Source organism: Aegilops tauschii, chromosome 7 (assembly GCF_002575655.3).
Source record: "Aegilops tauschii subsp. strangulata cultivar AL8/78 chromosome 7, Aet v6.0, whole genome shotgun sequence".
Taxonomy (NCBI): domain Eukaryota; kingdom Viridiplantae; phylum Streptophyta; class Magnoliopsida; order Poales; family Poaceae; genus Aegilops; species Aegilops tauschii.
Genome location: NC_053041.3, coordinates 466,970,518 through 467,042,606, shown reverse-complemented (window position 1 = coordinate 467,042,606; position 72,089 = coordinate 466,970,518). Strand labels below are relative to the sequence as shown.

The 72,089-nt window shown below is 44.7% G+C and overlaps 2 protein-coding genes across 2 annotated transcripts; one reads left to right on the top strand and one right to left on the bottom strand.

The window, feature by feature from the left end:
- Positions 1-24,045: 24,045 nt before the first annotated feature.
- On the bottom strand, positions 24,046-25,499 carry LOC109748938 (uncharacterized). The gene is made up of 3 exons (XM_020307943.1): positions 25,422-25,499; positions 25,183-25,329; positions 24,046-24,705 (listed from the first exon to the last, which is right to left on the bottom strand). The coding sequence occupies exons 1-3, from the start codon at positions 25,497-25,499 to the stop codon at positions 24,046-24,048; spliced, it is 885 nt and encodes a 294-aa protein (XP_020163532.1).
- Positions 25,500-26,474: 975 nt separating this feature from the next.
- On the top strand, positions 26,475-28,359 carry LOC109748940 (pectate lyase-like). The gene is made up of 2 exons (XM_020307946.3): positions 26,475-27,514; positions 27,602-28,359. Exons 1-2 carry the CDS (start codon positions 26,541-26,543, stop codon positions 27,960-27,962), a joined length of 1,335 nt encoding a protein of 444 aa, XP_020163535.1. The 5' UTR covers positions 26,475-26,540; the 3' UTR covers positions 27,963-28,359.
- Positions 28,360-72,089: the final 43,730 nt, after the last annotated feature.

The window sequence follows — 72,089 nt, the reverse complement described above, 5'->3', positions numbered from 1 at the left end:
TAATGCAATAAAACTGGGTAGTAAAGAGGTATGATCAAAGTGTTACTTGCCTTGCTGATGATCCGTGAAACCTAGAGACTCGTAGTAGCACGCTTTGCACTCCGGGTACTCTATCGCAAACAAACAAACATACAATAAGCAATCAAACAACAATGCACGGGTAAAACTCAAATAATAGATGTAACCAGAAATTTCAACTTAAGAACTCCGGTTTGCAAAAAGAATCAAATCAAACGAAACAACGAAACTCAAACCGCGAAAGAAACAAGCTTCGTTTGCTAATCTGGACTAAAGTCAATTTTTATAGTGGCAAAAACATGTTTAAGTTGGTTAAACAGAAAGAGGGTTTCGAGACGAAACTCTAGGCGCTTGAATCGCCTGATTCTGATAAACGAGCGAAAAGTTAAACTAAAATGAAAATCGAATCAGAAATCGCGATCGAAAATAATCGCAAAAAATCCTAGAAAAAGAAAAACTGACGAACACACTAACGTCAAACGTTCGTTATCTGCGGCTAACGGGCGAAAACCGTTCGTTAAAACGAACGTACGGACGAACGTCCGCTAAATAACTAAACAAAAAAAAACGAACCGAAACTAAAAAAACGGATCTAGGGTTAAAAAAAACCGATCGGTTTTCTCGCGAAAAACGAGGCGGCGGCTACCTCCGGCGACAATGAGGCGACGACGCGGCGGCGGGTCGATGGCGAGGCGGCAGCGGCGGCTACCTCCGGCGACGATGAGGCGACGGCGCGACGGCGGGTCGGCGGCGAGGCGCGGCGGCGGTGCGGCGGCGAGGCGCGGTTAGGGTTAGGGTTTGGGGCGGCGTTGGGCTTCGGCGGTGGCTGGGCTTTGGGGCGGCTCGGGGCTGCGGCTTATAAAGCCCCCCCGGGCGGAGTCCCGCTCGGGTACGGCCCGGAGTCGGTTTCCTTTTTTTTAATATCCTGATGTGCAGAAAAAGAAATAAAAAAAATACTAAACTGACTCCAAAAATCCTGAAATAATTTTTCCCCGTCCTCTAAAAATCTACCGGACAAGGTGAACATTTATTTGGGACTCTAATGCAATTTTGAAAACGCATATTTTTCCTAATTCAAATAAAATAGCGACAAAACTCTGAATAAAAATCTTATTTGATTTTAACATTAAACCTCCAATATTTCTTTATTTTGAGGAAGTCATTTTATCCTCTCTCTTTTATTTTTATAAAAGAAATATTCGAAGAGGAAGTAATTAAAATCAAACGATCATCTTTTCAAAATTTGAGAAAAACTCAAATATGAAAATAACGGAATTCCCAACTCTCTCCGTGGGTCCTTGAGTTGCGTAGAATTTCTAGGATCAAGCCAAAATGCAATAAAATATGATATGCAATGATGATCTAATGTATAACATTCCAAATTGAAAATTTGGGATGTTACAGCATCTCAACCTTTGAAGACAATACATATTTCCTAAAACTCAAATACACATGGAATACTATGGGAGATTATACATATAGTCTACTTTCCCCTTTTTCTTCGGTGGAGGGGGTTCTCTAACTCTTCATTACAAAACCTTGGGGACTAAACATGTGTTCATCACTTGAATAGACAAAACATACATTAGTATCTAAATCACTTTTCATCAACACTAGACCCCATTTAGGGGCAAACATGTCCATACAACTTGCTCATTAGACTAACTGATATTGTTAACTAACCACAACACTGGACCCCTTGTACTCTAATAGACGTCAAGCTTGGAACTCTCAATTTAGCACATCAACAAATCTTGATTTCATGATCATAGCTAACATTTTGTTGACCAAGGGAAAAAAATTATAAGGCAAGAAATGCAAGCCAAATAATACATTATAATAGGATGGAGGCCAAAAGCTTGAACACTCGAGCCAACATGCCAAATATACCTTTTATGCATCGTAACGCACTTTCATTAACTTAAGAAAAAAAAAGTTACAATCGTTCTCCAAGCAAGAAGTGGGAAGCTAGGAATAAAAATAATCCACAATTATCTTCTTCTTTTTTTTGAGGGTTCACAATTATCTTCTTCTAGTATGACTAGCTCGACCGGCACAAAGATGTACCAGTTGGTTAGCTTCTCGACCTACATGAGCCAGAGCGAAGCTATAAAAACCTCCAGACATACTTTCAATATCCATCAGAATAGAAGCAATTTCAGATCTTCCTTCATCCCTATTCTTACTGGTTTTTGTGAGACAAACACTCGAAGTGGAAACTTAGGATGAGGTAGAACAACGTTCAAGATAAAAGTTTGGTTGTAATACTAGATATTAGTGATAGCAGAAACTCAGTTACATCTCGATTATCAACTATGTGAGCACAAAGCAGAAGTGAGGCACAAAATTAGTATTACATGATTAGTTAAAATATCAGTTTGACTTATGTACATTTTTTTTAGAAAAGGAGGATGACCCCCGGCCTCTGCATCTGGGCGATGCATGCGGCCACTTTATTAATTATTTTCACAAAACCTTACAAAGTCATACAACAGCAAAACTAAAGCCACCGTCTAAGCAACAACTGTCGCTACACCTATCCAATTGATGAAGGGGCGCTGATAGCCTGGGCCTAATATCAAACAGACATCGCAGCCAAACCTAAACATCTAAGACCTGAGGTCCCAACCAGGACGCCTGCCTGGTATGGGGCACTACCAGTCCGGCGCACTCCTCAACCAGGACGCCTGCCGGGTATAAGGCCGCCGCAGCCACCTGCCACGAATCCATCTTCAGAGCTGTACTGTTGCATCTACCGTGCCAGGTCTCTCTTCCATCGACGCCACCACGACGCCAGGCAGCGTCGTCCTCCCGAGTCCATCCTCGCACATCGAACGTCAAATTTGTACTGCGCCACACCGTCGAGATCCGTCGCCATGAATGTGTAGGATGAAGCACCGCTCCACCAAAGAAGCCGTCTGATGGTCCCGCGAGAACGAGTGCACCTCCAAGAATGCCACCCCCAAGGGGGTAACGACACATGATTGCCGCCAACATCCGATCAGCTGATCTAGGGTTTCCCCCGGAGGTATTGAATGGAGCTGGGAGCTTCACCTCGATGATACCTTCATGAAGGAAACGATGATAAGGACATCGTCATCACCAGCTCCGGCCATCGACCGAAGACCAGGTTTTCACCCGGATCCGTCCCAAGTAGTCCACCCGATAACCTGTGCATCGTCTCGACCACCTTCAAAGCCCAGATCTAGCCACCTAGATCCGGCGACTAACCGCAACAGCAGTGCCACCGTAGGAGCCCTGGCACACCGGCCACTGCCTGAGTGTGCCACCACTGGAGCCTAGGAGGAGGTCTCCCACCCCGCCTCGCCAAGCCGCGAGAGCCGCCGGGATGGATCCCGCGTGCTCGTCACCTTCTCTGATCCGAACCAATCCATAGATCAGATCACCGTCATAGATCCGCCTTGGACGGGGACTGCACCATGCCATGCCGCCGCGGAAAGCCCTAGCTTCACCGGCCGCCACCCTCCAGGGTCGTCGCCCCGGGATCCAGACAGAACATTGCCGCTGCCACCGGCCATGTTCCGCCGCCGCCGACCGGCCAAGCCGCCGGCCACTGCGACCTCCGTCGCCATGACCATGCGAGCACAGCCAGCCGGCCGACCAACTCCGACGAAGAAGAATGCCACCACCAACAAGCCTAGGGCCGGCGCCCCAGACATCCTCGTGTTGCAGATCAAGTCCAGGAGCAGTGCACCGCTAACAACGATTGAGATCAGGAGCACAACAAATTAGCCCGCCAAGGCCAGATCCGCCGTTGCTGGTGCCGTCCTCCACTGCCGCCGCCGCACGCACCACTTCCATGTCACCGTCGATCTGCGCCACCGCCGCTGATCTGGCCGGAAAGGAGCGCCGCCTCCCAACTAGATCACGATCTGAGGAGAAAACCGCCGCCGCCACGCCACAAGGGCTTTGCCCTGTGATGCCCCGGGCAACGGTGGTGGAGGGGAGCGGAGGGGTGGGGTGAGGTTGTAGGAGGAGGGCGGGGGCTCCCCGGTGCGGGGCGGCGCCGCCGCATGGGGGAGGGACGGAGGGACGGGACGAGGGAGGGGACCTTGACTTATGTACATTGCTTTGCAAAAAAGGTTCTAAATTATTTATTATCTAGAATTTGAAAGCTGATCTATCTTTTGTGAATCAAATCATATGGTTAATGTAAATTCTAGTTCAATATATATTTTTTGGACCCATCATGCATTCATGCTAGAACTTATTAAAAATAATCAAGATTTGTTTCACTATTCCATGCTATATGTTTCTGTAGCGATTGCGGCGGCTAGGGCACTCATCCCCTACAAGCTTCATTCGTCGGCGAGCCTGTAGATCTATGTTTCCTCTGTAAGCCTCTTAGGTGACCGGTGGTGGGGAGAGGGATCTGATGCCTCGTCTTCGGCTAGTAGTTTAGGCCAGGTTTGTTTTTCTCGCAGAGACTGCGTTCAGGTGGAGGACGACTCTCGAGTTTGTCCATCGAATCTCGGGGTTGACGGAACTCGGGCGTAGATTCATGTCATCTCTTTGAGGCAGCGAGGTTAGGGTTTATCCCCGCGCGTGTGCGATGACGCGATTTGTTGTCACACGCTTAGGATCTATTCAAGGGTTCAATGTTGAAACTGCAGCTCTAAGACGATGGTCCTTACGGAGTTAATTGCAAGGAACTACCACACTTCGGCACGTTGTGACGAATCAGTACCACTAGTCACTTTTTTTGCCATGCAGTACCAACTCTAAGCCTAAGTGTTGCAAAACGGTCTGACAGCTATATAAGCGCGTATCGACCATACCAGGGAGAGAAATGTAACTCTCTTGCGGCATGGGACATGGTATGTAAACCCAAAAACAAGGGAGGGCTTGGAGTGTTAAACCTCAAGATCCAGAATGAAGCCCTCCTCATGAAGTTTCTTCACAAATTCTATAACAAGCTGGACATTCCTTGGGTGCAACTCACTTGGGACACGTACTATCACCAAAAAATCCCGCACGCGATGGACCCAGTCGGATCATTCTGGCGGCGTGATGTGCTCAAGCTCACCCCTTCTTTCCATGGGACCTCTCGCATCAACATTGTCTGTGGCACCACGACCCTCCTATGGAAAGATCTCTGGGCCGATCAACTGCTTCAGGAGTCACACCCCCGGGCTTTCTCGCATGCAACCAATGAAGATGTCTCCGTCCGCGATTTCTTGGGGATCACGTCGCTTGGTGCGGCCTTCCACCTACCGCTCTCTCCCCAAGCGCTCGACGAGATAAGGCACATGCAGACGATTGCGTCATCATTTTAACCTATGGCTTCCTCGTCGGACGTCTGGCACTACGTTTGGGGTAAATCCATCTTCAAATCCATAGATTATTACCGCTTCTTCTTCAAGGATGTTCAATCTCACAAAGTGTTTGGCTGGCTATGGAAATCTAAGTGCACGATGAAGTAGAAGGTTTTTGCATGGCTCTTGCTCAATGATAGGCTAAACACCCGAAATATGCTCAAAGGACGTCATTACAACATAGGTGATGACCACAACTGCCTCTTGTGTGGACTCAGCATTGAAGAAATGGTTGAACACATGATCTTCACATGCACATTCAGTAGGCAATGCTGGCGTGCTCTACATATTAATTGGGAACCATTCTCTGATCGGATACAAGCTATCGAGGACCAAAAAACCAACCACCCCACGCTATGCTGTTTGAAAAATTTACCGTGGTGGCGTGGAGCATATGGAAGGAGAGGAACAACAAACATTTCAGATCAAGAGATCCCTCGTTTCGGTCCTGGCTCGATAGATTCAAAAAGGATTTTGAACTCCTTCAACATAGGGTCAAAGAGGCACATAGGCCTCTTGTACTGAAGTTTGTAAATTCCTTACACTAGACCCTCTTACCTTGTCTCTGCTCCCTTGGCTTTGACCCAAAGTGGTCAAGCCTCCCCCCTCCCTCCACCATGTAACCTTTTTACCACCCCTGTACAGTGTTTGTTTATTAATACAATTACACAATAGGAGCCTTTCCTACTGTTCCTGGTCAAAAAAAGCGCGTATAGACCACGTATCTGACCTACTGGGCCCACGTGTCAGGTGCCACGGTGGCTACCCGCGCGCACCCGCTCGCACCCGCGCGGCCACTCGTCCTAGCTGGCTCGGTCGCACCAAGTAGCTGGGTCGGGTGGAACCCGTACGCGACGAACCCTAGTTTCCTCTCCCCCCTCCCTCGTCTCCCTCTCCCCTCTCAGGCGATGGCGGCGGCGACTCCCGGCGGCGCCGATGGCGCGGGCGGGTACGGAGACCTTCCTGGCCTCGGCCCCGATGACCACTTAGGTCTGGACGACGTCGACGGCTCCAGTTCATACTACTCCAGCGCAGATGACAAGGATTTGGAGGACGAGGCCGCGCTGTCCATGGAGGACAGGGTGAAGCTGGCAGAGATATGCGTGGCCCACCCTAGCAGTAGCCATCAGTGGACCAGTGGAGCTGCTGGCGGCGTGCTGTAAGTCGTTCTCTTCTCTGCTTCTTTCTGTATATTCTAAAACAGGGGGCTAGGGTTAGTGTTGCTCATGACAGTCTAAATTTGTGTTGTCAATTGTAGTTTGGATGATGCTGTTTGGGATGTTTAGATTCATTTTGATGCACAACACAATCTGGATAGGAAGATATGCAGCTCAGATGTGACATTTCTGAACTTATATGCACTGATGCACACACAAGGTTATTCCTTCTCTGATGAACTGTACCACATGAAGAATTTAGGCAGAGGAGAGGAAAGAGAGCATGGGTTAGATTTAATTGACACAAACATCAAACTACAGCAACTTAAGAAGGAATATGAGCATAGTTTAGTTCTGAATTTGCTAGTGAGGGCAACATCACCTTTTGTATGTCAGATAGAAGAAGATTTAGTGAGATCAAACTACAGCAATGTCTGTCAGAGGAGAGAAGAAAATTTAGCAACTATATTGTATAAACCACCTTTTGTGTATGATCTCAGTGAGCCTGCAGTTCTTGCTGTTGATCAACAAGGTGTTGTTTTTCATAGTCAGTGCACACAAGAGAGCAGAAATTTCAGTAAGGGGAAGCTCAAAGCTGTAATGAAGAGGCACTGCTAGAGGAGGGACATAATAACAGTGGTGAATCTGAGGCTGCTGCATATGACAGTGACAACAATCCTTTCTGCATGGAGAAGTACAAGATACTTGAAGACACAGAGATAATTGAGGGGAATAAACTAGCAGAGCAAGAAGTTGAAGATGAAGATTCAGAAGAGGAACAATTACATTATGAGGGTGACACTGAGGTTGAGGACTTGTTTGAGATGGAGGAGGAGGAGCAGGAGAAGGAGGATGAGGTCAATGTTGTTGCAACTGAAGAAGCACCAATGCAAAAACCTGCAAAAAAGAGGAAGAATCTGGTAGTTAGGAGAGGCCCTACTACTAGGACACATTCAAGTGTGTTGGAGGAGGTGCAACCTGATTTCATTCCTTCATCAGATGAAGAAGATGATGGGTTGCTGTTTGAGGATGAAGATGATGGACATGAGCCACTGTCATTTGTTCTACCTAAAGGGAGGAAGAGTAGGGCCAAGAACAGGAAACCAAGGATCTGGTACAATGACAAACTTGAGCAACCACATCAGCAGTTATGTCTGTACATGTGCTTCAAGAATCAGCAGCAATTCAGAGATGCTTTGTTGAGCTTGCACATCACACAGGCCAGAGACTTCAGTTATGACAGAAATTCAGACCAAAGGATCATTGCCTGTTGTAAGCAAGAGCACTACCACTTTTGCATAGTTGCTGCAGTTATCAAAGGGGAGAAGACTTTTGCTATTAAGAAAATAAGGCTGGAGCACACTTGCCCTAGCAGCACTGAGACATCTAGGATTAGTGCCAAGTGGCTTGCAAAAACCTATGAGTCATTGTTCAGGTCTGATCCAACCACCAGCATACACACTCTGATTGAAAACTGCAATGAGAAGTATGGTGTTGATGTGCCAAGGCACATGGCCTATAGGGCCAAAAACCTTGCTGTGGAAGTTGTGCTAGGAGAGCACAAGAAGCACTATCCCAGGCTTAGGGATTATGCTCAGAGCATCATGGATACAAACCCTAGTAGTAGAGTTGTAGTTGCAACAGTTACTCCAAGACCAACTACAAAAATACCACATCTAGGACCAAGGTTTCATGCTATGTTCTTCTGCATAAATGGAGCAAGGGAGGGATTTCTCAATGGATGCAGACCATTCATTGGTTAGTAATGCTTTATAGTTCTTACTCAATGGATGTAGTGGTTGAAAGGATCGATATAGTTGACTAGAGGGGGGGGGTGAATAGGCAACTAACTATTTTTAGCTTTTCTTTACCAAATTAAACTTTGCATCAAAATAGGTTGTTTAGATATGCAACTAAGTGAACAACCTATATGATGCAATGACAACAAGCACGCAAGCAAGTAAGAGATATAACCCGAGTAAACTTGCGAAAGTAAAGGAACGAGATAACCAAGAGTGGAGCTGGTGAAGACGAGGATGTGTTACCGAAGTTCCTTCCTTTTGAAGGGAAGTACGTCTCCGTTGGAGCGGTGTGGAGGCACAATGCTCCCCAAGAAGCCACTAGGGCCACTGTATTCTCCTCACGCCCTCACACAATGCGAGATGCCGTGATTCCACTATTGGTGCCCTTGAAGGCGGCGACCGGACCTTTACAAACAAGGTTGGGGCAATCTCCACAACTTAATTGGAGGCTCCCAACGACACCACAAAGCTTCACCACAATGTACTATGGCTCCGCGGTGACCTCAACCGTCTAGGGTGCTCAAACACCCAAGAGTAACAAGATCCGCTAGGGATAAGTGGGGGGAATCAAATTTCTCTTGGTGGAAGTGTAGATCGTGGCCTTCTCAACCAATCCCGAGCAAATCAACAAGTTTGATTGGCTAGGGAGAGAGATCGGGCAAAAATGGAGCTTGGAGCAACAATGGAGCTTTTGGGGAAAGAGGTAGGTCAACTTTGGGGAAGAAGACCCCTTTATATAGTGGGGGGAACAAACCAACCGTTACCCCACTTCTGCCCCGCAAAGAGCGGTACTACCGCTGTGCCAGCGGTACTACCGCTTGCCACTATAAGCGGTACTACCGCTCCTCATCGCGGTACTACCGCTTGGCCCACAGCGGTACTACCGCGGTGGGAGGGCGGTACTACCGCATACGAGCGGTACTACGGCCCCCCATAGCCGCGGCCAGTACCGTAAAACCCGACATGAAAAAAAGCCCTCGAATCGAGGCGGTACTAGCACGAGACCACCGCGGTACTACGGCTGGGGGCTACTAGCGGTACTACTGCTCTGGAGCGGTACTACCGCTCCCAGAGCGGTACTACCGCTTGTGGCACCCAAGCGGTACTACCGCTCCGTCCCGCGGTACTACTGCTGGGACCAGAGAGAGCACACAGTTGGGGGCTACCAGCGGTACTACTGCTCTGGGCGGTACTACCGCTCCAGAGCGGTACTACCGCTTGTAGCACCCAAGCGGTACTACCGCTTCGGCCCGCGGTACGACCGCTGGGACCAGAGAGGGCACACTGAGAAGAGAAATGAGCCCATCATCGAAACGGAAAGGCTCGGAGGGAGGGGCAAAGGAAGTGTACGTGATGATTCCGCCCTAGCCTTTCCAAAACGGACCCCCTCTTGATAGTACGGTGATCCCTATGAAACTAGTCCACCAAACTAATCTGAAAGGACTACACTGTCTTCGCTTCTAGCTCCGAGGGGAGGGAATCGTCTCGTGCCAAAAGGATGAATATCTGAAAAACACTCAATGCACACGATTAGTCCGCAAAAGCATTGTCATCAATCACCAAAACATCTTAGGGATAAATATGCCCTTACAATCTCTCCCTTTTTGGTGGATTGATGACAATACGGGATTTGCACAACTGGGAAAAGACAAAGGACATAAGCAAACCCCAAATCTCTAAAATATAGACGGGCTCCCCCTAGATGTGTGCCATCAAGATAATTGCTTTGGACTGCACGACACGCATACTAGGATCAACACCCCCCCTGTATTTTAGAGACCAACAACCTAAGCGAGATACAAGATAGCAGGATATATAACATAATGAAGCATATAACTCATGAGATATCAAATGACTAGAGACAAAGATAAAGATATGATAAGGATAGGGTAGCATATGTCTCACACCATATGACTTGAACTAAAGTCTCACAGAACACAAAACCAAGCAAAGCACAAGGTAGCACACAACGAAAGCACAAAGGCAAAGACACACTCGCAACACAACGACGCAAATCCCTAAACTCTCTCCCCCTTTGGCATCGAGACACCAAAAGGGGCAAAGATCTAACCTACGGCTCCAGGTGAGAGCATGCTGAGGATCTCGAACATCAGGACTCTGCGTGATCATCTGCACTGCCGTCCTCGCCCGGAAACTGCTCGGCATCTGAATCGGTCCACGGACAGTGCTGCTGGATCCACTCCTCCTCCTCAGTAATCTGACCCTCAGAGCCGCTGGTGACGGTCGCACCCATCTGACGCATAAGCTCCTTATGACGTCCCCTTGCCTTCTTCTCAGCCACATGAGTCAAGTACTGACCGTGAGACTCCATGCATAACAGCTTCTTCATCTTGCGTTTGAGCTTCTTTGCCCAAGAGGGCTCTGCCGCAGAAGGCTCTGTCCCAGGAGGCACATAATCCTCATCATCATCACCGCATCAGCCTCGTCCTCGGTCTCCATGGCAGCAGCAGAAGATGGAACTCCAGATCTACCCCAATTATCCTTCTTCCTCAGACGCTTGATCTCATGAGAGACCAACTCTCTAGTTTCCAGCTGCTCCTCAGGATAGGTATGTCTCTAGGCCCTCTCAATAAGCAACATAATGAACGGACCATAAATTGGGCACTTGCGCTCAGAAACAGCCGCCAGAAGTTCAGACCACATGACATGAGAGATGTCCAGGGACTCGCCGGTGTTTGCTTCCTTCTCACGCTGGCAGAAGAGAAGCATGTCCACAAGATAAGAGTGTACCATGTCCAGATTCCCAATACGAGGGAAGAGAGTCTCGCGGAAGATACGGTGAAGGATGTCCAGATAGGCAGACAACTCATAGGTTTCCTTCCTGGTCTCAGGGTTGACCTTCTGAGTACAGTAGGGCCAGAGGGCTTGCTTGTGAGTGGAGGTAACATTTTGGTGAGGACGAAAACCGACTGGAGTCTCGAGCCCTTGATCTTCCACCTCAAGCAGCCCCATGAAGGCCTGCCACTTGACAGCTAGCACCTTCCCATTAGTCATCCAAGTCAGAGTCCTGTCTGCATCAGTTCCTAGGTGAACCATGGCAAAGAACTGTACCAACAAATCTGCATCAAAGTCCTTGTTGAACTGCATGATCCTGAGAATGTTCAACTGAGAGCACATCTAAAGGGCATCACCAAAGTACTCAAGGTCCTTCTCCATAACCTCCGTGTTGATGGAATGAACATTGACAAAGAGGTTCTTCTTAGCCTTGATCACATCAAAGTATGTGGCATACTGAAACCGGTTCCAGAACGGGCGATTGACAAGGTTGGGTTCTTGGTCTTCCTCATAGGGGTTGCGCCGACGCCTGTCCCAGAATTCCTTGCTAGACATCTCAGTCACTTTCTTGCCACTTCGCTTCGGTCGGCTGGCAATCTTCTTCTTGCGAGGAGGATTAGCACTTGAGGAAGCACCCCCTGCCGGCGGTGGAGCACAGGAAGAACCACCTGCAGTCTCAGATGAGCGGTACCGCTTTGACGTTGAACGCCCGGGGTTGACACGGCGGACTTGCTGCTCAGGATGTTCATCACCTGGAACCAAACACACAGACACAAGAAACAACCAGAAGGAACGATCAAAACCAAATAAACACAACACAAATGGATCAACATGTGGTAGGAAACGATGGAACTGTGCATCCGGCGGTAGTACCGTGCCTGTACTGCGGCAGTACCGCACAAGCGGTAGTACCGTGCCCTCCCAGCGGTAGTACCGCTCTGGCCGTAGTACCGCGCAATATGGGCGGTAGTACCGCCCGAGACGGGGCACGGAGGATCCCTACTGCCGTGGTCAGATCCGGCACTACCGGGGATGCCAAATTCAAAAATAAACCTACCAAACATCAATCCAAAGAGTCTAGTTGCCTTCTCCAACCTACTCAAGCCTAGATTTGGCCAAAAATCTAGAGATGCAACTACTACTGCCCCTAAAACGCGAGATCTGAAAACTAGACAAGAAGAGAAAAGGAACGGGGGCAATACCGGCATCCAAGGCAAGAGGACGAGGTGGGGATCGACTCCACCGAAGGGAATGGAGAGGGACGGTCCGGAGACGGAGGGCCGCCGGAGCCCTCCCGCGGCGAGATGGCGCTGGAGAGAGAGGAAGAGGAACCAGGGGACGAAGCAAATGGGTATGGGGTGGAGGAAACCACCCCTGCCCACGACTTAACCCCCTGGCCCCGCCCCTCAGCGGTAGTACCGTGGTGATGGGCGGTAGTACCGCTTAGCCACATAAGCGGTAGTACCGCTCCGTGGAGCGGTAGTACCGCTCCAGCGGTAGTACCGCGCCTTCACAACGGTAGTACCGCCCAGCGCAACTCAAACCAGACTCAACACATATGGTGCAAAACGAAAGACGGGAAACAACGGCAAGAAGACCAACAAGAGCACTAGCAAGAGAACAAGAATCACACGCCTCTATACGAGAGGGCGGTGGCCGAGGCCACCTATGTTTGAGTCACTTGGTATGGCACCGCGAAGAATTATCCTTGGGCCCATGACCAAAGCTCGTCTTTGAAGCAAAAGTACCATAAAAAATGGCTAATGTGAAAGAGTGAGATCAGTTTATGCATTGTGGGGGGAGGGAAAGTTCATTGAGAGAACAACACTCCCCCTACGTCCATGCCTACACCTAGACAAGAATGCACAATGAATGTGAGGGGGTGAGGGGTGTGCAAAGGTTCAAACCACATTGCTCGAATCAATGATATTTAGCTCATGCCTTAACTCGCGAAATCTTGCTTCATCCAATGGCTTCGTGAAAATATCTGCAAGGTTATCATGAGTGTTGACATAGTTGAGCTCGATCTCCCCTCGCCTAATATGATCCCGGATGAAGTGATACCGAATCTCAATATGCTTTGTCTTGAAGTGTTGCACCGGGTTGAGATAAATCTTGGTAGCACTTTCATTGTCACACCAAAGAGACACTTTGTCACAAATGACACCGTAATCCTTTAAAGTTTGCCTCATCCATAATAGTTGTGCACAACAACTTCCGGCCGCCACATACTCTGCTTCGGTGGACGAGAGAGACACACAACTTTGCTTTTTAGAAGACTAACTTACCAAAGAGCAACCAAGAAATTGGCACCCTCCAGAAGTGGACTTCCTATCCACTTTGTCTCCCGACCAATCGGAGTCCGAATAACCTACAAGCTTGAAGTTTGCTCCTCTTGGGTACCATAGGCCAAAGTTTGGGGTATGAGCCAAATATCGAAAGATTCGCTTGACCGCCACAAAGTGGCTTTCCTTAGGTGCGGCTTGAAACCGTGCACATATTCCCACACTCAACATGATATCCGGTCTAGATGCACAAAGGTAAAGCAAGGATCCAATCATGGAGCGATATACCTTTTGATCCACCGCTTTACCATTGGGATCAATGTCAAGCTGGCACTTGGTGGGCATTGGAGTGGAAGCCGGCTTGACATCACTTAGCTTGAATCTCTTTAGCATGTCTTGAGTGTATGTGGCTTGGTTGATGAAGGTTCCTTCTCTTCTTTGTTTGATTTCGAATCCGAGAAAGAACTTCAACTCTCCCATCATAGACATCTTGAACTTTGAGGTCATGAGAGCGGCAAATTCTTCATTGAAGGCTTTGTTAGGGGAACCAAAAATAATATCATCAACATATAGTTGGCACACAAACAACTCCCCTTTGACCTTCTTAGTAAAAAGAGTGGGGTCGATTTTCCCGATTTCGAATCCACGATCTTGTAACAACTCCGTAAGATGCTCATACCATGCACGTGGGGCTTGTTTAAGGCCATAGAGCGCCTTGTGGAGTTGATACACAAGATCGGGAAAATAGGGATCTTCGAACCCGGGGGGTTGTTTGACATATACCAACTCATTTATGGGACCATTAAGAAAAGCACTCTTCACATCCATTTGTTGCAATGTGAAATTATGATGAGAAGCATAAGCAATCAACAAACGAATAGATTCAAGGCGAGCGACGGGGGCAAAGGTTTCACCGTAGTCGATACCCTCGACTTGGGAGTAGCCTTGTGCCACCAGACGAGCCTTGTTGCGAACAATGATTCCATGAGCGTCTTGCTTGTTCTTGAATATCCACTTGGTTCCAATGACATTATGATTTCCGGTTGGCCTTGGCACTAACTTCCACACTTGGTTACGTTCGAAGTTGTTGAGTTCTTCATGCATGGCGTTGAGACAATCCGGGTCCTCGAGCGCTTCATAAACCTTTTGGGGTTCGACACAAGAAACAAACGCATGATGTTCACAATAGTTTGCTAATTGTCTACGAGTGCTTACCCCCTTTCTTAGGCTTCCAACCACATTCTCCATGAGATGACCTTTGGTGGTGAGCTTGGAAGCGATCTTAGCGGCACGACGCTCCAATTCCTCCTCGGAAGTGAAGTGAGGAGGGGTTACTTGATCATCTTGAGTGTCGTCTTGAGCTTGTTCTTGATCTTGAACTTGCTCGAGGGGAGGAACTTGACCTTGGGCATCATTTGGTGGATCACCACCATCTTGAGTTTGATCTTGCCCTTAATCTTGTTCATGAGGTTGAGGGCCTTCACTTTGTTCTTCGGAAGCGTGTGGGTCTTGGGTTGGTGATGGCTCCACTTGAGTGGGCATTGTCCTTCTCCTTCGGCCACAAGGGGTTCCTCAATGGGCAGGATATATCCAACACCCATTCTTCTTATGGCTTGGGGAGGAATTTCATCACCTACATCACAAGTACCACTTTGCTCCACTTGGGAGCCGTTATTCTCATCAAACTCCACGTTACATGTCTCCTCAATAAGTCCCGTGGACTTATTGAGGACACGGTAAGCATGGGAGTTTGTAGCATAACCAACAAATATGCCCTCATGAGCTCTAGTCTCAAATTTAGACAAACGAACACCTTTCTTGAGAATGAAACACTTACACCCGAACACCCGAAAATACTTGAGGTTGGGCTTGTTACCAGTGAGTATCTCATATGGAGTCTTGTTCAAGCCTTTGCGGAGATAGAGCCGATTTGAAGGATGACACGCGGTGTTGATGGCTTCGGCCCAAAAGTTGTATGGAGACTTGAACTCCGCCATCATGGTCCTTGCCGCATCCATCAACGTCCGGTTCTTCCTCTCCACAACACCATTTTGTTGAGGGGTGTAAGGTGCGGAATATTGATGCTTGATCCCCTCATCACTAAGAAACTCATCCAGGGTGTAGTTCTTGAACTCGGTGCCGTTGTCACTTCTTATAGTCAAGATCTTTTCATTGTGTTGACGTTGGGCTTCATTTGCAAAGTCAATGACTGTTTGTTGGGTCTCACTCTTCCTCTTGAAAAAATACACCCAAGTGTATCTAGAATAGTCATCCACAATTACCAAGCAATATTTTCTACCCCCAAGACTATCAAAGGATGGAGGCCCAAAGAGATCCAAATGAAGAAGCTCCAAGGGCCTCTTCGAGTAAATGAGAGTCATGGGAGGGTGAGCCTTCTCATGAAGCTTTCCTTCGATACAAGCACTGCAAGCACGATCTTTAGCAAAATTAACGTTCGTTAGTCCACGGACATGGTCCCCCTTGAGAAGACTTTGCAAAGATCTCATATTGACATGGGCTAAACGGCGATGCCAAAGCCATCCCACGTCAACTTTAGCCATTAGGCATGTCGCGGTCTTAGTGGGTCGCTCCGAAAAGTTAATCACATAGAGACCGTTCTCGACATGCCCAACAAAGGCTACTTTAAGAGTCTTGCTCCACAAGAGGGCCACGATATCAATATCAAAGAAACTGGCAAAGCCCATGATAGCAAGTTGACGAACGGAAAGTAAATTGTATGCAAGGGACTCAACTAGCATGACCTTCTCGATCGTGAGATCATGAGAAATGACAACTTTGCCGAGTCCCAATACCTTAGAAGACGAGGCATCACCCCACTCGACATTGGTGGGCATAGATGGAATCTTGTGCACGTCCACCACCAAGTCCTTGCTTCCGGTCATATGATTTGTAGCTCCACTATCGAGCAACCATGATCCCCCACCGGAAGCAAACACCTACAAGAGATCAATGCTTGGTTTTAGGTACCCATTTTGTAATGGGTCCTTTGATGTTAGTAACAAGGGTCTTAGGAACCCAAATGGACCATTCAATATACTCATGAGGAGAACCAACAAATTTGGCATAAACATGTCCATCACTTGCACGACATAACACATAAGAAGGATTAAAGTCGCCGACTTTGTTGGATGGGGTGGAATTGCCCTTCTTGACACCGTCACCCTTCGCATTGTTCTTCTTCTCCTTGGAAGTACCCTCTCCCTCTTTCACAAAAGTTTGCTTGAGAGGGGGAGGTCATTTGGTCTTGTCATTCTTCTTCTTGTTTTGGGCTTGGGAGTGAACCCAATCCCCTCCTTGGCTACAACTTCCTTTTGGTTTCTCAAAAGGTCGTTGAGGCTCTTCTCACCTTGTATGCATGACACAAGGCCTTTCTCAAGTTGCTCCTTCAACTTAGCATTCTCCTCAACAAGATGCACATGCTCACAACAAGGGTTAGTAGCATTTGCATTATCAATTAACACCATATGAGGAAAGGTGGCTTTCTCCTTCGTTAGCATTACTTGGAGTTGATCATGAGACTCCTTGAGGCTAGCATGAGCACCCTTCAAGACCTTGTGAGACTTGTCGAGAATGTCAAACTCGTCTTTAAGTCTAGCAAGATCAACCCCAAGTTTTGCCTTCTCAGAGTTTAGCACACGAGACACAACAAGAGCATGATCAAGATCTTTCTTTAACTTAGCATGATCATCGTTGTATGACTCCTCAAGAGCCAAACGAAGACCACGCTCTTTGTCAAGAGCATTGGAAAGATCCAAAATCTCATCGGCATAGTCACGACTATGCCCCTTCATCTTAGAGATGGTATCTTCGTGAGCCTCGATCATGTCATTGGCTTCACCAAGTTGTTCCAAGAGAGCAACGAAGTGCTTCTTGGATTTACCCTTGAGTTTACCCATAAAGATCTCAAACTCATTTTCCTCCACATTTGTCCCCTCATGTTCATCAATGCTATCCGTCGAAGAAGGATGATTAATGATGGTAGTTTTGATGTTGGAGGTTACCTTATTTGTGGCTTTAGCCATGAGGCACTTGGCGGTGATGTTCTCATTGGGTGAGTCGAAGAGAGACACCCGTGGAGTCTCCGCAATGGCAACGGAGGCCATGGCAACCGACTCACCATCTTCATCATCGTCATCATCCTCATTGTACTCTTCTTGTACCACCAACACCTTGGGAGGAGTCTTCTTGGTGAAGTTGCTCTTGTTGGGGAACGACTTGGCCTTGTCTTTTCTAATGAGCTTGCCACCATTGTCTTCCCTCTTCTCGTAAGGGCACTCCGCAACAAAGTGGCTCACATTGCCACAATTGAAGCAAGTCCTCATCCGTTGCTTGCCGTTTGCGCCACTTGAATTGCTCTTGTTGAAGTTTGTCCTTGTGTTCTTCTTGCTCCAAAATTGCCTTGAAGCAAGAGCCATGTGTTCATGATAGGCATACTTCGTATCTTCGAGGTTGCCCTCCTCTTCTTCCTCTTCATCCTCTTCCTCCATACTAACCTTGGCCTTTAAAGCAAGGTTGGGCTTCTTTACTCTTTGAGAACGAAGAACCGCATTGTCGGCGGTCTTGTCCAAGATGCTCATAGCAACAAATTCATCCAACACTTCACTTGATGATAAGGTGTGGAAGTCCGGCCTTTGACGAATTACGGAGGACATGGCTTTGTGGTAGGGCATCATTGCCTTGAGGAATTTGCGCTTGATCCAATTGTCATCCGTGTCCTTACTTCCATGATCTCGGAGAGAGACCGTGAGTTTGGTTACTCTCCGAAAAAGCTCACGAGGTTCTTCATCTTCTTTCATTGCAAACTCGTCGGCTTCATCTTGCACCACTTCATAGTTGGAGCGTTGAATGCTTGCGCTTCCCCGATAGAGGGAAACAACTTGGAGCCAAGCATCTTTGGCCACGGTGTAAGGCCGGAGATGAGGAAGATCTTCGGGTGGGATTGCTTCTTGGATGATGAAGAGAGCATTCTCATTGAATTGATGATCCACAACTTCTCTAGGAGTGAAGTTACTTCGGTCATGCGGATAAAAACCCTCTTCAATGATTCTCCAAAGGTTAGTGTTCACATGATTTAAATGACGCTTAAAACGATAGACCCAAGAATCAAAATCTACATTCTTCTCAATCTTAGGGGCTGGGCCGGCATGATTCAAATGAGTGGAAGGGAGCGGTCCACCATAGACAGGTGGAGGTTCCACATGGGCAAAGATGCTGGTCCCATTTTTATCACCCACTTTCAACGGTACGGTGGTAAGTTTAAGCCCTTCTAAGAATTTATTCAACATGCTTTCGACCTTGGTCGTCATGGAGGTTTTCAATGTGTCCAACGCCACATTGAATTCCTCACGAGAGACCGCGGTTCCCCCATCTCCCGTAGACGAGACTGGATTCTCACCGGAGTGCTCCTCCGCACCGTCTACGATGTCAACCATACTCTTTGGACAGTAAAGTCCTTAATAAAGAAACCTGGCTCTGATACCAATTGAAAGGATCGATATAGTTGACTAGAGGGGGGGGGGGAGAATAGGCAACTAACTATTTTTAGCTTTTCTTTACCAAATTAAACTTTGCATCAAAATAGGTTGTCTAGATATGCAACTAAGTGAACAACCTATATGATGCAATGACAACAAGCACGCAAGCAAGTAAGAGATATAACCCGAGTAAACTTGCGAAAGTAAAGGAACGAGATAACCAAGAGTGGAGCTGGTGAAGACGAGGATGTGTTACCGAAGTTCCTTCCTTTTGAAGGGAAGTACGTCTCCGTTGGAGCGGTGTGGAGGCACAATGCTCCCCAAGAAGCCACTAGGGCCACCGTATTCTCCTCACGCCCTCACACAATGCGAGATGCCGTGATTCCACTATTGGTGCCCTTGAAGGCGGCGACCGGACCTTTACAAACAAGGTTGGGGCAATCTCCATAACTTAATTGGAGGCTCCCAACGACACCACAAAGCTTCACCACAATGGACTATGGCTCCGCGGTGACCTCAACCGTCTAGGGTGCTCAAACACCCAAGAGTAACAAGATCCGCTAGGGATAAGTGGGGGGGAATCAAATTTCTCTTGGTGGAAGTGTAGATCGTGGCCTTCTCAACCAATCCCGAGCAAATCAACAAGTTTGATTGGCTAGGGAGAGAGATCGGGCGAAAATGGAGCTTGGAGCAACAATGGAGCTTTTGGGGAAAGAGGTAGGTCAACTTTGGGGAAGAAGACCCCTTTATATAGTGGGGGGAACAAACCAACCGTTACCCCACTTCTGCCCCGCAGAGAGCGGTACTATCGCTGTGCCAGCGGTACTACCGCTTGCCACTATAAGCGGTACTACCGCTCCTCATCGCGGTACTACCGCTTGGCCCACAGCGGTACTACCGCGGTGGGAGGGCGGTACTACCGCATACGAGCGGTACTACGGCCCCCCACAGCCGCGGCCAGTACCGTAAAACCCGACACGAAAAAGAGCCCTAGAATCGAGGCGGTACTAGCACGAGACCACTGCGGTACTACGGCTGGGGGCTACTAGCGGTACTACTGCTCTGGAGCGGTACTACCGCTCCCAGAGCGGTACTACCGCTTGTGGCACCCAAGCGGTACTACCGCTCCGTCCCGCGGTACTACCGCTGGGACCAGAGAGAGCACACAGTTGGGGGCTACCAGCGGTACTACTGCTCTGGGCGGTACTACCGCTCCAGAGCGGTACTACCGCTTGTAGCACCCAAGCGGTACTACCGCTCCGGCCCGCGGTACTACCGCTGGGACCAGAGAGGGCACACTGAGAAGAGAAACGAGTCCATCATCGAAACGGAAAGGCTCGGAGGGAGGGGCAAAGGAAGTGTACGTGATGATTCCGCCCTAGCCTTTCCAAAACGGACCCCCTCTTGATAGTACGGTGATCCCTATGAAACTAGTCCACCAAACTAATCCGAAAGGACTACACCGTCTTCGCTTCTAGCTCTGAGGGGAGGGAATCGTCTCGTGCCAAAAGGATGAATCTCTGAAAAACACTCAATGCACACGATTAGTCCGCAAAAGCATTGTCATCAATCACCAAAACATCTTAGGGATAAATATGCCCTTACAGTGGTGCTTTATAGTTATTTATACTTAAATATATTGTTTAGTAATGCTTTGTAGAAGTTTAAATTGTTCATTGGTTGCAACAACAGGTGTTGATGGATGCTTTATTAAGCTCGCCACTGGTGCTCAAATCCTAGCTGCCACTGGAAGAGATGGGAATAATAATATTTTCCCACTTGCATTTGCTGTTGTTGGACAAGAGGACACAGTTAACTGGTGTTGGTTTCTACACCAACTGAAGATATGTCTAGGAGGAGAAGTTGGCAAATTTGGGCCTTATACTACCATGTCTGATAGACAGAAGGTATGCATGCATCTTTCTGTTATGTTCTTGCTTTTATGTTCTTCTGCATTAGCATGTTATGTTCTAGATGTAGTAGTACAACAGCTAAGTCTAGCATGCTATGTGAACAGGGGCTACTAAATGCAGTAAACCAAGTTTTTCCAAACTGTCATCAAAGATTTTGCCTTAGACACCTCTATGCAAATTTCCAGAATGTTGGGTTTAGGGGGGAAGATCTTAAGAAATGCATGGATAATGCCAGCTATGCTTATAACCAGCACAAGTTTAACATTTCCATGAATGACTTGAAAAATGAGAGTGAGGAAGCTTGGAAGTGGCTAAGTGGAATACCTAAGCACACATGGGCTAGGCATGCTTTTGACACTAACTGCAAGACAGACTTGGTTGTAAACAACCTGTCTGAGGTGTTCAACAAGTACATCCTAGATTTTAGAAAAAAACCTATTAGGACCATGATTGATGGTATTAAGGACAAGCAGATGGTGAGGTGGCATACAAACAGAGAGAGAGGAAAGGCATCTCTGTGGGAGATCACACCACATTATGCTGAGAAGCTTGAGGAAGAAAAGGAAAGGGCCGGATTCTGCAAACCTAATCAAGCTGGTGTAAATCTTTGGCAAGTGACCAGTGGGCAGCAAACACATGCTGTAAACTTGGAAGTTTATACATGTGGCTGCAGAAAGTGGGACCTGTCTGGCATACCATGCAACCATGCAATATCAGCAATTAACAAGGCAAAAAGATTTCCAGAGGACTATGTCTGCAATTTCTTCAAAAAACCTTTTTATCTTGCTGCATATGAACCAATGATATATCTAGTTCCTGGTGAACATGATTGGACAAGGACAAGTGGACCAGACATAGAGCCACCCAAATTTCATGTGAAGAAGGGGAGAAGGAAAGAGAAGAGAATAAAGGGCAGATTTGAGGTTCCAAAACCAAAGGACAGTTCAAGAATGGCCACTATAACATGCAGCAACTGTGGGCTCCAAGGCCATAGGTATACCAACTGCATGCAACAGTTGAGACCAGAGTTGGCTATGAGGAAAAAACAAGCATGTGGTAAACCCTTGTGAATTGTACTTGCTAATTGGTCTTCTTTCCTTCTATGTTTTTTGTGCTAAACCTTTGTGACTAACTATCATGTTTCCTTGTATGTTTGCAAGGCACCTGCAAGATCAAGGAATGAAGATACTCCATCAGGATCACAGCAGCCACCAACAAGGTCTGCTTCTGCAAGATCTGCTAGTGCAAGATCTGCTACTGCTAGATCTGCTACTGCAAGATCTACTTCAAGATCTGCTAGAGGGCCAGCTAGTGCAAGTGCAAGATTTGCAAGGCCTTTCACTGCCCCAAGATTTGCTGCAGGAGCTTCATCTTCTGGTCCTTCTACTTCTGGTGCTCCTTCAAGTGTCCCAGGGAATTATACTCGCTTGATGTCATTCTTTACTGCCAGTGGTAACACTTGAGTGAGAGAATGTTGCTACTTTGGTCTGATGGAGTACTAGAAGATGTGAACTAAGTTAGTTGTGCTACAAAACTGATGTATGTTCTAATGGAGTACTAAGTTGATTCTGATGTGAACTAAGTTATTTGTGCTACAAACCATGTATTTTCTGGTCATTTGTGGACATATGATGCTCCTGTCAACATATTATGCCTGCAATATCTGCAATATTTGGTCATTTGGCACTTGTGAACAACTCAATGCTTTTTGTGTTGTTCATTTGGCATTTGTGAAACAACTCAATGCTCATTTGGCACTTGTGAACAACTCAATGCTCCTATCAATATTATGTCAAGAAACCATGCTCATGTGTCAAGATATTTGTTCATTTGGCTTTTGTGAAACAACTCAATGCACATGTGTCAAGAAACCATGCACAAACTGGATGATAATGCCACAATGGCCACATACTTCATTACTAGGATGAACATACCAAATCTTTTTTACAAAGACACCTGACACATTACTAGGATCAACAACAGTAGGATCAAACCTGACACTAACTTGCAACACCTGACACTAACTTGCAAAGATCAACCTGACCACAACTAACACTAACTTGCATCTCTCCTTAACAAGGATCAACCTGACACTAACTTACAAGGATCAACCTGACCACAACTTGCATCTTCAGTGCCAAAACAAGCTTGAGTCTAAACCACTGACCAGTACTAAACAAGCTTACTGCAGGAGCATCTTAGCTGTCACTAAACCTACCACAAAGACAAGAAAAAGAAAGACAACATTATGATATTTCTCCTTCAGTGCATCTATCTCTGCATTTTTCTCCTTGAGCTGATCTTCCAAAGCCACCACCTCTCTTCCTCTTTGAGCTTTAGGCAGAGCTACAACTGCACTGTCATCTTCAAACACACCAACACTTGATTCACCTCTCAGCCTACACACTTCATCTCGCAAATCTCCAATCAAATCACTCAAAAACTTCGGCAGAGGATCATCATGCCATTCAAGGAAGCCACAACCACCATGCTGTACCAACAGAAATCAGGGTTTGAGAGGGGAGAAGATCTAATGAACAGAAAAGTAGAACAAAAATGAAATTTACCATGGCATCCACGTAGGCGTAGTACCTCCTGCATGGGTTCTGACGGCTCCATGAGATCCATCTCGGCGCCTTCCTACGCGGCCTGCACCAGCAGAGCTTCTCCGGCTCATACGCCATCGGGCTCTCACGGTAGGGCACCGACGACCTCGATTCGTCCCCTCTCCTTCCAGAGGCTCGACGGAAGCTGGGAGCCTGAGAACGACCTGAAGACCACGAGATTGACATTGACTTGGACGCAGCCGCCGCCGCCGCCTGCGAGATCGCCTCCGCCGCCAGCCCGCTCAGGAATCGCCTCCGCCGTTGCCTAACCCTAGTTTTCCCCCAAATGCACAAATTGTTTCCTGTTCACCCCTGCACATTGCTTTAATAACCAGGGCCACCACTCAGAGCAATCCCTGTTGACAGTGGCCACGTCAACATTTTTTTGCTCTAATGTTTGATTTGGCCACGGATTCGTTAGTTTACAAGTATTCTTATAGCCATAATTACTAGATTCTTACAACATTGGCTAAAGACCATAGCATAGTGGAGTTCAACATTGTTCACAACTACTACATCCATACATTACACTTAACTAAACCACCCTTCACAAAAGATTAGCAAAGCCTTCTATCAAAGCAACTTATATCATGATAGGTATGCTCTGCTTCATCTACCCAGATCATCTTCATCTACCTCACTCCTTCAAGATGTCATGGATCAACTTCAACTTCTCTTTGCTCTTCTCCAGTGACTTGAACTGCACAGCAAGCTGGAGCTTTAACTCATCCCTGCATTTTATCAGATTCTCATGTCCCCTCTTGAACTGCACATTCTCTTCTGTTAGTTTTTTCACAGACTGGGTGAGCTCATCAACCTGAATCTTTAAATTGTTGTTGCCTTCGGCTAGCTTTTCCTTCTCTTTCAAATGATTCATCTTCAAGTTCCTAATGACACTGCCTTGAGCTTCTACCAGGTTCATCAACACTTTGTACTTCTCTTGCATCTTGAAGTTCTCTGCCTCTTTCTTCTCCATCTCATTCTTCATGGCAGCCACAACTGATGCAGTGGCAACCTCAGCTCTCTTCTCCTTAGCCTGCACATAGCTTAAATCCAACACCCTGTCCTCCTGGGCATTGAGAAGTTGATGGACATCTTCAACTAGTTTGTCATAGTTGGCATCCAGATTCCTTTTCTCTTCTTTAAGGTGGTGGATAGTAAGTGAACTTTCCAGGTTATCCTTCCTCCTAGCAGTCCTGCTGTCTTCAAACATTTCCCAAAGCTTCAACAATGCATTTTGCATTGTGGGAGGCCACTCTGGGTCAACCCAAGCAAGGAAACCACAATTGACAGCTTCCTGCAATATAGCAAACACTTATATTGTTACTCTCTGAAGAATTACCATTATGAAAGGGCACTTTCAAAAAATCAACTAACAACATAAGAACTACAATCTATACATGTGGCCAACTAAACAATGCTACTCAATTAAAAATTAGCATCTACACTGCCTCAATCAACTAACAACACATGCCTACACAACATGTTGCAGTGAGCTTCAGTACTAATAAATAACTAAACTATGAGCTTCTCCACTGCCAACTAAGCTGCTGCCCATATATATATTACAGTGAACATAAGCATCAAAACCATAATCATCAGAACTACTAAGAAATAACTAAACCATAAATATATTACAGTGAACATAGCCAACTAAGCTATTGCAGTGAGCATCAGTACTATAAGCATCAAAACTACTAAATGGTAAACAATGTGCTTCATCATCAGTAGTAGTAACTATATTACAGTGAACATGAGAGAGCATCAATCTTACAGGCTGAGCACAAACTAGAAACCTCCTGCCCGTCTCAAATGATTCAAAAGCTATACGGCGCTCAGTTGGCAGCCGATGCTCCACGCAGAGCCCCTCTGGTGCCTTCTCCAAGCCATTGTAGTCTTGGTCTTCAATCCTAGCAGGAATCTACAGGGAGCAAATCCTCAAATCAGAAAACCAGATCATCAAATCCCCAAATCCCCAAATCACCTAACCCTAACCCTAGCTCTACCACTGACCTGATAATGCATCCCGTCGTCGTCGGAGGAGATCTGCAGGCCGGACAAGTCGTCGCTGCTCTCATCCTCGAAGACCATGGCGCGGCGGCGGTGGCGGACGCGGGGGTCTGCGCGGCGAGCGGCGGCGGCGACTGGAGAGACGAGGGCGATGGGGCGAGGAGAGGGACAGAGTGCGGCAGGCTCCGGTTGGGTTCGACCGGACCCGGCTACATGGAGCGACCAAGACGGGTGCGAGAGTTACCGAGCGGGTGCGCGCGGGTAAGCCACCGTGGCACCTGACACGTGGGCCCGATAGGTCAGATACGTGGTCAATACGCGCTTATACGGCTGTCAGACCATTTTGCAACACTTAGGCTTAGTGTTGGTACTGCATGGCAAAAAAAGTGACTAGCGGTACTGATTCGTCACAACATGCCGAAGCGTGGTAGTTCCTTGCAATTAACTCATCCTTACGAGCACGTGCACAAAGGTTTTCCAGCTGTCATCAACAAGGTCAAGCTGGCTCCGATAGGGGAGCGGTGACAAAGCCACGTTAGCAACTCGCTCTGACAACAATAGTGGTTGTTTGATGGTGCATGGTTCTTGATGTGATTATTATTATGTTTGAGGTGGTTTGTGCTTCTTATTAATAACCTTTATATAATAGAAAATAGATCTCGGTTCTTTCCGCCAAAATAAAAATAAAATAAGGTAGGGATAATCAAGATGATGCCCTCACATTATGGTGTTCGAAATGTTGCATATGCTATGCATAGCAACCCAAGAATAGTAAGATAAGAGACTCTAAACACCGGAGCGAGAGGCATGCATGGGCCGAGCACGCTCCCTGAATCACCTTCACTCATGGGCATGGCGACAAGGTACGGAGGCATGCGCGAGTTGCGCTCTCCTCTATCGTCGCTTCACCACTCCCTAATTATACACCACTCTCTTCTAGACACGCCCGGCCGAGCTATATATTCCTCCCCGTTCCTCGTCACCTGGAACGAGCAATGTCCCTGATGGAGCTCACCGTCCTACCTTCATACAACTAAAAATCAAGGCCATCACGAGGTAGGAGGAGGGGAGCTCGATCGATCCTAACGGTGAATAACAATCTACTACAGTAATAAAGGAACCATGGAGGGGTTCCAGTGGAGCAGGCCCGTCTCCTTGCTCCTGTACGCCGTCTTCTTCCTGGCGGCGGCGGCCGTGTCGGAGGCCAACATCGGCGAGTTCGACGAGTACTGGCAGCGGCGCCAGCTGGAGGCCAGAGCCCGCGCGGAGGCCGCCTACCATCCCAACCCCATCGAGGTCGCCAACAGCTTGAACCGCGCCGTCCACAGAGCCGTTCGGGAGGAGAGTGGGTCGAGGAGGAAGTTGCTGGGACTGCACAAGAAGTTCGCCGGGCCGTGCCAGGCGACGAACCCGATCGACCGGTGCTGGCGGTGCCGCGACGACTGGGCGACGGACCGGATGCGTCTGGCGCGGTGCGCGCAGGGGTTCGGGAGGCACGCCACGGGCGGGCTGGGTGGGAAGATCTACATCGTCACGGACGGCAGCGACGACGACGTGCTGGAGCCGCGGCCGGGCACGCTCCGGTGGGCCGTGATCCAGAATGAGCCCCTGTGGATCATCTTCGCCAGGCCCATGCTGATCAAGCTCAAGGAGGAGCTGCTGGTCGGCAGCAACAAGACCATCGACGGCCGCGGCGGGCAGCTGCGCATCGCCGACGGCGCGCAGGTGACCGTGCAGTACGCGCACAACGTGATCATCCACAACATCCACGTGAACGACCTCATCGTGGGCAAGGGCGGCAGGATCCGGGACTCGCCGCAGCACGCCGGGTTCCGCACCCAGTCCGACGGCGACGGCGTGAGCGTCTTCGGCTCCACCGACGTGTGGCTCGACCACCTCTCCCTCGCCACCTGCCAGGACGGCCTCATCGACGTCATCGACCAGTCCACCGGCGTCACCATCTCCAACTGCCACCTCACCAACCACAACGACGTCATGCTCTTCGGCTCCAGCGACAGCAACCCCAAGGACGAGATCATGCAGATCACCGTCGCCTTCAACCACTTCGGAAGAGGCCTCGTGCAGAGAATGCCAAGGTCATCATCATCATCTCAAGCTAAAATTAAGCTGGTTAATTTGTGCTCACAACATTTATAAATCATTTTTTCTTGCTTGATTATCAGGTGCCGATGGGGATTCTTCCACGTGGTGAACAACGACTACACCCACTGGCTCATGTACGCCATCGGCGGCAGCAAGAACCCGACCATCATCAGCCAGGGGAACCGCTACATCGCGCCGCCGAACCTGGCGGCGAAGCTGATCACGAAGCGGCTGTACGCGGAGGAGGCGGAGTGGAAGAACTGGGTGTGGCACTCGGAGGGGGACCTGATGCTCAACGACGCCGTCTTCGCCGACAGCGGCGGCCCCAACCAGAGGAAGTTCGAGAAGGATGACCTCATCCCGCCCAAGCCGGGATCGTACGTCACCAGGCTCACGCGCTTCGCCGGCTGCTTGCCGTGCAAGCCCGGCAAGCCCTGCTAAACCTTGGTGGCCCCGCCGGCCGGCCGGAGCCGATCCCTTCCGAATCTTCAATTCTATAGCTTTGTTCAATTCTTTTACTCAAAGATTCGTGTATGTATTACTAGGACATTTGAGTAGTCTACGGGGTTCAGATCAGAGGGCCCTGTAGGTTGTTCTTGTACGTGCATTCGCCGTGTCAGCGGCCAGGCGACGCGGAGGGGATGAAGGGCAGAGAGAGAACATGTTTCTGTCTAGGTCATCCTGCTTACTTAGGGGAGGTGGAGGGCCCGACAGAAGGCATGCAAATATTGAAGAGGGCCGAGACTAATTTGTTAACTGTTATTTTAAGGTTTATCGTCTGTTTATTTCTACAATTTTATTTCAACTTTCTATACATGCATACATGCAAAATACGCAAGTGAACATGTGTGCAATTTTCCCCGCGCCGATGAAAACATTTTTAGAAACAAGCTTGTTGTTGTTCGGGCTGGACAATTACCCACTTCCTACAATCTGGCCTGAACCTTTGGGCCAGGTTGTCTCTTGCCTGCTCATGGATTCAGCTGTCAGTTCAAAAGATTAACCTATTTGAAATGGAATCTCTGGATCTATGTTTATTTTTAATGCACAATTTCACCGACACAACAAATATACAAACGACCCTTTTCACTCGTAGTGAATTTTGAGGATAGTTTCAACCAATTAGTTAGCAACGTTCCATAAAAAAGAACTAGTAAATAATAGAATAAAGTCAAACAACATGCACATGTGACACTTAATTTAACGTGGAAAAACCATCGTTGTGGCTCACACGACTTCACCATTAGGATGGTGAGAACAAAGTCATCTCTAGGACCTCTCTCAATGTTGCCAACCGGCAACAACAACCACCACCACCACGAGAAGCAAAGCAGAGTAACACAACTTGTGTTTGTTTCTGAATTTTGCAAACTGCTTTTAAATCGCTGAATCAAACAATATCAAATTTGGCATGCACACATACACACGAATTCATGAGATCCCCTAAAGAATTTAGCTCAGTACGACATTGTTTGCTTACCCAATCTATGCATCTCCTAAAACTACTTTGTGTTGAAACTACAACGGTACGAACCGACAAAACCACACTCAATTAGATGCTCCACTGACCCAATCTTTAAATCAGCTAACCACATCGAAATACCTAAAATAAGGACGATCCCATCAAATTTGTTGTCAATTCAAGCACGTTTGAGCCTCCAATCACCAGCTTAAACATCTTCTAGTCAGATGCGGCAAATCTGGACAGAACCTCTCTCCTCCTTCTCTCTCTCTGTCAAAGGTTGTGCTCTTATTGTGTGCTCTCTTGCACTCTCACAATGGAAGCCACCACCAGCTGAGTGGAGTGACTAGGGTTTTCTTCTTCCCTCACTTCATTAGGAAGCACTCACGATAGTTGGATGCAAATGCATGTTCGACTTATCGGCCGATGTTGGGCTGCTAACACACCTCCATGTCTTCTTGTTGTGTGCCCTCTTTCACTCTCACGACGACAACCCACCAGCTGAGTGGAATGGCTATGATTTTCTTCTCCCCTCACTTCACTGTGGTGCACTCACAACTGTTGGATGCAAATCAGATCAATGGGCCACACGTGTTGGACTTTGTGGGTTGATGTTGGGCTTTCAACACACCACCATGTGGGGATACTTGGACCAACAATTGTTCAGCTTTAAGAATGAAGCCCTTAGGTAACAAACAAGAGTGTCGACTAACAACTAAAACAAGGACACATATCTACTATTGTGTTGATGGAGGGCGTGGTTTGATGATACAGTAATTTGTCCAATAGCAGGTAATAATAACCGCATGAGCAATATTAGGCCTTGTGCACACCATAACATTTATCAAACTAAACCTAGGACCTAATACTCGTTTACGAATTGTACAAAGTAGACAAAATGTATTTTGACCATCATTCCTATGTATTTTTTTCTACAAATAAAATATGCTTGTATTCGAATAAATTGTATATTTTTTACTAATACTTGTAGGTAGTGCATAGGTGTTCCTTTAGAAATGATTTTTTAATAGAACAAGTTCAATATAGATAACACGGATGTTGGGGAATATAGCATGCAATTTTAAAAAAATTCCTATGATCACGCAATATCTTGTTGGAAATATGCCCTAGAGGCAATAATAAATTGGTTATTATTATATTTCCTTGTTCATGATAATCGTTTATTATCCATGCTAGAATTGTATTGATAGGAAACTCAGATACATGTGTGGATAAATAGACAACACCATGTCCCTAGTAAGCCTCTAGTTGACTAGCTCGTTGATCAATAGATGGTTACGGTTTCCTAACCATGGACATTGGATGTCGTTGATAACGGGATCACATCATTAGGAGAATGATGTGATGGACAAGACCCAATCCTAAGCCTAGCACAAGATCGTGTAGTTCGTTTGCTAAGAGCTTTTCTAATGTCAAGTATCATTTCCTTAGACCATGAGATTGTGCAACTCCCGGATACCGTAGGAATGCTTTGGGTGTACCAAACGTCACAACGTAACTGGGTGGCTATAAAGGTGCACTACAGGTATCTCCGAAAGTGTCTGTTGGGTTGGCACGAATCGAGACTGGGATTTGTCACTCCGTGTAAACGGAGAGGTATCTCTGGGCCCACTTGGTAGGACATCATCATAATGTGCACAATGTGACCAAGGAGTTGATCACGGGATGATGTGTTACGGAACGAGTAAAGAGACTTGCCGGTAACGAGATTGAACAAGGTATCGGGATACCGACGATCGAATCTCGGGCAAGTACTATGCCGCTAGACAAAGGGAATTGTATACGGGATTGATTGAATCCTCGACATCGTGGTTCATCCGATGAGATCATCGAGGAGCATGTGGGAGCCAACATGGGTATCCAGATCCCGCTGTTGGTTATTGACCGGAGAGTCGTCTCGGTCATGTCTGCGTGTCTCCCGAACCCGTAGGGTCTACACACTTAAGGTTCGGTGACGCTAGGGTTATAGAGATATTAGTATGCGGTAACCCGAAAGTTGTTCGGTGTCCCGGATGAGATCCCGGACGTCACGAGGAGTTCCGGAATGGTCCGGAGGTAAAGATTTATATATGGGAAGTCTTATTTTGGTCGCCGGAAAAGTTTCGCGCATTATCGGTATTGTACCGGGAGTGCCGAAAGGGGTCCGGGGGTCCACCAAGGGGGTCCACCTGCCCCGGGGGGCCACATGGGCTGTAGGGGTGTGCGCCTTGGCCTATATGGGCCAAGGGCACCAGCCCCAAGAGGCCCATGCGCCAAGAGATGAGGGAAAGGGAGAGTCCTAAAGGGGGAAGGCACCTCCGAGGTGCCTTGGGGAGGATGGACTCCTCCCTGGCCGCACCCTTCCTTGGAGGAAGGGCCAAGGCTGTGCCCCCCTCTCCCTTGGCCCTATATATAGTGGGGGGAAGGGAGGCAGCATAACCTAAGCCCTGGCGCCTCCCTCTCCCTCCCGTGACACATCTCCCTCCTCCCGCAGCGCTTGACGAAGCCCTGTTGGAATCCCGCTACTTCCACCACCACGCCGTCGTGCTGCTGGATCTCCATCAACCTCTCCTTCCCCCTTGCTGGATCAAGAAGGAGGAGACGTCGCTGCTCCGTACGTGTGTTGAACGCGGAGGTGCCGTCCGTTCGGCGCTAGGATCATCGGTGATTTGGATCACGACGAGTACGACTCCATCAACCCCGTTTTCTTGAACGCTTCCGCTCGCGATCTACAAGGGTATGTAGATGCACTCCTTCCCTCTCGTTGCTAGTAAACTCCATAGATTGATCTTGGTGATGCGTAGAAAATTTTGAATTTCTGCTACGTTCCCCAACAGTGGCATCATGAGCTAGGTCTATGCGTAGTTTCTATGCACGAGTAGAACACAAAGTAGTTGTGGGCGTCGATTTTGTCAATTTACTTGCCGTTACTAGTCTTATCTTGATTCGGCGGCATCGTGGGATGAAGCGGCCCGGACCGAGCTTACACGTACACTTACGTGAGACAGGTTCCACCGACTGACATGCACTAGTTGCATAAGGTGGCTAGCGGGTGTCTGTCTCTCCCACTTTAGTCGGATCGGATTCGATGAAAAGGGTCCTTATGAAGGGTAAATAGAAATTGGCATATCACGTTGTGGCTTTTGCGTAGGTAAGAAACGTTCTTGCTAGAATCCCATAGCAGCCACGTAAAACATGCAACAACAATTAGAGGACGTCTAACTTGTTTTTGCAGGGTATGCTATGTGATGTGATATGGCCAAAAGGATGTGATGAATGATATATGTGATGTATGAGATTGATCATGTTCTTGTAATAGGAATCACGACTTGCATGTCGATGAGTATGACAACCGGCAGGAGCCATAGGAGTTGTCTTAATTTATTGTATGACCTGTGTGTCATTGAAAACGCCATGTAATTACTTTACTTTATTGCTAACCGTTAGCCATAGTAGTAGAAGTAATAGTTGGCGAGACAACTTCAGGAAGACACAATGATGGAGATCATGATGATGGAGATCATGGTGTCATGCCGGTGATGAAGGTGATCATGCCGCGCCTCAAAGATGGAGATCAGAGGCGCAAGATGATATTGGCCATATCACGTCACTTTATGATTTGCATGTGATGTTTGTCATGTTTACATCTTATTTGCTTAGAACGACAGTAGCATAAATAAGATGATCCTCAATAAAATTTCAAGAGACGTGTTCCCCCTAACTGTGCACCGTTGCGAAGGTTCGTTGTTTCGAAGCACCACGTGATGATCGGGTGTGGTAGATTCTAACGTTCGAATACAACGGGTGTTGACGAGCCTAGCATGTACAGACATGGCCTCGGAACACATGCGAAACACTTAGGTTGACTTGACGAGCCTAGCATGTACAGACATGGCCATGGAACACAAGAGATCGAAAGGTCGAACATGAGTCGTATAGTAGATGCGATCAACATGGAGATGTTCAACGATGATGACTAGTCCGTCTCACGTGATGATCGGACACGGCCTAGTTTGACTCGGATCATGTATCACTTAGATGACTAGAGGGATGTCTATCTGAGTGGGAGTTCATTAATCAGATGAACTTAATTATCATGAACATAGTCAAAAGGTCTTTGCAAATTATGGCATAGCTTACGCTTTAGTTCTACTGTTTAAGATATGTTCCTAGAGAAAATTTATTTGAAAGTTGATAGTAGCAATTGTGCGGACTGGGTCCGTGAACTGAGGATTGTCCTCATTGCTACACAGAAGGCTTATGTCCTTAATGCACCGCTCGGTGTGCTGAACCTCAGCGTCGTCTGTAGATGTTGCGAAACATCTGACATACACGTTTTGATGACTACGTGATAGTTCAGTGCGTGATGCTAACGGTTTAGAATTGTGGCACCAAAGACGTTTCTGAAACGTCGTAGAACATATGAGATGTTCCGAAGACTGAAATTGGGATTTCAGACTAGTGCCCATGTCAAGAGGTATGAGACCTCTGACAAGTTTCTTAAGCCTGCAAACTAAGGGAGAAAAGCTCAATCGTTGAGCATGTGCTCAGATTGTCTGAGTACTACAATCGCTTGAATCGAGTGGGAGTTAATCTTCCAAATAAGATAGTGATGGTTCTCCATAGTCACTGCCACCAAGCTATTAAAGCTTCGTGATGAACTATAACATATCAGGGATAGATATGATGATCCTTGAGCAACTCGCGATGTTTGACACCGCGAAAGTAGAAATCAAGAAGGAGCATCAATTGTTGATGGTTAGTAAAACCACTAGTTTCTAGAAGGGCAAGGGCAAAAGGGATACTTCATGAAACAACAAATCGTTTGCTGCTCTAGTGAAGAATCCCAAGGTTGAACCCAAACCCGAGACTAAGTGCTTCTGTAATGAGGGGAACGGTCACTGAAGCAGAACTACCCTAGATACTTGGTAGATGAGAAGGCAGGCAAGGTCGACAGAAGTATATTGGATATACATTATATGAATGTATACTTTACTAGTACTCCTAGCAGCACTAGGGTATTAGATACCGGTTCAGTTGCTAAGTGTTAGTAACTCGAAATAAAAGCTGCGGAATAAACGGAGACTAGCTAAAGGTGAGATGACGATATGTGTTGGAAGTGTTTCCAAGGTTGATATGATCAAGCATCGCATGCTCCCTCTACCATCGAGATTGGTGTTAAACCTAAATAATTGTTATTTGGTGTTTACGTTGAGCATAGACATGATTGGATTATGATGTTCATTTAAGAAGAATAATGGTTACTCTTTTATTTGAACAATACCTTCAATGGTCTTGCGCCTAAAATAAATGGTTTATTGAATCTCGATCGTAGTGATACACATGTTCATGCCAAAAGACATAAGATAGTAATGATAGTACCACATACTTGTGGCACTGCCATTTGAGTCATATTGGTATAGAACGCATGAAGAAGCTCCATGTAGATGGATCTTTGGACTCACTCGTTTTTGAAAAGATTGAGACATGCGAACCATGTCTATTGGTATATATGCATGAAGAAACTCCATGTAGATGGTTCGTTTGGACTCACTTGATTTTGAATCACTTGAGACATGCAAATCATACCACATGGGCAAGATGACTGAAAGGCCTCATTTTCAGTAAGATGCAACAAGAGAGCAACTTGTTGGAAGTAATACATTTGATGTGTGCAGTCCAATGAGTGCTGAGGCACGCAGTGGATATCGTTATGTTCTTACTTCACAGATGATTTGAGTAGATGCTGAGTGTATTTACTTGATGAAACACAAGTGTGAATTATTGAAAGGTTCAAGTAATTTCAGAGTGAAGTTGAAGATCGTCGTGACAAGAGGATAAAATGTCTATGATATGATCATAGAGATATCTGAGTTACGAGTTTGGCACACAATTAAGACATTGTGGAAAGTTTTTCACAATTAATACCGCCTGGAACACCACAGTGTGATGGTGTGTCCGAACATCATAACTGCACCCTATTGGATATGGTGCATACCATGATGTCTCTTATCGAATTACCACTATCGTTTATGGGTTAGGCATTAGAGACAACCGCATTCACTTTAAATAGGGCACCACGCAATTCCGTTGAGACGACACCGTTTAGAGAAACCTAAGTTGTCGTTTCTTAAAAGTTTGGGGCTGCGATGCTTATGTGAAAAAAGTTTCAGGCTGATAAGCTCGAACCCAAAGCGGATAAATGCATCTTCATAGAATACCCAAAACAGTTGGGTATACCTCCTATTTCAGATCTGGAAGCAAAATGATTGTTTCTAGAAACGGGTCCTTTCTCGAGGAAAAGTTTCTCTCGAAAAGAATTGAGTGGGAGGATGGTGGAGACTTGATAAGGTTATTGAACTGTCACTTCAACTAGTGTGTAGCAGGGCACAGGAAGTTGTTCCTGTGGCACCTACACCAATTGAAGTGGAAGCTTATGATAGTGATCATGAAACTTCGGATCAAGTCACTACCAAACCTCGTTGGATGACGAGGATGCGTACTACTTCAGAGTGGTACGTGATCCTGTCTTGGAAGTCATGTTGCTAGACAACAATGAACCTACGAGCTATGGAGAAGCGATGGTGGGCCCGGATTCCGACGAATGGCTCGAGGCCATGAAATCCGAGATAGGATCCATGTATCAGAACAAAGCATGGACTTTGGTGAACTTGCCCGATGATCGGCAAGCCATTGAGATAAATGGATCTTTAAGAAGAAGACGGACATGGACGGTAATGTTACCATCTATGAAGCTCGACTTGTGGCAAAGAGTATTTTCACAAGTTCAAGGAGTTGACTACGATGAGATTTTCTCATCCGTAGCGATGCTTAAGTCCGTCGGAATCATGTTAGCATTAGCTGCATTTATGAAATCTGGCAGATGGATATAAAAAAAAACAAGTTTCCTTACCAGTTTTCGTAAGGAAAGGTTGTATGTGATACAATCAGAAAGGTTTTGTCGATCCTAAGGATGCTAAAAGGTATGCTAGCTCCAGCGATCCTTCCATGGACTAGAGCAAGCATCTCGGAGTCAGAATATACGCTTTGATGGAGTGATCAAAGTTTTTGGGTTTATACAAAGTTTGTTAGAAACTTGTATTTACAATAAAGTGAGTGGGAGCGCTACAACATTTCTGATAAGTATATGTGAATGACATATTGTTGATCCGAAATGATGTAAAAATTTCTGGAAAGCATAAAGGGTTGTTTGAAAGGAGTTTTTTTTCAAAGGAAGACCTGGATAAAGCTGCTTACATATTGGGCATCAAGATCTATAGAGATAGATCAAGACGCCCGATGATACTTTCAAAGAACGCACACCTTGACACGATTTTGAAAGAGTTCAAAATAGATCAGCAAAGAAGGAGTTCTTGGCTGTGTTACAAGGTGTGAGTATTGAGTAAGACTCAAGACCTGACCACAGCAGAAGAGAGAGAAAGGACGAAGGTCGTCCCCCTATGCTTTAGACGTAGGCTCTACAGTATGCTATGCTGTGTACCGCACATGAAGTGTGCCTTGCCATGAGTTGGTCAAGGGGTACAATAGTGATCCGGGAATGGATCACATGACAGCGGTCGAACTTATCCTTAGTATCTAGTGGACTAAGGAATTTTCTCGATTATGGAGGTGAAAAGGAGTTTGTCGTAAAGGGTTACGTCGATGCGAACTTTGACACTAATCCGGATGACTCTGAGTAGTAAACCGGATTCGTATAGTAGAGCAGTTATTTGAAATGGCTCCAAGTAGCGCGTGGTAGCATCCACAAGATGACATAGATATTCGTAAAGCACACATGGATCTGAAAGGTTCAGACCCGTTGACTAATAACCTCTCTCACAAGCATAACATGATCAAACCAGAACTCATTGAGTGTTAATCACATAGTGATATGAACTAGATTGTTGACTCTAGTAAACTCTTTAGATGTTGGTCACATGGTGATGTGACCCGTGAGTGTTAATCACATGGTGATGTGAACTAGATTATTGACTCTAGTGCAAGTGGGAGACTGTTGGAAATATGCCCTAGAGGCAATAATAAATTGGTTATTATTATATTTCCTTGTTCATGATAATCGTTTATTATCCATGCTAGAATTGTATTGATAGGAAACTCAGATACATGTGTGGATACATAGACAACACCATGTCCCTAGTAAGCCTCTAGTTTACTAGCTCGTTGATCAATAGATGGTTACGGTTTCCTGACCATGGACATTGGATGTCGTTGATAACGGGATCACATCATTAGGAGAATGATGTGATGGACAAGACCCAATCCTAAGCCTAGCACAAGATCGTGTAGTTCGTTTGCTAAGAGCTTTTCTAATGTCAAGTATCATTTCCTTAGACCATGAGATTGTGCACTTCATTCTCCTAATGATGTGATCCCGTTCACCAAATGACAACACATGTCTATGGTTAGGAAACTTAACCATCTTTGATTAACGAGCTAGTCTAGTATAGGCTTACTAGGGACACGGTGTTTTGTCTATGTATCCACACATGTATCAAGTTTTCGGTTAATACAATTCTAGCATGAATAATAAACATTTATCATGATATAAGGAAATATAAAATAACAACTTTATTATTGTCTCTAGGGTATATTTCCTTCAGCCTCTAGAGTCAATAATCTAGTTCACGTCGCCATGTGATTTAACATCAATAGTTCACATCACCATGTGACTAACACCCATAGTTCACATCGCCATGTGACCAACACCCAAAGGGTTTACTAGAGTTAATAATCTAGTTCACATCGCCATGCGACCAACACCCAAAGGGTTTACTAGAGTTAATAATCTAGTTCACATCGCCATGTGATTAACACCCAAAGAGTACTAAGGTGTGATCATATTTTGCTTGTGAGAGAAGTTTAGTCAATGGGTCTGCCACATTCAGATCCGTATGTATTTTGCAAATTTCTATGTCTACAATGCTCTGCATGGATCTACTCTAGCTAATTGCTCCCACTTTCAATATGTATCTAGATTGAGACTCAGAGTCATCCAGATCGGTGTTAAAGCTTGCATCAACGTAACTCTTTACAATGAATTTATCACCTCCATAACCGAGAAATATCTCCTTAGTCCTCTAGGGATAATTTTGACCGATGTCCAGTGATATACTCTTGGATCACTATTGTACCCCCTTGCCAAACTCATGGCAAGGTACACAATAGGTCTGGTATACAACATGTCATACTTTATAGAACCTATGGCTGAGGCATAGGGAATGACTTTCATTCTCTCTTTTTCCGTGGTCAGGTTTTGAGTCTTACTCAACTTCATACCTTACAACTCAGGCAAGAACTCCTTCTTTGACTGATCCATTTTGAACTCCTTCAAAACTTATCAAGGTATGTACTCATCGAAAGTTTTATCAAGCGTCTTGATTTATCTCTATAGATCTTGATGCCCAATATGTAAACAACTTCGCCGAGGTCTTTCTTTGAAAAAATCCTTTCAAACACTCCTTTATGCTTTCCAGAAAATTCTACATCACTTCCGATCAACAATATGTCATTCACATATACTTATCAGAAAGGTTGTAGTGCTCTCACTCACTTTCTTGTAAATACAGACTTCACCACAAGTCTGTATAAAACTATATGCTTTGATCAAATCATCAAAGCGTATATTCCAACTCCGAGATGCTTGCACCAGTCCATAGATGGATCGCTGGAGCTTGCACACTTTGTTAGCACCTTTAGGATTGAGAAAAACTTCTGGTTGCATCATATACAACTCTTCTTTAAGAAATCCATGAAGGAATGCAGTTTTGACATCCATTTGCCAGATTCCATAATCATAAAATGTGGCAATTGCTAATATGGTTCGGACAGACTTAAGCATCGCTATGGGTGAGAAAGTCTCATCGTAGTCAACTTCTTGAACTTGTGGAAAACCTTTCATGACAAGTCGAGCTTTGTAGATACTAACATTACCATCAGTGTTAGTCTTCTTCTTGAAGATCCATTTATTCTCTATGGCTCGCCGATCATCGGGCAAGTCAACCAAAGTCCACACTTTGTTCTCATACATGGATCCTATCTCAGATTTCATGGCCTCAAGCCATTTATTGGAATCTGGGCTCATCATAGCTTCTTCATAGTTCGTAGGTTCATCATGGTCTAGTAACATGACTTCCAGAACAGGATTACCATACCACTCTAGTGCCGAACGTGCTCTAGTTGACCTACAAGGTTTGGTAGTAACTTGATCTGAAGTTTCATGATCATCATCATTAGCTTCCTCTCTAGTTGGTGTAGGCATCACGGGAATGGTTCTCTGTGATGAGCTACTTTCTAATTCGAGAGAAGGTACAATTACCTCATCAAGTTTTACTTTCCTCCCACTCACTTCTTTCGAGAGAAACTCCTTCTCTAGAAAGGATCCATTCTTAGCAACAATGACCTTGCCTTCGGATCTGTGATAGAAGGTGTACCCAACAATTTCTTTTGGGTATCCTATGAAGACGCACTTCTTCGATTTGGGTTCGAGCTTATCAGGTTGAAGCTTTTTCACATAAGCATCGCAACCCCAAACTTTAAAAAACGACAGCTTAGGTTTCTTGCCAAACCACAGTTCATACGGTGTCGTCTCAACGGATTTAGATGGTGCCCTATTTAATGTGAATGCGGTTGTCTCTAATGCATAACCCCAAAACGATAGTGGCAAATCGGTAAGAGACATCATAGATCACACCATATCTAATAAAGTACGGTTATGACGTTCGGACACACCATTACGCTGTGGTGTTCCAGGTGGCGTGAGTTGTGAAACTATTCCACATTGTTTAAAATGAAGGCCAAACTCGTAACTCAAATATTCGCCTCTGCGATCAGATTGTAGAAACTTTATTTTCTTGTTACGATGATTCTCAACTTCACTCTGTAATTCTTTGAACTTTTCAAATGTTTCAGACTTGTGTTTCATTAAGTAGATATACCCATATCTGCTCAAATCATCTGTGAAGGTCAGAAAATAACGATACCCGCCGTGAGCCTCAACACTCATTGGACTGCATACATCGGTATGTATTATTTCCAATAAGTCAGTGGCTCGCTCCATTGTTCCGGAGAACGGAGTCTTAGTCATCTTTCCCATGAGGCACGGTTCGCAAGCATCAAATGATTCATAATCAAGTGATTCCAAAAGTCCATCCGCATGGAGTTTCTTCATGCACTTTACACCAATATGACCTAAACGGCAGTGCCATAAATATGTTGCACTATCATTATAAACTTTGCATCTTTTGGCATCAATATTATGAATATGTGTATCACTACGATCGAGATTCAATAAACCATTTATATTGAGTGTATGACCATAGAAGGTTTTATTCATGTAAACAGAATGAAAATTATTCTTTGACTTAAATGAATAACGCTATTGCAATAAACATGATCCAATCATATTCATGCTCAACGCAAATAACAAATAACATTTATTTAGGTCCAACACTAATCCCGAAGGTAGAGGGATGATACGTCTCCAACATATCTATAATTTTTTATTGTTCCATGCTATTATATTATCTGTTTTGGATGTTTAATGGGCTTTACTATGCACTTTTATATTATTTTTGGGACTAACCTATTAACCGAAGGCCCAGTGCAAATTGCTGTTTTTTTGCCTATTTCAGTGTTTCGCAGAAAAGGAATATCAAACAGAGTCCAAACGGATGAAACCTTCGGGAGAGTTATTTTTGGAACAAACGCAATCCAGGAGACTTGGAGGGGAGGTCAAGAAAGAACCGAGGAGGCCACGAGGTAGGAGGGCGCGCCCAGGGGGTGTTCTATAGCGATGAGATCCCATCTTGGAGCCTTTTCTGGCGCTCCATCGAAGGGGGAATCGATCACAGAGGGCTTCTACATCAGCACCATAGCCTCTCCGATGATGTGTGAGTAGTTTACCACAGACTTTCAGGTCCATAGTTATTAGCTAGATGGCTTCTTCTCTCTCTTTGGATCTCGATACAAAGTTCTCCTCGATCTTCTTGGAGATCTATTCGATGTAATTCTTTTTGCGGTGTGTTTGTCGAGATCCGATGAATTGTGGGTTTATGATCAAGATTATCTATGAACAATATTTGAATCTTCTCTGAATTCTTTTATGTATGATTGGTTATCTTTGCAAGTCTCTTCGAATTATCAGTTTGGTTTGGCCTACTAGATTGATCTTTCTTGCAATGGGAGAAGTGCTTGGCTTTGGGTTCAATCTTGCGTTGCTCGATCCCAGTGACAGTAAGGGAAACGACATGTATTGTATTGTTGCCGTCGAGGATAAAAAGATGGGGTTTATATCATATTGCTTGAGTTTATCCCTCTACATCATGTCATCTCGCCTAATGCGTTACTCTGTTCTTATGAACTTAATACTCTAGATGCATGCTGGATAGCGGTCGATGTGTGGAGTAATAGTAGTAGATGCAGAATCGTTTCGGTCTACTTGTCGCGGACGTGATGCCTATATACATGATCATGCCTAGATATTCTCATAACTATGCGCTTTTCTATCAATTGCTCGACAGTAATTCGTTCACCCACCGTAAATTATGCTATCTTGAGAGAAGCCACTAGTGAAATCTATGGCCCCGGGGTCTATCTTTCATCATATCATCTTCCTATCAATTTACTATTCCTTCTATCTTTTATTTTGCAATCTTTACTTTCCAATCTATATCATAAAAATACCAAAAATATTTATCTTATTATCTCTATCAGATCTCACTTTTGCAAGTGACCGTGAAGGGATTGACAACCCCTTTATCGCGTTGGTTGCAAGGTTCTTATTTGTTTGTGTAGGTACGAGGCGACTTGTGCGTAACCTCCTACTGGATTGATACCTTGGTTCTCAAAATTGAGGGAAATACTTACGCTACTTTGCTGCATCACCCTTTCATCTTCAAGGAAAAACCAACGCATGCTCAAGAGGTAGCAAGAAGGATTTCTGGCGCCGTTGCCGGGGAGGCTTACGCCAAGTCAAGACATACCAAGTACCCATCACAAACTCTTATCCCTCGCATTACATTATTTGCCATTTGCCTCTCGTTTTCCTCTCCCCCACTTCAGCTTTGCCATTTTATTTGCCCTTATTTCCATTCGCTTGCTTCTTGTGTGCTTGTGTGTTGGATTGTTTGTCACGATGGCTCAAGACAATACTAAATTGTGTGACTTTTCCAATACCAACAATAATGATTTTTCTTAGCACTTCGATTGCTCCTATTACCGATGCTGAATCTTGTGAAATTAATGCTGCTTTGTTGAATCTTGTCATGAAAGATCAATTCTCTGGCCTTCCTAGTGAAGATGCCGCTACTCATCTAAACAACTTTGTTGATTTGTGTGATATGCAAAAGAAGAAAGACAGGATAATGATATTGTTAAATTGAAGCTATTTCCGTTTTTTGCTTAGAGATCGTGCTAAAACTTGGTTTTCGTCTTTGCCTAAAAATAGTATTCATTCATGGAATAAGTGCACAGATGCTTTTATCTCTAAGTATCCCCCCCCCCCCGCTAAGATCATCTCTCTTAGAAACGATATTATGAATTTTAAGCAACTTGATCATGAGCATGTTGCACAATCTTGGGAGAGGATGAAATTAATGATTCGCAATTGCCCTACACATGGATTAAATTTATGGATGATCATACAATTTTTTTATGCCGGATTGAATTTTGCTTCTAGAAATCTTTTAGATTCAGCCGCGGGAGGCATTTTTTATGGAAATCACTTTAGGAGAAGCTACTAAACTCCTAGATAATATTATGGTTAATTATTCTCAATGGCACACCGAAAGATCTACTAGTAAAAAGGTTCATGCGATAGAAGAGATTAATGTTTTGAGTGGAAAGATGGATGAACTTATGAAATTGTTTGCTAATAAGAGTGCTCCTATTGATCAAAATGATATGCCTTTGTCCACTTTGATTGAGAATAATAATGAATCTATGGATGTTAATTTTGTTGGTAGGAATAATTTTGGTAACAACACGTATAGAGGAAACTTTAATCCTAGGCCGTTTCCTAGTAATTCCTCTAATAATTATGGTAATTCCTACAACAACTCTTACGGAAATTTTAATAAGATGCCCTATGATTTTGAGATGTTAAAGAATTTATGATTTCCCAAAAGAATTTCAATGCTTTGCTTGAGGAAAAATTGCCTAAGATTGATGAGTTGGCTAGGAACGTGGATAGAATTTCTCTTGATGTTGATTCTTTGAAACTTAGATCTATTCCACCTAAGCATGATATCAATGAGTCTCTCAAATCTATGAGAATTTCCATTGATGAGTGCAAGGAAAGAACCGCTAGGATGCGTGCTAAGAAAGATTGCTTTGTAAAGGCGTGTTCTTCTAGTTTTCATGACAATAGGGATGAAGATCTAAAAGTGATTGATGTGTCTCCTATTAAATCTTTGTTTTGCAATATGAATCTTGATAATGATGGGACTGGAGATGAGTCAACTTTAGTTAAAAGGCGTCCCAATGATTCAGAGTTTTTAGATCTTGATGCAAAAATTGGTAAAAGTGGGATTGAAGAGGTCAAAACTTTACATGGCAATGAACCCACTATTTTGGATCTCAAGGAATTTAATTATGATAATTTTTCTTTGATAGATTGTATTTCCTTGTTGCAATCCGTGTTAAATTCTTCTCATGCTTATAGTCAAAATAAAGCTTTTACCAAACATATTGTTGATGCTTTAATGCAATCCTATGAAGAAAAACTTGAATTGGAAGTTTCTATCCCTAGAAAACTTTATGATGAGTGGGAACCTACTATTAAAATTAAGATTAAAGACCATGAAATCTATGCTTTATGTGATTTGGGTGCTAGTGTTTCCACGATTCCAAAAACTTTGTGTGATGTGTTAGGTTTCCGTGAATTTGATGATTGTTCTTTAAATTTACACCTTGCGGATTCCACCATTAAGAAACCTATGGGAAGGATTAATGATGTTATTATTGTTGCAAATAGGAATTATGTGCCCGTAGATTTCATTGTTCTTGATATAGATTGCAATCCTACATGTCCTATTATTCTTGGTAGACCTTTCCTTAGAACGATTGGTGCAATTATTGATATGAAAGAAGGAAATATTAGATTCCAATTTCCGTTAAGGAAAGGCATGGAACACTTCCCTAGGAAGAAAATTAAATTACCTTATGAATCTATTATGAGAGCCACTTATGGATTGCCTACCAAAGATGATAATACCTAGATCTATTCTTGCCTTTATGCCTAGCTAGGGGCGTTAAACGATAGCGCTTGTTGGGAGGCAACCCAATTTTATTTTTGTTTCTTGATTTTTGGTTCTATTTAGTAATAAATAATTCATCTAGCTTCTGTTAAGATGTGTTTTCATGTTTTAAATTAGTGTTTGTGCCAAGTAGAACCTTTGGGAAGACTTGGGTGAAGTCTTTATGATCTTGCTGTAAAAAACAGAAACTTTAGCGCTCACGAGATTAGCTGCCATTTTTTTTACTGGAAAGTGCTTTTAGGTTGATTCTTTTTGCAGATGTTTAATAGAAAAATTCCTCACGTCCACCAATTTATTTCAGAATTTGTGGAGTTCCAGAAGTATACGTTTGATCTAGATTACTACAGACTGTTCTGTTTTTGACATATTCTATTTTTCATGTGTTGTTTGCTTATTTTGATGAATCTATGGCTAGTATCGGGGGGTATGAACCATAGAGAAGTTGGAATACATTAGGTTTTAGACCAATATAAATAAAGAATGAGTTCATTACAGTAACTTATGGTGGTGATTTGTTTTCTTATACTAACGGAGTTCATGAGATTTTCTGTTGAGTTTTGTGTTGTGAAGTTTTCAAGTTTTGGGTAAAGATTTGATGGATTATGGTATAAGGAGTGGCAAGAGCCTAATCTTGGGGATGCCCAAGGCACCCCAAGGTAAAATTCAAGGACAACCAAAATCCTAAGCTTGGGGATGCCCCGGAAGGCATCCCCTCTTTCGTCTTCGTCCATCGGTAACTTTACTTGAGGCTATATTTTTATTCACCACATGATATGTGTTTTGCTTGGAGCGTCTTGTATGATTTGAGTCTTTGCTTTTTAGTTTACCACAATCATCCTTGCTGTACACACCTTTTGGGAGAGACACACATGAATCGGAATTTATTAGAATACTCTATGTGCTTCACTTATATCTTTTGAGCTAGATAATTTTGCTCTGGTGCTTCACTTATATCTTTTTAGAGCACGGTGGTGGTTTTATTTTATAGAAATAATTGATCTCTCATGCTTCACTTATATTATTTTGAGAGTCTTTTAGAACAGCATGGTAGTTTGCTTTGGCTATAAAATTAGTCCTAATATGATGAACATCCAAGATAGGTATAATAAAAACTATCATATAAAGTGCATCGAATACTATGAGAAGTTTGATACTTGATAATTGTTTTGAGATATGAAGATGGTGATATTAGAGTCATGCTAGTTGAGTAGTTGTGAATTTGAGAAATACTTGTTCTAAAGTTTGTGATTCCCGTAGCATGCACGTATGGTGAACCGTTATGTGATGAAGTCGGAGCATGGTTTATTTATTGATTGTCTTCCTTATGAGTGGCGGTCGGGGACGAGCGATGGTCTTTTCCTACCAATCTATCCCCCTAGGAGCATGCACGTAGTACTTCGTTTCGATAACTAATAGATTTTTGCAATAAGTATATGAGTTCTTTATGACTAATGTTGAGTCCATGGATTATACGCACTCTCACCCTTCCAACATTGCTAGCCTCTCTAATACCGCGCACCTTTCGCCGGTATCATACACCTACCATATACCTTCCTCAAAACAGCCACCATACCTACCTATTATAGCATTTCCATAGCCATTCCGAGATATATTTCCATGCAACTTACCACCGTTCCGTTTATTATGACACGTTCCATCATTGTCATATTGCTTTGCATGATCATGTAGTTGACATCGTATTTGTGGCAAAGCCACCTTTATAATTCTTTCATACATGTCACTCTTGATTCATTGCATATCCCGATACACTGCCGGAGGCATTCATATAGAGTCATATTTTGTTCCAAGTATTGAGTTGTAATTTTTGAGTTGTAAGTAAATAAAAGTGTGATGATCTCATTATTAGAGCATTGTCCCAAGTGAGGAAAGGATGATGGAGAATATGATTCCCCCACAAGTCGGGATGAGACTCCAGACGAAAAGAAAAAAAAGAGAAAAAAAGAGGCCATAAAAAAGAGAAAAAGGCCCAAATAAAAAAATAAGAGAAAAAAAGAGAGAAGGGACAATGTTACTATCCTTTTACCACACTTGTGCTTCAAACTAGCACCATGACCTTCATAATAGAAAGTCTCCTATGTTGTCACTTTCATATACTAGTGGGAATTTTACATTATAGAACTTGGCTTGTATATTCCAATGATGGGCTTCCTCGAAATGCCCTAGGTCTTCGTGAGCAAGCGAGTTGGATGCACACCCACTTAGTTTCTTTTGTTGAGCTTTCATACACTTATAGCTCTAGTGCATCCGTTGCATGGCAATCCCTACTCACTCACATTGATATCTATTGATGGGCATCTCCATAGCCCGTTGATACGCCTAGTTGATGTGAGACTATCTTCTCCTTTTTTGTCTTCTCCACAACCACCATTCTATTCCACATATAGTGTTATGTCCATGGCTCACGCTCATGTATTTCGTGAAGATTGAAAAAGTTTGAGAACATCTAAAGTATGAAACAATTGCTTGGCTTGTCATCGGGGTTGTGCATGATTAAAAACTTTGTGAGATGAAGATAGAGCATAGCCAGACTATATGATTTTATAGGGATAACTTTATTTGGCCATGTTATTTTGAGAAGACATGATTGCTTTGTTAGTATGCTTGAAGTATTATTATCTTTATGACAATATTAAACTTTTATCTTGAATCTTTCGGATCTGAACATTCATTCCACAATAAAGAAAATTACATTGAGAAATATGCTAGGTAGCACTCCACATCAAAAATTGGGTTTTGATCATTTACCTACTCGAGGACGAGCAGGAATTAAGCTTGGGGATGCTTGGTACGTCTCCAACGTATCTATAACTTTTTATTGTTCCATGCTATTATATTATCTGTTTTGGATGTTTAATGGGCTTTACTATGCACTTTTATATTATTTTTGGGACTAACCTATTAACCGAAGGCCTAGTGCAAATTGATGTTTTTTTGCCTATTTCAGTGTTTCGCAGAAAAGGAATATCAAACGGAGTCCAAACGGAATGAAACCTTCGGGAGAGTTATTTTTGGAACAAACGCAATCCAGGAGACTTGGAGTGGAGGTCAAGAAAGAACCAAGGAGGCCACGAGGTAGGAGGGCGCGCCCAAGGGGTAGGCGCGCCCCCCACCCTCGTGGGCCCCTCGTGGCTCCACCGACCTACTTCTTTCGCCTATATATACTCATATACCCTGAAAACATCCGAGAGCACCACGAAACCCTATTTCCACTGCCGCAACCTTCTGTACCCATGAGATCCCATCTTGGAGCCTTTTCTGGCGCTCCACCGAAGGGGGAATCGATCACAGAGGGCTTCTACATCAGCACCATTGCCTCTCCGATGATGTGTGAGTAGTTTACCACAGACTTTCGGGTCCATAGTTATTAGCTAGATGGCTTCTTCTCTCTCTTTGGATCTCGATACAAAGTTCTCCTCGATCTTCTTGGAGATCTATTCGATGTAATTCTTTTTGCGGTGTGTTTGTCGAGATCCGATGAATTGTGGGTTTATGATCAAGATTATCTATGAACAATATTTGAATCTTCTCTGAATTCTTTTATGTATGATTGGTTATCTTTGCAAGTCTCTTCGAATTATCAGTTTGGTTTGGCCTACTAGATTGATCTTTCTTGCAATGGGAGAAGTGCTTAGCTTTGGGTTCAATCTTGCGTTGCTCGATCCCAGTGACAGTAAGGGAAACGACACGTATTGTATTGTTGCCATCGAGGATAAAAAGATGGGGTTTATATCATATTGCTTGAGTTTATCCCTCTACATCATGTCATCTCGCCTAATGCGTTACTCTGTTCTTATGAACTTAATACTCTAGATGCATGCTGGATAGCGGTCGATGTGTGGAGTAATAGTAGTAGATGCAGAATCGTTTCGGTCTACTTGTCGCGGACGTGATGCCTATATACATGATCATGCCTAGATATTCTCATAACTATGCGCTTTTCTATCAATTGCTCGACAGTAATTCGTTCACCCACCGTAAATTATGCTATCTTGAGAGAAGCCACTAGTGAAACCTATGGCCCCGGGGTCTATCTTTCATCATATTATCTTCCTATCAATTTACTATTCCTTCCGTCTTTTATTTTGCAATCTTTACTTTCCAATCTATATCATAAAAATACCAAAAATATTTATCTTATTATCTCTATCAGATCTCACTTTTGCAAGTGGCCATGAAGGGATTGACAACCCCTTTATCGCATTGGTTGCAAGGTTCTTATTTGTTTGTGTAGGTATGAGGCGACTTGTGCGTAACCTCCTATTGGATTGATACCTTGCTTCTCAAAACTGAGGGAAATACTTACGCTACTTTGCTGCATCACCCTTTCCTCTTCAAGGGAAAACCAACGCATGCTCAAGAGGTGGCAAGGGAGTATGTGATGGTGATCTTATCAATCTTGGAATCACTTCAACACACATCATCACTTCGCCCTCAACTAGTCTCTGTTCATTTTGTAACTCCTGTTTCGAGTTACTAATCTTAGCAACTGAACCGGTTGAGGGAGTCCTGGATTAAGGGGTCCTCGGCTGTCCGGGCTATATGATATGGGACGGACTGATGGGCCGTGAAGATACAAGGTAGAAGACCTTCCCCCGTGTCCGGGTAGGATTCTCTTTTGCGTGGATGGCAAGCTTAACGCCCGGATGTGTAGTTTCCTTTCTCTGTAAACCGACTCTGTACAACCCTAGGCCTCTCCGGTGTCTATATAAACCGGAGGGTTTAGTCCGTAGAGGCTAAGACAAATCATATAGGCTAGACATCTAGGGTTTAGCTATTATGATCTCGACGTAGATCAACTCTTGTAACCCCTATACTCATCAAATACAATCAAGCAGGACGTAGGGTTTTACCTCCATTAAGAGGGCCCGAACCTGGGTAAACATCGTGTCCCCCTTGTCTCCTATTACCCTCGATCCTCAGACGCACAGTTCGGGACCCCCTACCTGAGATCGGCCGGTTTTGACACCGACATTGGTGCTTTCATTGAGAGTTCCACTGTGCCATCGACAGAAGGTTCGATGGCTCGTTCGATCATCAACAACGATGTTGTTTCCGGGGAAACTTTTCTGCCTGGACAAATTTTTGTGTTCGGCGACTTCGCTCTGTGTGCCAATTCAATTGGCCACCTCGAACAGATCGACAACTATGCCCCTGGTCATCAGATCAGTTTTGGGAACTTGAATTATGTCGCCGATATCCGATGAGACTTGATCTTTGAAGGGTTCGCGGCCTCGACCACCGCTCTGGCATTAGATCCGGAGCAAACTGCCGAGTCCGAAGAGGGGAGTTTGGAGCCCACCGGACTCTTTGCTATTATGAAGCTCACTACCAGAGATCCGGAGGGCGATTGTGTCATCGGCAAGCCCGGAGTCAGACTGGGTTCCCCCTATCATTGGAAGCCCGGACTCTAGCTCCGAACTCTCGAAGTCCATGCCAAGTGAGCGTAGCTAGGAGGCTTTTACCCTGCCTAGCTTCGCGGACTCTCGTTTCCCCGTCCAAGCCTTGCTCTTAAACGAGGCTCTGGACTTAATGCGGTCCCTCACCATTACAGAGGAATCACCTCCGAACTATGCCTAGCCCGGATTAGCGGCTGAGAGCAGGGAATTTTACGCCCCACCCACTACCCACTTCATCGCCACTGTCGAAGACCTAACCGACATGCTGGATTATGCCTCCGAAGACATCGACGGCATGGACGACGATGCCGGAGACAAACAAAGCCAAGACCCGCCGTTTACCAGACGTTGGACCGCCACATCCACATACGACGTGTACATGGTGGATACACCCAAAGAGAATGACGACGAAGGCAGGAAGGGTCCGGTTGAGGACAAGCCTGCTGAGGTACCACCGAAACGTCGACGCCAGCGACGCCGCTCAAAATCGCGTCGCGAAAAGGACAGCAATACTGGCACCAGAGACAATAATACTCCAGAGAACGCCGAAGACCTGTCGAGCCCACATCCGAACAGGATGATTGGGAGGAGGGGCAAGTTAACCCCGACGATCCTGTCGGGAACGAGGACTTGGAGGATAGTAACTATCTACCGATCTCCGAGGATGATGTGAGCCTCGGCGACGAAGATTTCATCGTGCCAGAGGAACCCCTCGAGCAGAGCGCTTTAAGCGCCAGCTAATCGCCACTGCGAGAAGCCTAAAAAAGAAGCAGCAACAGCTCCAAGCCGAACATGATACACTCAACGACATATGGACCCAGGTCCTCGCTGCCGAAGAATATGGCCTCCAACACCCAACAAAGAGTTATCCGAAGCGTCGACTACTACCAGAATTTGACGACGAGGCCCTCGAGCCAATACCGTCAAGACATGACCGCGCTGATGAACCAGACCGTCCACCAGGTGGGCGAGATAAAGCGGCCACCTATGCCGAACACCAACCCGCACCACCTCATCGTAGAGGCAGAGAGACAGCGGCTCCAGGATACACCTACGACCTACGATAGGACCTGGACAATAGAGCGGGCCAAGCCAGATCAATCTATGGATCAACGGGGTGTGCTCCAATGCGAGAAGACGGCCATCAAGCCTGGCGCGATAGGCACAACCTCACCCAGGCCGAAAACCGCATACAGACATCATCCGAACTCTGTCGTGACGTTGCCCGATACAGAGGCGCCGCACACCCCTTATGCTTTACCGACGAGGTAATGCAGCACCAGTTCCCAGAAGGGTTTAAACCCGTAAACATCGAATCATACGACGTCACGACAGATCCCGCGGTATGGATTGGAGATTTCCTTCTCCAAATCCACATGGCCCGCGGTGACGATCTCCACGCCATCAAATAGCTCCCCTTAAAACTGAAAGGACCAACACGGCACTGGCTAAATAGCCTCCCAGAGAACTCAATTGGTAGCTGGGAAGATTTGGAATATACCTTTAGAGACAACTTCCAAGGTACCTATGTCCGGCCTCCAGACGCTGATGACCTCAGTCACATAGTCCAGCAACCCGAAGAGTCAGCCCGGAAGCTCTAGACCAGGTTCTTAATTAAAAAGAACCAAATTGTTGATTGTCCGAACGCCGAAGCCCTCACGACCTTTAAACACAGCGTCCGTGACGAGTGGCTCGCCCGACACCTCAGCCAAGAAAAACCGAAGTCCATGGCAGCTCTCACCGCACTCATGACCCGCTTTTGCACGGGAGAAGATAGCTGGCTAGCTCGTAGAAGCAACAACACCAGCGACCCTAGCACCTCCGAAGCCAGAGACGTCTACGGTAGGCGACGACGCAACAAACACAAGCGTCGAAGTAACAATGAAGATACCGAAGACACGACGGTCAGCGCCGGATTCAGTGGCTCTAAACCCGGTCAGCGGAAGAAGCCATTCAAAGGAAACAAAGATGGTCCATCCAGTTTGGACAGAAAACTCGATCGGCCTTGCCAGATCCATGGCACCCCTGACAAGCCCGCCAATCATACAAACATAAATTGTTGGGTCTTTAAACATGCCGGTAAGCTAAACACCGAACACAAGGGGAAAGGGCCGCCTAGCAAGGACGACGATGAGCCTCGCCCAACGAACACAGGGGGGCAAAACAAATTTCCCCCGAGGTAAAAACAGTAAATATGATCTACGTTACTCATATCCCTAAGAGGGAGCGCAAGCGCGCATTAAGGGACGTCTATGCCATAGATCCAGTCGCCCCAAAATTCAACCCATGGTCAGCCTATCCGATCACTTTTGATCGCATAGACCATCTGACCAGTATCCGTCATGGAGGTTCGGCAGCATTGGTCCTCGATCCAATTATCGGCGGATTCCATCTCACGCGAGTCCTTATGGACGGCGGTAGCAGTCTTAACCTGCTTTATCAGGACACTGTCCGCAAAATGGGTATTGATCTGTTAAGGATCAAGCCCACTAAAACCACCTTTAAAGGAGTAATACCTGGCGTAGAGGCCTGCTACACAGGGTAAATAACGCTGGAGGTATGATACGTCCATTTTGCATCATGCTTTTATATCGATATTTATTGCATTATGGGTTGTTATTACACATTATGTCACAATACTTATGCCTATTCTCTCTTATTTTACAAGGTTTACATAAGGAGGGAGAATGCCGGCAGCTGGAATTCTGGGCTGGAAAAGGAGCAAATATTAGAGACCTATTCTGCACAACTCCAAAAGTCCTGAAACTCCACGAAAGTTATTTTTGGAAATAATAAAAAATACTGAGCGGAAGAAATACCAGAGGGGGCCCACACCCTGGCCACGAGGGTGGGGGCGCCCCCCTGCCTCGTGGGCCCCCTGTTGGCCCTCCGGTGGCCATCTTCTGCTATATGAAGTCTTTCGTCCGAAGAAATAATAAGCAAGCTTTCGGGACGAGACTCCGCCGCCACGAGGCGGAACCAATCTAGGGCTCCGGCAGAGCTGTTCTGCCGAGGACACTTCCCTCCGGGAGGGGGAAATCATCGCCATCATCATCACCAACGCTCCTCTCATTGGGAGAGGGCAATCTCCATCAACATCTTCACCAGCACCATCTCCTCTCAAACCCTAGTTCATCTCTTGTATCCAATTCTTGTCTCATAGTCTGGGATTGGTACCTGTAGGTTGCTAGTAGTGTTGATTACTCCTTGTAGTTGATGCTAGTTGGTTTATTTGGTGGAAGATCATATGTTCAGATCCTATATGCATATTAATAGTCCTCTGATTATGAACATGAATATGCTTTGTGAGTAGTTACGTTTGTTCCTGAGGACATGGGAGAAGTCTTGCTATTAGTAGTCATGTGAATTTGGTATTCGTTCAATATTTTGATGAGATGTATGTTGTCTCTCCTCTAGTGGTGTTATGTGAACGTCGACTACATGACACTTCACCATTATTTGGGCCTAGAGGAAGGCAATGGGAAGTAATAAGTCGATGATGGGTTGCTAGAGTGACAGAAGCTTAAACCCTAGTTTATGTGTTGCTTCGTAAGGGGCTGATTTGGATCCACATGTTTCATGCTATGGTTAGGTTTACCTTAATACTTCTTTTGTAGTTGCGGATGCTTGCAATAGGGGTTAATCATAAGTGGGATGCTTGTCCAAGTAAGGACAGCACCCAAGCACCGGTCCACCCACATATCAAATTATCAAAGTACCGAACGCGAATCATATGAACATGATGAAAACTAGCTTGACGATAATTCCCATGTGTCCTCGGGAGTGCTTTTCTCTATATAAGAGTTTGTCCAGGCTGCTCCTTTGCTACAGAAAGGATTGGGCCACCTTGCTGCACTTTATTTACTTTTGTTAGTTGTTGCTCGTTACAAATTATCTTATCATAAAACTATCTGTTACCTATAATTTCAGTGCTTCCAGAAAATACCTTGCTGAAAACCGCTCATCATTTCCTTCTGCTCCTCGTTGGGTTCTACACTCTTACTTATCGAAAGGAATATGATAGATCCCTTATACTTGTGGGTCATCAAGACTCTTTTCTGGAGCCGTTGCCGGGGAGTGAAGCGCCTTTGGTAGGTGGAATTTGGTAAGGAAAAATTTATATAGTGTGCTGAAATTTACTGTCACTTGTTACTATGGAAAGTAATCCTCTGAGGGGCTTGTTCGGGGTATCTTCACCCCGACCAGTAGAGCAAAGAGTTGCTCCTCAACCTACTGAACGTACTGAAAATGAAAATGTCTACTTTGAGATTCCTTCGGGTATGATAGAAAAACTGCTAGCTAATCCTTTTGCAGGAGACGGAACAATGCATCCTGATGAGCACCTAATATATGTGGATGAAATTTGTGGATTATTTAAGCTTGCAGGTGTGCCCGATGATGTTATTAAGAAGAAGGTCTTCCGTTTATCTTTGAAGGGAGATGCATTGACATGGTATAGGCTATGTGATGATATGGGATCATGGAACTACAAACGATTGAAATTGGAATTTCATCAGAAGTTTTATCCTATGCATCTTGTTCATCGTGATCGCAATTATATATATAATTTCTGCCTCACGAAGGAGAAAGCATCGCTCAAGCTTGGGGAGGCTTAAATCAATGTTATATTCTTCCCAAGAGAAATAATTATTCAAAGTTTTCGTGCTCGGCTTTCTGATAACAATCACACCATGCTCAATACTTCTTGTGTCGGCTCTTTTATGATGAAGACTATTGAATTCAAATGGGATTTATTGGAAAGAATTAAACGCAACTCTGAAGATTGGGATCTCGACGAAGGTAAGGAGTCAGGTATGACACCTAAGTTTGATTGTGTTAAATCTTTTATGGATACCGATGTTTTCCGTAAATTTAGCACTAAATATGGACTTGACTCTGAGATAGTAGCTTTTTTCTGTGAATCCATTGCTACTCATGTTGATCTCCCTAAGGAAAAGTGGTTTAAATATCATCCTCCCATAGAAGTAAAAGTAGCTGCACATATTAAAGTTGAAGAAAAGACTATCACTTATAATGATCCTATTGTTCCTATTGCTTATGTTGAGAAACCACTTTTTCCTGTTAGGATAAAGGATCATGCTAAAGCTTCAACTCTGGTTCGTAAAAGCAATATTAGAACTTATACACCTCCTGAGCAAGTTAAAGTTGAACCTAATATTGCTATTGTTAAAGATCTCTTGTCTGATAATATTGATGGGCATGTTATTCATTTCTGTGATGAGACTGCTACAATTGCTAAACCTTGTGCTAAAGATAAACATAGACCCGTGGTAGGCATGCCTGTTATTTCTGTTAAAATAGGAGATCATTGTTATCATGGCTTATGTGATATGGGTGCCAGTGCTAGTGCTATACCTCATGACTTATACAAAGAAATTATGCATGATATTGCACCTGCTGAGATAGAAGATATTGATGTTACCATCAAGCTTGCCAATAGAGATACCATATCACCCATTGGAATTGTTAGAGATGTTGAAGTCTTGTGTGGGAAAACTAAATATCCTGCTGATTTTCTTGTTCTTGGTTCCCCACAAGATAGCTTTTGTCCCATTATTTTTGGTAGACCCTTCTTGAACACAGTTAATGCTAAGATAGATTGCGAAAAGGATGTTGTTACTATTGGTCTAGGTGATATGTCTCACGAGTTTAACTTTTCTAAATTTCATAGACAACACCGTGAAGAGGAATTGCCTAGTAAGGATGAAATTATTGGTCTTGCTTCTATTGCCGTACCTCCTAGTGATCCTTTAGAACAATATTTGCTAGACCATGAAAATGATATGTTTATGAATGAAAGAAGGGCAATAGATGACGTGTTCTTTAAACAGGAACCCATCCTGAAACACAATTTGCATGTTGAAATCCTAGGGGATCCTCCTCCACCCAAGGGTGATCCCGTGTTTGAGCTTAAACCGTTACCTGATCCTCTTAAATATGCTTATCTTGATGAGAAAAAGATATATCCTGTTACTATTAGTGCTAACCTTTCAGAGCATGAAGAAGAGAGATTATTGAAAACTAATGAAGAAGCATCGTGCTGCTATTGGATATACTCTCGATGATCTTAAGGGCATTAGTCCCACACTATGTCAACACAAAATAAATTTGGAGAAAGATGCCAAACCAGTTCGTGATCACCAACGACGGCTGAATCCTAAGATGAAAGAAGTGGTAAGAAAGGAAATACTAAAGCTCCTTGAGGCAGGTATAATTTATCCCGTTGCTGATAGTCAGTGGGTAAGTCTTGTCCATTGTGTCCCTAAGAAGGGAGGTATTACTGTCGTTCCTAATGATAAAGATGAATTGATTCCACAAAGAATTATTACAGGTTATAGGATGGTAATTGATTTCCGCAAACTAAATAAAGCTACTAAAAAGGATCATTACCCCTTACCTTTTATCGATCAAATGCTAGAAAGATTATCCAAACATACACATTTTTGCTTTCTAGATGGTTATTCTGGTTTCTCTCAAATACCTGTGTCAGCCGATGATCAATCAAAGACCACTTTTACTTGCCCTTTCGGTACTTTTTCTTATAGACGTATGCCTTTTGGTTTGTGTAATGCACCTGCTACCTTTCAAAGATGCATGATGGCTATATTCTCTGACTTTTGTGAAAAGATTTGTGAGGTTTTCAAGGACGATTTTTCCGTCTATGGATCCTCTTTTGATGATTGCTTGAGCAACCTTGATCAAGTTTTGCAGAGATGTGAAGAAACTAATCTTGTCTTGAATTGGGAGAAGTGCCACTTTATGGTTAATGAAGGTATTTTCTTGGGGCATAAAGTTTCTGAAAGAGGTATTGAAGTTGATAAAGCTAAGGTTGATGCTATTGAAAAGATGCCATGTCCCAAGGACATCAAAGGTATAAGAAGTTTCCTTGGTCACGCCGGTTTTTATAGGAGGTTCATTAAGGACTTCTCAAAAATTTCTCGGCCTCTGACTAATTTATTACAAAAAGATATACCATTTGTCTTTGATGATGATTGCGTAGAAGCATTTGAAATACTTAAGAAAGCATTGATCTCTGCACCTATTGTTCAGCCACCTGATTGGAATTTACCCTTTGAAATTATGTGTGATGCTAGTGATTATGCTGTAGGTGCTGTTCTAGGGCAAAGAGTTGATAAGAAATTAAATGTTATTCAATATGCTAGTAAAACTCTAGACAATGCTCAGAGAAATTATGCTACTACTAAAAAGGAATTCTTAGCAGTTGTATTTGCTTGTGATAAGTTCAGACCTTATATTGTTGATTCTAAAGTAACTATTCACACAGATCATGCTGCTATTAAATATCTTATGGAAAAGAAAGATGCTAAACCTAGACTTATTAGATGGGTTCTCTTGCTACAAGAATTTGATTTGCATATTATTGATAGAAAGGGAGCTGAGAACCCCGTTGCAGACAACTTGTCTAGGCTAGAGAATGTTCTTGATGACCCACTACCTATTGATGATAGCTTTCCTGATGAACAATTAAATGTCATAAATACTTCTCGTACTACTCCATGGTATGCTGATTATGCTAATTATATTGTTGCTAAATTTATACCACCTAGTTTCACATACCAGCAAAAGAAAAAGTTTTTCTATGATTTGAGACATTACTTTTGGGATGACCCACATCTTTATAAAGAAGGAGTAGATGGTGTTATTAGACGTTGTGTACCTGAGCATGAACAGGAACAGATCCTACGCAAGTGTCACTCCGAGGCTTATGGAGGACACCACGTTGGAGATAGAACTGCACATAAGGTATTGCAATCCGGTTTTTATTGGCCTACTCTCTTCAAGGATGCCCGTAAGTTTGTCTTATCTTGTGACGAATGTCAAAGAATTGGTAATATTAGTAGACGTCAAGAAATGCCTATGAACTATTCACTTGTTATTGAACCATTTGATGTTTGGGGCTTTGATTATATGGGACCTTTTCCTACCTCTAATGGATACACACATATATTAGTTGTTGTTGATTACGTTACTAAGTGGGTAGAAGCTATTCCAACTAGTAGTGTTGATCATAACACATCTATTAAGATGCTTAAAGAAGTTATTTTTCTGAGGTTTGGAGTCCCTAGATATTTAATGACTGATGGTGGTTCACATTTTATTCATGGTGCTTTCCGTAAAATGCTTGCTAAGTATGATGTTAATCATAGAATTGCATCTCCTTATCACCCACAGTCTAGTGGTCAAGTAGAATTGAGTAATAGAGAGCTCAAATTAATTTTGCAAAATACTGTTAATAGATCTAGAAAGAATTGGTCCAGGAAACTTGATGATGCATTATGGGCCTAGAGAACTGCATATAAAAATCCTATGGGTATGTCTCCGTATAAAATGGTTTATGGAAAAGCATGTCACTTACCTCTAGAACTAGAACATAAGGCATATTGGGCCATTAAAGAACTCAATTATGATTTCAAACTTGCCGGTGAGAAGAGGTTATTGACATTAGCTCACTTGATGAATGGAGAACTCAAGCCTATGAAAATGCCAAGTTGTTTAAAGAAAAAGTTAAAAGATGGCATGACAAAAGGATACAAAAGCATGAGTTTAATGTAGGTGATTATGTATTGCTATACAACTCCCGTTTAAGATTTTTTTTGCAGGAAAACTTCTCTCTAAATGGGAAGGTCCTTACGTTATTGAGGAGGTATATCGTTCCGGTGCCATAAAAATCAACAACTTCGAAGGCACAAATCCAAAGGTGGTGAATGGTCAAAGAATCAAACATTATATCTCAGGTAATCCTATAAATGTTGAAACCAATGTTATTGAAACCGTAACCCCGGAGGAATACATAAGGGACACTTTCCGGAATGTTTCAGACTCCGAAAAGGAATAGGTATGTGGTACGGTAAGTAAACCGACTCCAAAACAGTTCTAAAGGCAATTTTTCTCCGTCTTGGAATATTTAGAAAAATAGAAAAATAAGAAGCAGTCTGGGAAGGACACGAGGGCTCCACGAGGGTGGAGGGCGCGCCCTACCCCCCTGGGCGCGCCCCTGCCTCGTGGGCACCTCGTGTGCTCTCCAGACTCCGTTTTCTTGCACGATACGTATTTTGGTCAGTAAAAATTCATTATATAATCTCCCGAAGGTTTTGACTCCTGTATCACGCAAATATCCTCTGTTTTCGTTTCGAGCTATTGCTGCTGCAGATTAGAGCAAGATGTCTTCTCAAGAGTCAGTCGGGGAGAGCCGGGTGTCTCATCCGGCACCGAGATCAAGGACAAACAGTGATGCTGACCACTTCGGGCCAGCAACGGAGGAAGAGATGGAGGCTGATTTGAAGAGGATAGACGCCATGAAGGAGGATCAAGAAGTCACTTCTCGCTTCCGAGCTGGATTCACAATGGGAGAACTACAGAGCTCGGCTATTCCAAACTCGGTTATCACTTCCACTGTTAGATTTCTTTCTTATGAAAATATGAAGAAGAGTGTCACTTGTTCTCCCGCAGCCATGCAACACCCTTGGGTGCAAGGAGCTTTTGCCGTTACAGGAAAGCTTCGTAAGGAGATAATGGATCTCAAGCAGCAACTCAATAAGCTCAAAGAAGAGAATCGTATCCTGAGGAGTATCATCGCCAAGAATATCACACCATCACCTCCGAAGAAGGAAATATAATCACATGGGTATGTGCACTCCTCTTGGCAACTGCCAAGCTTGGGGGAGGCGCCCCGGTATCGTATCACCATCACACTCCTATCTTTACCGTTTTTCTTAGTTCGATCCTATTAGTAGTATCTTGATCTTGTAGAATAAAGTTTATGGCATGATCTAGTTTTGAGTTTTGCTTTATAATCCCTCTATGTAATCGAGTCCGTGAGCTATATAATAAAGATTAGTGTTGAGTCAAGGGCTTGATTATTTTGCCATGATCTTGAGTGAATAAAAGAAAAGAGAAAAAGAACAAAAAGAAACAAAGAGATCATATTGATCTTATTGAGAGTAATGACTTCACATAGAAAGAGTATGATGATTAAAAGTTGTTGGGAGTTGGCAAACATAGCTTTGGTCATCGTTGCAATTAATAGGAAGTAATAAAGAAAGAGAGGTTTCATATATAAATATACTATCATGGACATCTTTTATGATTGGGAGCACTCATTAAAATATGACATGCTAAAGAGTTGATGTTGGACAAGGAAGACAACATAATGGGTTATGTTTTCTTATATCTGAGATAAAGTATATTGTCATGGATCATCCAACATGTTGAGCTTGCCTTTCCCCTCATGCTAGCCAAATTCTTTGCACCAAGTAGAGATACTACTTGTGCTTCCAAAAACCCTTAAACCAGTTTTGCCATGAGAGTCCACCATATCTACCTATGGATTGAGTAAGATCCTTCAAGTAAGTTGTCATCGGTGCAAGCAATAAAAATTGCTCTCTAAATATGTATGATTGATTGGTGTGGAGGGAATAAGCTTTATACGATCTTGTGATGTGGAAGAAATAAAAGCGACGGACTGCATAATAAAGGTCTATATCACAAGTGGCAATATAAAGTGACGTTCTTTCGCATTAAGATTTTGTGCATCCAACCCTGAAAGCGCATGGCAACCTCTGCTTCCCTCTGCGAAGGGCCTATCTTTTATTATTATCTTCTACCTTATGCAAGAGTCATGGTGATCTTCACCCTTCCTTTTTACATTTTATCCTTTGGCAAGCACAATGTGTTGGAAAGATCCTGATATATATATATATATATATATATATATATATATATATATATATATATATATATATATATATATATATATATATAATTGGATGTAAGTTAGCATGAGCTATTATTGTTGACATTACCCTTGAGGTAAAAGGTTGGGAGGCAAAACTATAAGCCCCTATCTTTCTCTGTGTCCGATTAAAAATCCGTAACCACAAGTATTGCATGAGTGTTAGCAATTGTGAACGACTAAATGATAGTTGAGTATGTGGACTTGCTAAAAAGCTCTGACATAGACTCTTTCTGATGTTATGATAAATTGCAATTGCTTCAATGACTGAGATTATAGTTTGTTAGTTCTCAATAAAGTTTCTGATTCATACTTTGCATTGTGAATAGATTATTACTTGAGCATAAGAGGTCATATGACATTATCCTTATATGTTGCTATTATGAGAATAATCTTGATGCCCTCATGTCCGTATTTTATTTTATCGACACCTCTACCTCTAAACATGTGGACATATTTATCGTTATTGGCTTCCGCTTGAGGACAAGTGAGGTCTAAGCTCGGGGGAGTTGATACGTCCATTTTGCATCATGCTTTTATATCGATATTTATTGCATTATGGGCTGTTATTACACATTATGTCACAATACTTATGCCTATTCTCTCTTATTTTACAAGGTTTACATAAGGAGGGAGAATGCCGGCAGCTGGAATTCTGGGCTAGAAAAGGAGCAAATATTAGAGACCTATTCTGCACAACTCCAAAAGTCCTGAAACTCCACGAAAGTTATTTTTGGAAATAATAAAAAATACAGAGCGGAAGAAATACCAGAGGGGGCCCACACCCTGGCCACGAGGGTGGGGGGCGCGCCCTACCCCCCTGGGCGCGCCCCCTGCCTCGTGGGCCCCCTGTTGGCCCTCTGGTGGCCATCTTCTGCTATATGAAGTCTTTCGTCCGAAGAAAAATAATAAGCAAGCTTTCGGGACGAGACTCCGCCGCCACGAGGCGGAACCTTGGCGGAACCAATCTAGGGCTCCGGCAGAGCTGTTCTGCCGGGGACACTTCCCTCCGGGAGGGGGAAATCATTGCCATCGTCATCACGAATGCTCCTCTCATCAGGAGAGGGCAATCTCCATCAACATCTTCACCAACACCATCTCCTCTCAAACCCTAGTTCATCTCTTGTATCCAATTCTTGTCTCATAGTCTGGGATTGGTACCTGTAGGTTGCTAGTAGTGTTGATTACTCCTTGTAGTTGACGCTAGTTGGTTTATTTGGTGGAATATCATATGTTCAGATCCTTTATGCATATTAATAGTCCTCTGATTATGAACATGAATATGCTTTGTGAGTAGTTACATTTGTTCTTGAGGACATGGGAGAAGTCTTGCTATTAGTAGTCATGTGAATTTGGTATTCGTTCGATATTTTGATGAGATGTATGTTGTCTCTCCTCTAGTGGTGTTATGTGAACGTCGACTACATGACACTTCACCATTATTTGGGCCTAGAGGAAGGCAATGGGAAGTAATAAGTCGATGATGGGTTGCTAGAGTGACAGAAGCTTAAACCCTAGTTTATGCGTTGCTTCGTAAGGGGCTGATTTGGATCCACATGTTTCATGCTATGGTTAGGTTTACCTTAATACTTCTTTTGTAGTTGCGGATGCTTGCAATAGGGGTTAATCATAAGTGGGATGCTTGTCCAAGTAAGGACAGCACCCAAGCACCGGTCCACCCACATATCAAATTATCAAAGTACCGAACGCGAATCATATGAACGTGATGAAAACTAGCTTGACGATAATTCCCATGTGTCCTCGGGAGCGCTTTTCTCTATATAAGAGTTTGTCCAGGCTTGTCCTTTGCTACAAAAAGGATTGGGCCACCTTGCTGCACTTTATTTACTTTTGTTACTTGTTGCTCGTTACAAATTATCCTATCACAAAACTATCTGTTACCTATAATTTCAGTGCTTGTAGAAGATACCTTGCTGAAAACCGCTCATCATTTCCTTCTGCTCCTCGTTGGGTTCGACACTTTTACTTATCGAAAGGACTACGATAGATCCCCTATACTTTTGGGTCATCAAGGTAGTCTTCGGTTCACCGGATAACTTCCGAAGCGAAGATTTGATCTTCGACATTGTCCCCTTCCGCAGTGGTTATCATGCACTGCTCGGATGAACCGCCTTCGCCCGTTTCAATGCAGTCCCTCACTATGCCTATCTAAAGCTTAAGATGCCCGGACCACGTGGTGTTATAACAGTCAATGGAAACATGGAGCGCTCCCTCGTACCGAGGAGCATACCGTGGCCCTCACAGCTGAGGTACATGGTGGCCTTATCAAGCCGAATACTCCATCGTCCATCAAGGCCCCGGACACGGTCAAACGAGTCCGGTCTACCCTATCGAACGACAGTTCGGTTCATCCAGAACTTGATTAGCAATTCGGCCTCCGTCTAAACCCCCACATAATCGCAACATACGTACCGCGCGTACATAACTACGCACTAGAAATACCATGGGCAAGGACGGAGGCACACTAAGGACAAAGTCCTCAATACGGCTCGACCCTATTCGGACCTTCATTTTCTTCCTTTTTTCTCTTTTTCTTTTTTCCAGGTTCTTTAAAACCCAAGTCACTATTCGGTGATACAAAGGGCCCTTTCCTAGGCCCCTTCTGTATACCTGATCGTTGATCCTCTCAAATGATCCTACACCAAGGTGAAAAGCGGCGCAGACGTGCGGCAGGGTGTCCAAAGGATCTTCAAGACCACCTTTTTTAGGACCTGTATACAGCTTTCCCTTGTTCTCAAATTCTTGGCATGTAAAATAGCCTTGATGATTATGGCATTCTCTGTAAGAACACGTTTGACGTATCAATCAGACTATAGCGGAAACAGTTTTGTCCAACCTTATTCGGTATTAGCTTATTTCATAATCTGTATTTCGTCTTCACGATAGATTGACATATACACCCCGGCACAAATTGCCAGGGGCTCTATTCGGCCACATATATTAAAAAACAAAAAGTCCGAACACTTTTATAGTATACTTCGGCGTCCTGAATACCGTATTATATGCATCGGCTCCGAATCATGTCTTTGGTCAATAGTTGGGTTACCCGGCTCCTGTGGTTACCACCTTACGTTCCCTTGTTCGGCTAAGATAGTAAAGGGAGAACTACTATGATTGTGTTTCTGGCTCGTCCGGTCAAACACCTCAGTAGAGAAAGCCGGAAACTGACTGTCATGATATAGCGAGAGCTAGTCAGCAATTCGGTGACTTACTAAATCTTTTGCGATTTTTTCCGTATTATATGAAGGACTGGCATCCACCCGGTCACGCGCCTAAAGCATCCAAGTTCGGAGAGCCGCACGCACACCAGGGGCTAGCTCATAGTCCCATTGTCAAACTCATATGCCTAAGTGACAGTGATAAAGCCGCATAGTCTGATTGCCTAGTTCGCTGCACGGTCACCTCCTTTACGGACCAAGACGTTGGGTCAAGTGTGGTCATGTGCTATTCCGAACACCCCCGTAGTATCTACGTGGGGGCTGAAGCCGACGACTAGCAAACTTTCAGAAATGAATACGGCCGCACAGGAGGAAAATATTTCAGATAAAAGCACAAGTATATTACAAAGGCCTTGTTTCATAACACAAAGTCTGGCAGCCCAGATACATTCATTCAAACATAATATCCTTCGAGCATTGACCCTCTATTAAACGGGCACCCTCCAGCACGTCCTCAAAGTATCGCTCTGGCTTGCGGTAGTCCTTGCCCTCGGGTGGACCCTCCACTGCCACGGCGGCGGCCTTCATCTTCGCCCACTGCATCTTGATGCGGGCAAAGGCCATCCGCGCACCCTCTATGCACGCTGAGCGCTTCACAGCTTCAACTCGGGGCAGGGCGTCGCCGAGTCGCTTGACCAAGCCGAAGTAGCTGCTCGGAATGGGTCCGGCTGGCCATAGCCGGACTATGGTGTCCTTCATGGCCAAACCGGACATCCTATGCAGCTCCGCCAACTGCATCATCTGGTTATTCAGCAGCGCCGACCTTTCTGGCGCCAGGTACTGGGACCAGAAGAGCTTCTCCGTGGTGTTTCCCTCCTGAGACCGGAAGAATTGCGCTACGTCGGCCGCACTCCTTGGGAGATCCGCAAAGGCGTCTAGAGCACTCCATAGTCGATTTAGCAAAGCATATCTCCGACCGCCAAATATACTCTATAAAGGAAAGGGCTTACCAGCCGCTATCTGTTCGGCTTGCTTGATCTCCTCGCAAGCCGCCCGGGACTCGGTCCGCGCCTCCTTGGCCTCCTGTAGAGATTTGGTGAGATCGGCCGCTTGGGCCTTATTCTTATCCTCCATGGTATCGCACTTGTTGGCAGCATCTTGAAGCTCCTGCTCCACTTCGGTCACCCGCTCCTCATACTTGTGGCGGGTGACCTGGTCGGCCTCTAAATCCGCAGCCGCTTTGTCAATGGCCACTTGGCTCACCCGCGCCTGCTCCTTGGCTTGGGCGAGGGCACTCTTCAGGGCCTCGACCTCGGTCGCACTACCTGCAAATATGATCAAGAGATTAGACCCCGCATTGGCATATTACTTTCGGTAAGTAAACTTTTTTTTAAAACATACCTTGCGCCTCATCAAACCGCTTGTTGACGCGGACGAGGTCCTCATCGGCCCGCTCCAGCTTCCGCTTGAGTTCGGATACTTTGGCGGCCTGGGCGGTTGCCGCTAACAGTGAAGCTTGTTTATTAAAATAGACAAGTATGTTATCTCCTGCAAGTATTAGTTGATCCTATGTTCGGCCTTTCTTTTCAAAAGCCGAACAAGGTCTCCGGGGCTACTATCTATACACAGGCATATTTTTGCATATGCAAAGCAGCTAAGAATATTACATCACGTACCTCAAAGCCTGTTAATAGGCTGATAAAGGCTTCGTTCAGCCCGCTTTTGGCAGACTGAACCTGGGTATGGTGCTCCTCCACAATGGAAGCGCGTCGAAGCGCTTCCACCAGAGTGTCCGACGCCTATGGATTGATGGAGGTCGCCGGTGGAGTCGATGCTCCCCCCTCCTTCAAAGGAGGTCGCTCGCTCGATTCCGGAGCCATACGAGTCGCCGGAATAATGTTCGGCTGGGGGCCGGATTGGTCATGGCCCCCGTTACCAGTCTCCATGGGGGTCGGTTCCCCCATGTTCTCGACAGCCGAGGTGTTACCCTCTGGCGCCATCTGGGAAGCCTCCTGCACCTCTCCATGGCCCGGAGAGGCTCTTCGGGACAACACTTCGGTGTTGTCCGTGGCAGTTGGCGGGGAGGCTCGCGGAGGCGTCTCACTCTCCACCATCTCCGACCCCAGCGAGTTCCCAAAAGATGATGATAGTTGGGGGAGATCGTGTTGGGGAACGTAGTATTTCAAAAACTTTCCTACGATCACGCAAGATCTATCTAGGAGAAGCATAGAAACGAGCGGGGAGAGTGTGTCCATGTACCCTCGTAGACCGAAAGCGGAAGTGTTTAGTAACGCGGTTGATGCAGTCAAGCGTCTTTCCGATCCAACCGATCCAAGTACCGAACGTACGGCACCTCCGCAATCTGCGCACGTTCAGCTTGCTGACGTCCCCCGAACTCTTGATCTAGTTGAGGCCGAGGGGGAGTTCCGTCAGCACGACGGCGTGGCGATGGTGATGATGAAGTTACCGGCGTAGGGCTTCGTCTAAGCACTATGGCGATATGACCGAGGTGTGTAACTGTGGAGGGGGGCTCCGCACACGGCTAAAAGATTAACTTGTCTATTCTAGGGTGCCCCCTCCCCACGTATATAAAGGAGGGAGGAGGGGAGGGCCGGCCGGCCCCTAGGGCGCGCCCAAGATGGGAGTCCTACTAGGACTCCTAGTCCTAGTAGGATTCCACCAAAAGGGAGAGAGGGGGAAGGAAGGAGAGGGGGAGGGAGTAGGAAAGGGGCGCCCCCCCCTTCCCTTGTCCAATTCGGACTGCTAAGGCGGGGCGCGGCCTGCCCTGGCGGCCCTCCTCTCTCTCCAGTAAGGCCCATGGTGGCCCATTAGTTCCCCCGGGGGTTCTGATAACCCCTCGGCACTCCGATAGTCATCCGGTACCCCTCGGAACTCATGCGGTGCCCGAATAACATCGTCCAATATATCATTCTTTATGTCTTAACCATTTCAAGACTCCTCGTCATGTCCGTTATCTCAACCGGGACTCCAAACAAATTCCGGTTCATCAAAACATGAAACTCATAATACAAATCGTCATCGAACGTTAAGCGTGCGGACCCTACGGGTTTGAGAAATATGTAGACATGACCGAGACACCTCTCTGGTCAATAACCAATAGTGGAACCTAGATGCTCATATTGGCTCCCACTTATTCTATTAAGATCTTTATCGGTCAAACCGCATAACAACATACATTGTTCCCTTTGTCATCGGTATGTTACTTGCCCGAGATTCGATCGTCGGTATCATCATACCTAGTTCAATCTCGTTACCGGCAAGTCTCTTTACTTGTTCCGTAATGCATCATCCCGTAACTAACTCATTAGTCACATTGCTTGCAAGGCTTATAGTGATGTGCATTACCGAGAGGGCCCAGAGATACCTCTCTGAAACACGGAGTGACAAATCCTAATCTTGATCAATGCCAACTCAACAAACACCATCGGAGACACCTGTAGAGCATCTTTATAATCACCCAGTTATGTTGTGACGTTTGATAGCACACTAAGTGTTCCTCCGGTATTCGGGAGTTGCATAATCTCATAGTCATAGGAACATGTATAAGTCATGAAGAAAGCTGTAGCAATAAACTAAACGGTCATAGTGATAAGCTAACAGATGGGTCTTGTCCATCATGTCGTTCTCTAATGATGTGATCCCGTTCATCAAATGACAACACATGTCTATGGTTAGGAAGCTTAACCATCTTTGATTAACGAGCTAGTCAAGTAGAGGCATACTAGGGACACTCTGTTTGTCTATGTATTCACACATGTACTAAGTTTCCGGTTAATACAATTCTAGCATGAATAATAAACATTTATCATGATATAAGGAAATATAAATAACAACTTTATTATTGCTTCTAGGGCATATTTCCTTCAGTCTCCCACTTGCACTAGAGTCAATAATCTAGATTACACAGTAATGATTCTAACACCCATGGAGTCTTGGTGCTGATCATGTTTTGCTCGTGAGAGAGGCTTAGTCAACGGGTCTGCAACATTCAGATCCGTATGTATCTTGCAAATCTCTATGTCTCCCTCCTTGACTTGATCGCGGATGGAATTGAAGCATCTCTTGATGTGCCTGGTTCTCTTGTGAAATCTGGATTCCTTTGCCAAGGCAATTGCACCAGTATTGTCACAAAAGATTTTCATTGGACCCAATGCACTAGGTATGACACCTAGATCAGATATGAACTCCTTCATCCAGACTCCTTCATTTGCTGCTTCTGAAGCAGCTATGTATTCTGCTTCACACGTAGATCCGCCACGACGCTCTGCTTGGAACTGCACCAACTAACAGCTCCACCATTCAATATAAATACATATCCGGTTTGTGACTTAGAGTCATCCGGATCAGTGTCAAAGCTTGCATCGACATAACTGTTTACGACGAGGTCTTTGTCACCTCCATAAACGAGAAACATATCCTTAGCCCTTTTTGGTTATTTCAGGATGTTCTTGACCACTGTCCAGTGATCCACTCCTGGATTACTTTGGTACCTCCCTGCTAAACTAATAGCAAGGCACACATCAGGTCTGGTACACAACATTGCATACATGATAGAACCTATGGCTGAAGCATAGGGAATGACTTTCATTTTCTCTCTATCTTCTACAGTGGTCGAGCATTGAGTCTAACTCAACTTCACACCTTGTAACACAGGCAAGAACCCTTTCTTTGCTTGATCCATTTTGAACTTCTTCAAAACTTTATCAAGGTATGTGCTTTATGAAAGTCCAATTAAGCGTCTTGATCTATCTCTATAGATCTTGATGCCCAATATATAAGCAGCTTCACCGAGGTCTTTCATTGAAAAATTCTTATTCAAGTATCCTTTTATGCTATTCAGAAATTCAGTATCATTTCCGATTAACAATATGTCATCCACATATAATATCAGAAATGCTACAGAGCTCCCACTCACTTTCTTGTAAATATAGGCTTCTCCAAAAGTTTGTATAAAACCATATGCTTTGATCACACTATCAAAACGTATATTCCAACTCCAAGAGGCTTGCACCAGTCCATAAATGGATTGCTGGAGCTTGCACACTTTGTTAGCACCTTTTGGATCGACAAAACCTTCTGGTTGCATCATATACAACTCTTCTTTAGGATATCCATTAAGGAATGCAGTTTTGATAGCCATTTGCCAAATTTCATAATCATAAAATGCGGCAATTGCTAACATGATTCAAACAGACTTAAGCATCACTACGGGTGAGAAAGTCTCATCGTAGTCAACTCGTTGAACTTGTCGAAAACCTTTTGCAACAAGTCGAGCTTTGTAGACAGTAACATTATCGTCAGCGTCAGTCTTCTTCTTGAAGATCCATTTATTCTCTACGGCTTGCCGATCATCGGGCAAGTCAACCAAAGTCCACACTTTGTTCTCATACATGGATCCCATCTCAGATTTCATGGCCTCAAACCATTTCGCGGAATCTGGGCTCATCATCGCTTTCTCATAGTTCGTAGGTTCGTCATGGTCAAGTAACATGACTTCCAGAACAGGATTACCGTACCACTCTGGTGCGGATCTTACTCTTGTTGACCTACGAAGTTCAGTAGTAACTTGATCCGAAGTTTCATGATCATCATCATTAGCTTCCTTACTAATTGGTGTAGGAATCACTGGAGCTAATTTTTGTGATGGACTACTTTCCAATTCGGGAGAAGGTACAATTACCTTATCAAGTTCTACTTTCCTCCCACTCACTTCTTTCGAAAGAAACTCCTTCTCTATAAAGGATCCATTCTTAGCAACGAATATCTTGCCTTCGGATCTGTGATAGAAGGTGTACCCAACAGTTTCATTTGGGTATCCTATGAAGACACATTTCTCCGATTTGGGTTTGAGCTTATCAGGTTAAAGCTTTTTCACATAAGCATCGTAGCCCCAAACTTTAAGAAACGACAACTTGGGTTTCTTGCCAAACCACAGTTCATATGGTGTCGTCTCAACGGATTTAGATGGTGCCCTATTTAACGTGAATGCAGTCGTCTCTAAAGCATAACCCCAAAACGATAGCGGTAAATCAGTAAGAGACATCATAGATCGCATCATATCTAATAAAGTGCAGTTACGACGTTCGGACATACCATTACACTGTGGTGTTCCAGGTGGCGTGAGTTGCGAAACTATTCCGCATTGTTTCAAATGAAGACCAAACTCATAGCTCAAATATTCACCTCCACGATCAGATCGTAGAAACTTCATTTTCTTGTTACGATGATTTTCCACTTCACTCTGAAATTCTTTGAACTTTTCAAATGTTTCAGACTTATGTTTCATTAAGTATATATACCCATATCTGCTCAAATCATCTGTGAAGGTCAGAAAATAATGATAGCCGCCGCGAGCATCAACACTCATCGGATCGCATACATCAGTATGTATTATTTCCAATAAGTCTGTTGCTCGCTCCATTGTTCCAGAGAACGAAGTCTTAGTCATCTTTCCCATGAGGCATGGTTCGCAAGCATCAAGTGATTCATAATCAAGTGATTCCAAAAGCCCACCATCCTGGAGTTTCTTCATGCGCTTTACACCAATATGACCTAAACGGCAGTGCCACAAATAAGTTGCACTATCATTATTAAACTTGTATCTTTTGGCTTCAATACTATGAATATGTGTATCACTACTATCGAGATTCAATAAAAATAGACCACTCATCAAGGGTACATGACCATAAAAGATATTACTCATATAAATAGAACAACCATTATTCTCTGATTTAAATGAATAACCGTCTCGCATCAACAAGATCCAGATATAATGTTCATGCTTAACGCTGGCACCAAATAACAATTATTCAGGTCTAAAAATAATCCCGAAGGTAGATGTAGAGGTAGCGTGCCGACCGCGATCACATCAACTTTGGAACCATTTCCCACGCGCATCGTCACCTCGTCCTTAGCCAATCTTCGCTTAATCCATAGCCCCTGTTTCGAGTTGCAAATATGAGCAACAGAACCAATATCAAATACCCAGGAGCTACTACGAGCATTAGTAAGGTACACATCAATAACATGTATATCAAATATACCTTTCACTTTGCCATCATTCTTATCCGCCAAATACTTGGGGCAGTTCCGCTTCTAGTGACCAGTCCCTTTGCAGTAGAAGCACTCAGTCTCAGGCTTAGGTCCAGACTTGGGCTTCTTCACTTGAGCAGCAACTTGCTTGCCGTTCTTCTTGAACTTCCCCTTCTTCCCTTTGCCCTTCTTCTTGAAACTAGTGGTCTTGTTAATCATCAACACTTGATGCTCCTTCTTGATTTCTACCTCCGCAGCCTTTAGCATCGCGAAGAGCTCGGGAATTGTCTTATCTATCCCTTGCATATTATAGTTCATCACAAAGCTTTTGTAGCTTGGTGGCAGTGATTGAAGAACTTTGTCATGACACTATCATCAGGAAGATTAACTCCCAGTTGAGTCAAGTGGTTGTGGTACCCAGACAATCTGAGTATATGTTCACTGACAGAACTATTCTCCTCCATTTTGCAGCCGTATAACTTATTGGAGACTTCATATCTCTCAATCCGGGCATTTGCTTGAGATATTAACTTCAACTCCTGGAACATCTCATATGCTCCATGACGTTCAAAACATCGTTGAAGTCCCGGTTCTAAGCCGTAAAGCATGGCACACTGAACTATCGAGTAGTCATCAACACGCGACTGCCAGGCATTCATAATGTCTGCAGTTGCTGGCGCGGGTGGTACACCTAGCTGTGCTTCCACGACTGTCAAGTGTGCTGTTTTAACCTTCAACAAGGACCGTGCGTAGTCAAAATCGATTCAACTAAAGCTGGAGAAACAGACACACACTAGCCACCTGTGTGCGAAGCACGTCGGTAGAACTAGTCTCATGAATGCGGTCATGTAATGTCGGCCTGGGCCGCTTCATCCAACAATACCGTCGAATCAAAGTAAGACGTTGCTAGTAAGCAGTATGACTATTATCGCCCACAACTCTTTGTGTTCTACTCATGCATATAACATCTACGCATAGACCTGGCTCGGATGCCACTGTTGGTGAACGTAGTATTTCAAAAAATTCCTACGATCACGCAAGATCTATCTAGGAGAAGCATAGCAACGAGCGGGGAGAGTGTGTCCATGTACCCTCGTAGACAGAAAGCTGAAGTGTTTAGTAACGCGGTTGATGTAGTCAAACGTCTTCGCGATCCAACCGATCCAAGTACGGAACGTACGACACCTCCGCGATCTCCGCACGTTCAGCTTGCTGACGTCCCCTGAACTCTTGATCTAGTTGAGGCCGAGGGGGAGTTCCGTCAGCACGACGGCGTGGCGACGGTGATGATGAAGTTACCAGCGCAGGGCTTCGTCTAAGCACTATGACGATATGACCGAGGTGTGTAACTGTGGAGGGGGGCTCCGCACACGGCCAAAAGATTAACTTGTCTGTTCGAGGGTGCCGC

What these genes read in the sequence shown, in the direction of transcription:
- LOC109748938 (XM_020307943.1), bottom strand. Translation starts at nt 25,499, where the DNA reads ATGGTCTTCGAGGATGAGAGCAGCGACGACTTGTCCGGCCTGCAGATC. An exon ending in ACGACGGGATGCATTATCAG is followed by an intron (nt 25,330 to 25,421) that starts GTCAGTGGTAGA and finishes TGCTCCCTGTAG; the next exon opens with ATTCCTGCTAGGATTGAAGA. An exon ending in TTCTAGTTTGTGCTCAGCCT is followed by an intron (nt 24,706 to 25,182) that starts GTAAGATTGATG and finishes GCTATATTGCAG; the next exon opens with GAAGCTGTCAATTGTGGTTT.
- LOC109748940 (XM_020307946.3), top strand. Translation starts at nt 26,541, where the DNA reads ATGGAGGGGTTCCAGTGGAGCAGGCCCGTCTCCTTGCTCCTGTACGCC. An exon ending in CTCGTGCAGAGAATGCCAAG is followed by an intron (nt 27,515 to 27,601) that starts GTCATCATCATC and finishes CTTGATTATCAG; the next exon opens with GTGCCGATGGGGATTCTTCC.